General features: G+C 50.3%; 2 protein-coding genes across 4 annotated transcripts in view; one reads left to right on the top strand and one right to left on the bottom strand.

Annotated features, from left to right (window-relative positions):
* The first annotated feature begins 5,326 nt into the window (after positions 1-5,326).
* Positions 5,327-40,595, top strand: ZBED4 (zinc finger BED-type containing 4). The gene is made up of 2 exons (XM_054469863.2): positions 5,327-5,476; positions 35,482-40,595. The coding sequence occupies exon 2, from the start codon at positions 35,814-35,816 to the stop codon at positions 39,327-39,329; it is 3,516 nt and encodes a 1,171-aa protein (XP_054325838.2). The 5' UTR covers positions 5,327-5,476; positions 35,482-35,813; the 3' UTR covers positions 39,330-40,595.
* Positions 40,596-55,026: 14,431 nt separating this feature from the next.
* The window catches only part of ALG12 (ALG12 alpha-1,6-mannosyltransferase), a 16,477-nt gene continuing 1,859 nt past the window's right edge, over positions 55,027-69,644 (bottom strand). Inside the window, exons 2-10 of one of the 3 annotated variants that reach the window (XM_054469710.2) lie at positions 65,915-66,154; positions 65,696-65,828; positions 62,775-62,948; positions 62,237-62,431; positions 61,591-61,694; positions 60,098-60,321; positions 56,153-56,322; positions 55,995-56,070; positions 55,027-55,880 (exon numbers count right to left, since the gene is read on the bottom strand). In XM_054469710.2, the coding sequence (XP_054325685.1) occupies positions 55,652-55,880; positions 55,995-56,070; positions 56,153-56,322; positions 60,098-60,321; positions 61,591-61,694; positions 62,237-62,431; positions 62,775-62,948; positions 65,696-65,828; positions 65,915-66,076 (1,467 nt within the window). In that variant the 5' untranslated portion in view covers positions 66,077-66,154 and the 3' untranslated portion in view covers positions 55,027-55,651. The remainder of the gene's footprint in view (positions 55,881-55,994; positions 56,071-56,152; positions 56,323-60,097; positions 60,322-61,590; positions 61,695-62,236; positions 62,432-62,774; positions 62,949-65,695; positions 65,829-65,914; positions 66,155-69,644) is intronic. The other 2 variants (XM_063662993.1, XM_063662994.1) reach the window with 2 other exon arrangements.

Consider the following 69,644-nt stretch of genomic DNA (forward strand, 5'->3'; position numbering starts at 1 on the left):
GCTCCCACCCCCGGCCGCCGCCTGGACAGAGGCGCGCAATCCGGAGGGCGCAGGCTCCGGCCCGGAGAAGGGGGTGCCGCCGGCGTTCCGATTTCTCAGGAATGGGAAAACAGAGGCACCGTGGATCCGGCGGCGGGGCTGGGCCTGGGGCTGGGCGTTGACCTAGGACCCCGCCCCTGTCCGCCCTGAGCCGCGCCCCTCCCGGGCCGGCCTTGATGGAGCAGCTCCACGCGGGCCCGGGGCTCGTCCACCCGACAGGAGCGGGGGGCTGCAGCCCACGAGCCAACGAGCCCGCAGCGACGCACCCGGAGTGTAACCCCGCAGAGTCACGGAGACACTTTCCCGGTGTGGGCGCCTCGCCGCGCTTCCTCCCCGCGGGCTGCGGCCACCGCAGGGCAGGACAGAGCCGAGATGCCCGGGTGGGAGCGATGCCCGCGTGGGGGCGATGCAGCGGGGGACATGCCTGGGGGGAGGGTGGTAAGGTGAAACCTGGTGGAGAACAATGGGGGTGGGTGGGCGATTCCTGGGGGAGTTGCCCGGTGGGGGGTGTTTCTGGTTCGCCCGGGGACAGTGCGCGTCCCCCCGCCCACGGCGCCCGCCCTGCCCGTCCCACCGAGGTCCCCCGGGAGCGTCTGGGCCCACGGCTTCGGGGGGTTTTTCCGAGACCTGGGCGCTGTTCCGGGGGAGCAGGGGCCCGGGCCACCAAGGTTCGTGCGGGCCGTGGGGTGTCCCGCGCCCGGGCTCGGGGATCCCAGAGCCCCGCTTCCCTTAAGGGCGCCGCGCCCCGGACTGCAGGTGGAGACGGGGACTGGCCCCGCGGGGTCGCGGACAGGCGCGGGGCGGGACAGGGTGGGAGGCGGCGGGGCGCAGAGTCCTCGGGTCGCCGGCGCGATCCGGGCACCTTCCTGGAGGCAGCAGGAGCGCGGTCGCGGCGCCTCTGGGGTGGGGTCCAGGTGGGAGGCTCCGGGGCGCACCGCCCTAGCCCCACCCCGGCCGGGTCCCCGCGCTGCCTCTACGGAGAGGGAGGAAGGAAGGGAGGGAGGGAGGGAGGGAGGGAGGGAGGGATGGATGGATGGGACGGCCGGCAGGCGTGGGGTCCGCGGCGTCAGGGCTCCTTCCTCCCGTCCGCTCCATCCTGCAACCCGTAGCCCAGGCGGGGGTCTCGCTGCCCCCTCCCCGAACGCAGCCGCCTTTTCCTCCCTCCCCAACCCCGAGCGCCTCCCCTCCCGAATGCGGGAGTCCATGGTACACGGGAAGCCTCTTCCCCTCCCCACCGAGGCTGCCCAACACCCCTTCCACCCTCCGACCCCCCGCAACCATCCCTCAAATGCCCCGGCGGCCGGCAGGGCTGGGGTGGGCGCAGGAGAGCCAAGGGTCCTGACCGCATGCAGGGGTTTGGGGTCGGTGTGGCCGAATGAACGCGCGGCTTCAGACGAGCCTGTGGTGTCCCCGCTTTCCATCTCCTCCGGACCCGGCCCCAGAGGACTGAGAGGCCGGTGGCCGCGGATCCTGGACGCGCCTCCCTTCTGCCTGTGGTTTCCCTTTATTCCGGCAGCGGCGAGAGTCCACCCTTCACTTACAGGAGCCACATCCAGAACCTTCTCCTGGGGCCACAGCGTGGGCTTCCCAGACCTGTGTGACCCTAGCTCTGCCCCTTTGGGGCTGCGGGTGAAGCCCTCAGGACCCTCTGCGTGGGTTGGTCGGGTGAGGTGGATGAGGGACAACTTGGTGAGGTCCCTGTCATGGTGAAGAGTGACCAGTAGGTGCCCAGGGCCCAACCTTCCTCTGCACCCCAGAGAAACCATCTCCTCTGCAGCAGCCCCCACCTGGACGCTCTGGGGTCCTCCCTACCTCCCTCCGCAGTGGGGCACACAGCATTCTTGCTGCCCTGAAAGGCAGACGGGAGGCACAGGATGGCAGAGAGGGGCCAGGTCTGAGATTCCAGATGGAAGGGACCATGGGGCTCCACCCCACCACCACTGTAGGCAGGGGACTGGTAGGTGTACACCCTCACTCCTGTGGGGCCCAGGGACACAGCCACCCTCCTTTGAGGCCCTGGCCCTCAGGACCCTGCCACAGCGAGGTCTGTGCCTCCCCAGTGACCAGTGGTCACCGGGCTCGGGGTCACCCAGCTGCTTCCACATGTGACACCATCACCTCCATGCCCTACCCCCAAGCTGGGCTCATAATCTTAATTCACAGCTAAGAAACTCAACCAAAGTCACATCACATGAGGGTGAACCCTCCAGGGCCACAGTGCTCCAAGCACGGAGGGCTCCCTGCCTTCAGAAGATGCTGTGGGTCCACCTGCAGCCTCAGTGGACAGAGGACCAGGGCACCAGCTGCTCTTCTGCCTCAGTGCTGAGCATCCCTGACTCGCACTGCCCTGTACAGGAGGGGCTCAGAGTCTGTGCATGGAACTCAGATAAAACACCTGGCCCTGGGATGTCACACTTTGGTTCAGATGAATGAAAAAATAAGATACTGACACTCTGGATGACTAAGAATCGACTTATGTCTTTTCCGTGATGGGAAACTGTCCCATGAAAAGCCACTTATGTTTGGATAGTCCTGTAGAAAATATTTTTTCTTCTCCTTATCTCACTCTCTATGATGCATAAGAACGCAATTTAAGACAAACAGCAAATAAATACCATCTGTGCATGTATCAAGCACTTACAGACTAAAAAAAAAAAAAAAGAAAAAGAAAAAATAAGATTAAGATACTGTATCTTGGGCACACAGAAAGTGTCCATCAAAGATTAAATGAATGGACTGCAGCTGGTGGAGGCACAGGGTACTGGCTTGCCCGAACAGTCCCAGTTGATGCTGGGTCCTGGCCCCATGATGTCTAGCGTGCCCTTCCGTGCTCCAGGGTGTCCCATTTGGGCACTTAGTCCAAGGGCCACCCGACATACAAAACAGTATCTTCCTGTGAGGGGCCAGAGAATAGGCAGCACCTGGCTGCCCTGCACAATTTGGAAGGCACTAGGAGGGACCTGTCAACCTGCACTCACTCACTCACCGGCGGGCCCCTTTGGGAAGAGCTGTTGCTCTTTGGCCCCAGGAATCTTCTATTTCTGCACCTGAGTGCCAGGCAATTGTGGGGCCCCATTAACCTACTCCACAAAGCGTAGGGGGCCTTGCTCTCGGCACTGGGCATGCTCCCTCAGCACATACAACAAAGAAGTCCCCCTCCCACTGATTCTAGCAGGAGGCTGTTGGGGGGCAGTCATGACACAGGCATATACAGTGTGTCAGATGTGTCAGAGCCCGGAGAGGGGATGAGGAGAGCGCAGTGTTACTTCCTAGAGCATGGCCCTGGAGAGCCTCCCACTAGGCTGACATATGGGCAGCCGTCTGGGAGCTTGACACTGGCAGAGGGGAAGAGCATTCCAGGCAGACAAGAGTCAGTGCAAAGACCCCAAAGCAAGCATCAAGGAGGCTGGGGGCTGCTGCAGATCTGATGAGGGGATGGCAGGGGCAGAGCAGGCCTGAGAACACTGGCCTCCACTCTGAATGAAACAGGGATCCCCAGGCTGGGCACAGTGGCTCACGCCTGTAATCTCGGCACTTTGGGAGGCCGAGGCGGGCGGATCACGAGATCAGGAGATCGAGACCATCCTGGTCAACATGGTGAAACCCCATCTCTACTAAAAATACATAAATTAGTTGGGTGTGGTGGCGAGCGCCTGTAGTCCCGCTACTCGGGAGGCTGACGCAGAAGAATCGCTTGAACCCGGGAGGCGGAGGTTGCAGTGAGCCGAGATCGCGCTACCGCACTCCAGCCTGGGGACAGAGCAAGACTCTTTCTCAGAAAAAAAAGAAAAAGAAAAAAGAAAAAGAAAGAAACAGGGAGCCCTTTTTGGGTGTCAGTGCCTGGTCTCAACTCCATAGCTATGGTGGAAGGTAAAGCAGTTTACCTTTTAACTACATGAACAAGCATGGCGGTGTTCCAGTTGAACTCCTTAGGAAACCGACATTTTAATTTTATTTATTTTTTTGAGACGGAGTCTTGCTCTGTCACCCAGACTGGAGTGCAGTGGCGCGATCTCAGCTCACTGCAACCTCCGCCTCCCGGGTTCAAGCGATTCTTCTGCCTCAGTCTCCCGAGTATCTGGGATTACAGGAGCCCACCACCACGTCTGGCTAATTTTTTATTTTTTTTCAGTAGAGACGGGGTTTCTCCACGTTGGCCAGGCTGGTCTCGAACTCCTGATCTCAGGTGATCCACCCGCCTCGGCCTCCCAAAGTGCTGGGATTACAGGCGTGAGCCACCGTGCCCGGCCGATATTTGAAAGTCATATACTTTTCATATATCCTAAAATACTGTTTTAATTCTCCCCCAACCTCTTAAAAACGAGAAAAGCATTCTTAGCTCAGGCACCATAGAAAACCCGGCTGCAGGCTGGACGTGGACTTTGGAACAGTCGTGCCGGTGAATGGGCACAGCCGCGGGGCAGGGGCGGGCTCCGGGCAAAGGCGGCCGGGATAACTCCACGCTCCCGCTCCAGCCGGTGACCGCGACGCGGGCTCCTCTCACTCTCACACTCAGGCGGAGAAAATGCCGAAAGCCGTGTCACCAACGGGGAACCTCAGGGCCACATTCAGCATGCAGAGTTTATTTGGTCTGCTCAGACATTTGTGTTAGGAAATAACACATTAAAAGTGCACATTTCCTTCAGACCCTGAGAAGCGAGCGAGTCCCGTGCGCTCCGCACCGCCAGCCCCGGCCCCACGCCCGCCCAGAGGGCCGCCCTCCTACCGCCGACCCGGCTCGGGGCTTAGGCGTTAATCCAGACCCCCGGGGGGGCCGCGCGGGGAGCCCAGATCGCCTTAGGGTCAAGGGCTTAGGTCCCAGCCCACCGGGCCTGACCGCACCGCACTGAGCGGCCTCTGCGCCAGGTAAGGGGGGGTCGGGGCGGGACCAGGACCCGCGCTGCTAGCCGTCCCGGAAACCCGCGGTGGGCCGTTGGGTGCGCGCCGAGCCGCTGCCAACTGCCAAGCCACGGGACGAAACCACGGCGCCCTCGCCCCGCCCAGCCAGAGCGCCTAGTCCCTTCCCGTAGCCCGCCCGCGCCTGAGCTCCCAATGCGCCTGCGTAGTTTGCCCTCCCGGATCCGGGGGCGGAGCCGAAGCGCGCACTGCGCCTGCGTCTTCCGCCCGGCCCCGCCCCAGCGGCCGTGCCTCCGGCGCTCCGTCCTCCCGCCCGGCCAGGGACGAGGCGGGGCGGGTACGCGGACACTGCGCCTGCCCGCGTAGGCCCCGCCCCCGATCGGCCCCGCCCCCGGCCGGCCCCGCCCCGCGCCGCGCGAGGCCCTGGGAGGGGCGCAGCGTCCGGCGGCGTCGCTGGCGGCGGGCGGCGGGGCCGCGGGAGGGGCGCGGGGGCAGACAAAGCCGCGGTAATGAATGGAGCGTCCGCCCGCGCCGCCGTCGTCCGCAGCCGGCCGGGAGCCGCCCCAGAGGCCGGGCCGAGGTGAGTGCGCGGGCGCCGCTGCCCCGCCGCCCGCCGCGAGCCCCGTCCCCCGCGGACCGCGCCGGGGCCGGGCCGGGCCGCGCCATTGTCTGCGCCGCGCCGGGGCCGGGGCCAGGGCCGGGGCCAGGCGGGCGGGGGCGCGGCTCTGTGGCCTCGGGGTCCCCGCCCGGCGCCGCCCCGGACCCGCCCCCGCGCGGACCCCGGCCCTGACAGCTGGCGCGGGGGCGGCGCCGACTGAGCGGCCGAGTGCCCGGGGTCGGCGCCCGGCCTGGCCCACGTGCCCGCGCCGTTGCTTCCGGGCGGACGAGACGGGGCTCGGGCTCGGGGCGCCGCCCGGGTCCGCCGGGAGCGAGCTGTCCCGGCCACGTCGAGTTACCCCGCTAGCCCCGTCCCTGGGACTTCTCTGGATGTGTCATTCCCGTCCCACCTCCAGGAAGGGCCACCTGGGCCCTGCTTCGTCTCTCAGCCCAGACGGGTCCTTGCGACGCGCCCCGAGGCAGGTTATTGTACGTGGTTCTGGGGATGACCGTTCACATTTAATGAATAAAAATATAACTTGCCTTGCGAACCATAATTTCAAAAGGTTTTCGACTGCAGTGGTTTTCCTACACCCAAATGAGCTCGCAGTCAGTTTTGTTTCTTCTTTTGTCCCGTTGTGTGACCCACACCGTCTTCGTTGCTAAGAGAATCGCAGCCCCTCGGGCTCCCTTCTGCGCCTTCCTATTCCGGGTGGCCCTGGTAGACCCGGGCACCTCTATGGAAACACGTCCCGGCCAAGCTGAGCCGTCAGAAGCTTCTGTTGGTGTTCTCGTGTTGGTCAAAAGGGAAGTTATTTATTTTGAAGTTAACTCTGATCAGCTTACGTTTTTAGAAATCCATTCAGATCTCGTAATGAGGCCAGTTTGGTAAAGCAAGGGCATCCTGCGACTTTTTACACAGAAATATTTTTTATTTTTTCTGTGTATGTCATTCATGGTGACAAAATTGAGACTAGGAAGGATTTGGTTGGGATTTTTTTTTAAAGTGCTATGAATAAGCCACATTTTGATTATGAATTAATTTCAATTACTAAACGAAGTTATCTTGCAAGAGGAAAGTTTACAGGAGTTTGATTCCATAATCCGAGGGTTTCCAATGGAACGTCCGTACACGGATGCACACTTCCCGTAGTCCTTAAACGGATTATATCTGCTTGTCATGACTGGCTTTTTTTCAAGAAAAGATCTAGCACAAGTTAAGAGAGATTCTGTGAATCTTGAAAAAGCTTCAGAGGCCCGGTCTTTGAAGTGAGGACACAGTTAATCTATATGGAAAGAAACCTAAGACTTTTAGTCCACTTGACAGGTGGTTACAGGGTCTCCCCCAACACACACCCTTGTCCAGGTAATTCCTGAATAAGGAATTATTGGTTCCTTATTATGGTTGATGTTTTTGGATGTAAAACCTCTGCTCTTTAAGGTCACCTCCTCCCCCCGCCTCCAAACACACACAGTGAGTAACTCAGCTGTGCAAAGTATGCCCATAACACCTTGCAGAAAGACTAAAAAAATTACTAGGGGAGCGGACTGACTTCTGTGTGTGTGCAGAGGAGCTGAGAAGCAGCTTCTTTAGTGAAAGGTGTGTGTGTGTGTGTGTCTCAGATCCTTGGTGAGGAGCCCTGGGGAGTGGACTCCTGGGGGCATGAGGAGCAGGAAGTGACCGTGGTCAGTGCCGTCCTTCACTTTGTTTTGCGTTTTTTTCTTTGCCTGGCTTTAGCGTCTGGTCTGATTCTCTTTGGTGTGGTGGTTGTCTTTTGAGAGGAGGGAGCAGGTGAAACAGCTGGGCGTGGCTCTGCCCAGCCCTGGGGTAGAGGCCAAGCTGGCCCTTCCTTACCAACGTTGTTTCCTTCACTGTTTAAATCTCGGGACCTGAGAATGTACCTATAGGAATTGCTCTTATTTACATTTGGCTGTGTAAGAAAGTCACTGTGCCTTTAGCACGTGACACCCCTTAGCGTTTTGGTTTTGGCTTTCTGTTTTAGTGTCTGTGGATTCCAGCAGCTCTCTCTGGCTTCAGCCCTTTCAGGGGTTCGGCCCTCTCTGCATCCCAGCCTTCCAGGCCCTTCTCCTGCTCCCCACTTTTTAGCACCTAGGTTTTTCTACGTTCTGCAGTACCTCAGATCCCTTCCTTGGTAATCACTGGATATGTGCTTTTGGTAGTTCAAATTCTGGGAGGCATTGTTAGGAATAAAATAAGCTCTTTGCCGGTGCTTGCCTTCTGGGGCCATGGTGGTTTTCAAAGAAGGCCCTGGCCTTAGGGAACATGGTGGTGGTGAGGAGCAGCGTAAACCAGAGAAAAAGGCTCAGTAAGTGCTTCAAGGAGAAACACCGGCAGGTGAGAGCAGGGGTAATCCCGGTTTCTCAGGAAAGTGTGCTCCGGAGACCTCATGGGGAAAGGAGGTTATAGTCCAGCCCTGAAGGGTCTGGGGGCGATGGCAGAAGCCCCAGGAGAGCATTGTCCATGAGGTGCAGAGGCAGCCTCACAGCATCCCAGTGCGCACCTCCTGCCCGGCCCAAGTGCCTGCTGCTGAAGCCGCCTCCCAGCTCCCCCAGGTTGTTTGGGGATTCAGGGGACATGCAGCCTAAATGACCCGCACTGGAATCCCGGCCAGCTTCCCACCCCTCATTCTAGGTGAAGGCCGAGCCAGAATCCCGGCCAGCTTCCCACCCCTCATTCTAGGTGAAGGCCGAGCCGGAATCCCGGCCAGCTTCCCACCCCTCATTCTAGGTGAAGGCCGAGCCGGAATCCCGGCCAGCTTCCCACCCCTCATTCTAGGTGAATGCCGAGCCGGAATCCCGGCCAGCTTCCCATTCCTCGTTCTAGGTGAAGGCTGCACTGGCATCCCGGCCAGCTTCCCACCTTATTCTAGGTGAAGGCTTTTCAGCAGCTGTGGCCCAGGTCTTTCCCAGCAAAGTCTGTGTGCAACAGAAACAGCTGATGCTGGCCTGGCCCTGGGGGTGGGGATTGTGACTGCTGCAGCCCTCTACCTGATTAGTATCAGGAGGACCTGGCCCCCCACCCTTCCTGCCTTGCCACCTCCACAGACAAACCCTGAGGGGCTGACTTCCTCCAAAGCTGCTCCTCATCGAGGCCCACCTGGTGGTCTCTGCTCCACCTGTTTGCTGCAGGGAGCAGGGTCGGGAGCATGTGCATTTGGGAGAGCTCTGGTTACTCCGTTATAGAAGCCATGCTCCACATCCTGTAAGTGAGAGACTCCCCAGCAGCGTTCAGCCACAGCTGCCATATCAGGCCTGTCACTAGTGGGACTGCCCGGATCCCCAAGGTATGGGTACACGGTGAGGATGCTGGTGTTAAATACAGGGGACCCACAAAACCACCTAGCAGAACAATCCACATGACCTTGTCGTGTGACCCAGAACATTTCAGGGACGAAACACAGACCAGTTGACCTTAGCGTGGTCGCTGGCTTGCTTTGGAAGGTGCCCTGTTTCCAAGATGGCCTTACCTGGGTTCCTGAGCACGTCTGACGGAGCAGCTCTGACTCCGGGTTTCTGGAGTCAGACCCCTTGCCACTGTCTTTGACCTTTAGCTTTGGGTTCCCCTTCTCAGTTTGTTTGTTTGTTTATTTATTCTCACTCTGTTGCCCAGGCTGGAGTGCAGTGGTACAATCTCAGCTCACTGCAACCTCTGCCTCCTGGGTTCAAGTGATTCTCCTGCCTCAGCCGCCTGAGTAGCTGGAATTACAGGCACCCGCCACCGCACTCAGCTAATTTTTGTTTGTTTTTTGAGACGGAATCTTGCTCTGTCACCCAGGCTGGAGTGCAATGGCGCAATCTCAGCTCCCTGCAACCTCCACCTCCCAGGTTAAAGCGATTCTCCTTCCTCAGTCTCCTGAGTAGCTGGGATTACAATAGGCGTGTGCCACCATGCCCGGTTGATTTTTTTTTATATTTTTAGTAGAGACGGGGTTTCACCATGTTGGCCAGGCTGGTCTCGAACTCCTGATCTCGTGATCCGCCCACCTCCGCCTCCCGAAGTGCCAGGACTACAGGCGTGAGCCACTGCACCCAGCCAGTTTTTGTATTTTTAGTAAAGATGGGGTGTCACCATGTTGGCCAGGCTGGTCTCAAACTCCTGACCTTAGGTGATCCACCCACCTTGGCATCCCAAAGGGCTGGGATTACAGGCGTGAGCCACCGCGCCCGGCCCCTTTCTCAGTTTAGCCCAGACCTGGATGTTGGCTTCTGTGTGGGTAGCTGTTGTGAGCCCGTGGCTCCTGCTGGAATTTGTGGCAGTTGATGCTGCTGTGCACCTCCAGAATAGGTGAAGGCTACTCAGGTGTAGCCCGGATGGTAGTTTATGTCCTCAGGAGGAGAAACTGCCATGTCCCCGTCTGAACCAGGCCTGGAGTCTTAATGCGTAGCTCTTTGCCTCCCTGAGTATACTCGACAGCTTGTTGAGAGCACTTGTGCTCTGAGTTGAAAACGAATATACTTCTGTTGTTTGAAGGTTATTATAAAGTTTCTAACTTACAGAGTTGGCACTCCTGTGTCCCTTGCCCCCAGCTGGATCTGCCGTGACTGCCACCTGCTGCCATCTGGCACTTGCTGAACTGTCTTGAAGGAAACTGCAGATATCTGGACACTTCTCTAAGTGTTCTTTCTCCTAAGAAAGGGAAATGGACATTCTACTGTCTAATGACAGTCGCGTCATCGATGGCGTCTACAAAACGTGACTGTGTCCCGTGGCGTCATCCAGTAGCCAGTCCACGGTCCGAAGTTGTCCCCCAACGTCTTTACTAGCTGTTTTTCCCAACCAGAATCGAGTCCAGGGCCACGTGTCACAGTGGCTGTGATGTCTCTCTTTGTTCCAGTGCCCCCGGAGCACCCCCTGTGATCTGGCAGTGGGAGGCCTGATTTGATACAGGGGAACGTTTGGGGCACAGGTGATGCTGTGTGCTGCACCGTGGGTGGAGGCTGTCCCATGAGGACGGATGTGACTTTGCTCACTGGCCCTGTAAATTGTGTCCCTGCCTCCCACAGTTGGTGAGTTAGATGAGGGGGTGTCTCGGGGCGTGTGGACGCTCTGCTCCCATCAGACTTCCACATGCTGTTTGCTGGTCTCCCCAGAACCCGTGGGCAGCAGCACCTTGGCTTTCGTATGCTGTTGTTCTTTTTTTCTTTATTTTTATCTGTGTTTCCCTTTTTTGTTACCTCTTAGAAAATGCTGAGTTTTCTCTTTATTACCAATTCTTAGCGGAAGATGGTCTAGTAGACACCTCCGTGGGGGCAAATGTTTTTACTTTTCCTTTGTCTCCTTGAGTATCAAGGTGGACTAGTGGACTTTTATTTATTCCATGTCATAATCTAGTAAAGCCTTTTGTTTTGTGATGCTCAAATAGCTATAAATGTGACCAGTTGGGAGCCCCTTCCAAGCTGGCCCCTGTGTCCTTTTCACTCAGCACATGGTCCTGGGAATGCATCCTTTCTGGCCCAGCGTCCCAGGCTCACGATGACGTCTTTCCCAGGCCTCCGTCAGCTGCTTCTCCAGAGCGCCTGGGTTCCTTTTAGTGCAGAAAGGCATCTGGACACCGAGGTCCAGGCCGTAGACGTAGTCACTGTGCTTGTCTGTTATTGCTTAATGCCCTCTTCGTGGACACAGCTAGAAAATATGTATTTAAAACATTGTGAGTTCAGTCAATATGAATTATAGTTAAAATTAATTTTAATTTTTGTTAAAATTATGTAGTTTTGCAGGGTGTGGTGGCTCACACCTGTAATCCCAGCATTTTGGGAGGCTGAGGTGGGGAGACCACTTGAGCTCAGGAGTTCCAGACCAGTCTAGGCAACATGGCAAAACCCCATCTTTACAAAAACATACAAAAATCAGCCGGGCATGATGGTATGGGCCTGTAGTTCCAGCTACTCAGGAGGCTGAGGTGGGAGGATCACTTGAGCCTGGGAGGTTGAGGCTGTGGTAAGCTGCAATCACGTCACTGCACTGCTGCCTGAGTGACAGAATGAGACCCTGTATCAAAAACAAAACAAAACAAAACTATATATATATATATATATATATATATATATATATAGTTTTACTTAGTTTCTTTGATTCTTAAATTATATGTTATTCTGAAAAATCTTAATAATATCATTGGCATAATTACTTGTTTTATGCTAAAATGCACATACAATAGGTTGTAGAATTACAATATTACTCCTCTAAGAAAACTGCTTAGTTAACTTTGCAGGTTTTTGTTGAGTTCTTTTTGTCCTTAGTTACCTTCCACTTTGGATAAATAAAATGCTGTGTTTTAAAGTTCCTTGACAAATACTCTTGTTTTATTTTTTATTTTATTTATTTTTCCCAAGAAAGAAATAAGACAAATATTCTTTTCTCTGGTTATATTGCCCATTTGTTTCAGATCATTTTCAGATTTAGGATTTTTAAAAAATTTTATGCACAAAATAATTACCTGTTATAAAGGTCGGAACTATATAAAAGCTACCGTTCCTATCCCCACCACTCTTTTAAGCAACCTTTTTTTTTTTGAGACAGGGTCTTGCTCTGTTGCTCAGGCTGGAGTGCAGTGGCTCAATCTTGGCTCACTGCATCCTCGGCCTTCTGGGTTCAAGCAATTCTCCTGCCTCAGCCTCCTGAGTAGCTGGGACTACAGGCGCCCACCACCACGCCCGGCTAATTTTTTGTACTTTAGTAGAGATGGGGTTTCACCATGTTGCCCAGGCTGGTCTCGAACTCCTGAGCTCAGGCATTCCGCCCGCCTCGGCCTCCCAAAGTGCTGAGATAATGGGCATGAGCCACCGTGCCCGGCCTAGGCAACCCTTTTTACTTCTGCTACGTCCTGTAAAAATAAGCAAAACACACCCACAACTCATTTCCCCTCCTGTCTTTCACAAAAGTTACCATGGGCTGTTGACACTGTGTGTGTCTGGTTTTTCTTGTTTGTTTGTTAGGAGATGGAGTCTCGCTCTGGATTCAAGTGATTTTTGTGCCTCAGCCTCCTGAGTAGCTGGGACTACAGGCACCCGCCACCACGCCCAGCTAATTTTTATATTTTTAGTAGAGATGGGGTTTCACCATGTTGGCCAGGCTGGCCTCAAACTCTTGGCTGCAAATGATCTGCCTGCCTCAGTCTCTCAAAGTGCTTGGATTACAGGTGTGAGCCACCACACCTGACCTGTTTGTTTTGAGACAGCGTCTGGCTCTGTTGCCCAGGCTGGAGTGCAGTGGCCTGATCTTGGCTTACCGCAGTCTCAACCTCATGGGCTCAAGTGATTTTCCTACCGCACCCTTCTGAGTAGCTGGGACTACAGGCACGTGCCACCATGCCAGCTGATTTTTTCAAATTTTTGTAGAGTTGGGCGTCTCACTATGTTACCCAGGCTGGTCTTGAACTCTTGGGCTCGAACGATTTGCCTGCCTTGGCCTCCCAAAGTGCTGGGATTACAGGCGTGAGCCGCGGTGGCTGGCCCTTGCGTGTCTGGTTTTTCTGCTCAGCGCATGTATGAATGTATCAATGTCCTATTGACGGGCTCTGATCCTTTGCCGTGAGATGCCGCTGTGACTGATGTTGCTGTGTGTTGCATTTTTTGTGTTGTCTGGTGAGGACTGTCTTCAGGTCTGTTCCTAGCATGTGGTTGTTGGGTGGGAGGATACGTGTAATTTTGGTGAGTGCTTCTAAGTTCCCCCGCACAGGCCTGCACCCTGTCAGCACTGCAGGAGAGGGCCTGACCAACAGAGGGCATTACTAAGCATGTGGATTTCTGCCAGGATGATAGGGTGAGAAGGGGTATCTTGAACTGGTTTTCATTTAATTTGCTTCAATCTGAATGTGAAAAATGAAAAAAATGTGCTTTACTAAATTGGATGTAGCACGGAGCACTTGAGTCACTGAATGCAAGTGGCTCACTTTGTTAGTGAGTCCCCGAGGGCGGTTGGCCCTGTGCGTGGAACCTGTATGCAGCGGCCCCAACGCTTCTGCTGCAGTTGCTTGGAAGGTGGTTTCTCTGTCTTTCTTATTTTTTGTACAGTGGAGGCCTTGTTTTTTGCTGGGACTGGACTTGAGCTCCTGTGCTCAAGTGATTCTCTCACCTTGGCCTCCGAGTAGCTGGAACTACGGGCGTAAGCCACTGCGCCCAGCCTAGTGTAGCTTTATAAGTGTGCTTTTAAACCTTTTTTATTTTAAAGTGTGGCACCGATACAGAAACTGAATAAAATCAGCGTCTAGCGTAATGAGTCGTATGATAAGATGAACACAGTTGTAACTGGTGCTTGGGTCAAGAGGTGCTTGCCAGCTTCCAGAGGCCCTGTGCGTGCCATCCCAGCCCCTCCCAGCAGAGGCTGCCTCAATCTTACTGTTACAGCAGCTACTTCCTTATTCTTTGTTGTTTTGACTGAACTGAGTACCTCTAAATATTAGTTAAGTTTTTCCTTTGTTTTTTTTTTTTTTTTTTTAGACTTAGTCTCTCTTTGTCGCCCAGGCTGGAGTGCAGTGTCGTGATCTCGGCTCACTGCAACCTCTGCCTCTTGGGTTCAAGCAATTCTCCTGCCTCAGTTTCCTGAGTAGCTGGGATTACAGGTGCCCACCACCACACCTGGCTAATTTTTGTAGTTTTAGTAGAGACAGGGTTTCACCCTGTTAGCCAGGCTGGTCTTGAACTCCTGACCTTAGGTGATCCACCAGCCTCAGCCTCCCAAAATGCTGGGATGACAGGTGTGAGCCACCGCGCCCGGCTGACCTTTCAGTCTGAATCTACAGGTTACATTATCCACCCCACCTCCCGTGGAAGTATTTTCTGAGATAACTTGGTGGTTGCACTCGTGCGTCTCACACTCTAGATTTTGCTGGCTGCATTCTTCTGGAGAGGCCCAGTGTGTTCCTCTATCCTTTGGTTTCCTATAGATTGTGTTTGGTTGGTTTTGAGACAGGGTCTTGCTTTGTGGCCCAGGATGGAGTGCAGTGGTGCTCCCGGGCTCAAGTGATTTTCCCACCTCAGCCTCCCTAATAACTGGGACCACAGGCACGCATCACCACACCCAGCTAAGTTTTAAAACATTTTTTGTAGGCTGGGTGTGGTGGCTTACACCTGTAATCCCAGCATTTTGGGAGGCCGAGGTGGGGATCACGAGGTCAAGAGATTGAGACCATCCTGGCCAACATGGTGAAACCATGTCTCTACTAAAAATACAAAAATTAGCTGGGCGTGGTGGCAGGTGCCTGTAATCCCAGCTGTTCAGGAGGCTGAGGCAGGAGAGTCGCTTGAACCGGGGAGGCGGAGGTTGCAGTGAGCTGAAATTGCGCCACTGCACTCCAGCCTGGGGACAGAGCGAGACTCCGTCTCAAAAAAAAAAAAAAGTATGATGTTCTGGCTGAGTTATTGCTTCTTTATGTAGTAGATGAACTATTAAAGATAAACCTCTTCTTATCCACTCTCTGGTGTTATAGTTCATGGAGAAAACTGAAGATAAATGCCTGATTTTTTTTTTAAATTCATCAGTTTTCACAATGATGAATCATTTTCCTATCAGCCTCCAGAGGCGACCAGTTAGGGATTTGATGTTGGTATTGATGAACTAATGAATTTAAACATATTCGGGGTGTTAAATTCTGTCCTCTTTGGACAGTGAGAGACTTTACAAGCTGGCTCCTGTATCCTTTTGCCATCATTCCTGAACTCTCAGAGGTTTCTGGCTGTCTGATATGTTCTACGCTCATCTTGTATTTTTCCTGCTCCAGACCTGAAATAAGCCGTTTCTTCAGCTCTGGTTTCTTTTAATGGCTTGGAAGTTTCAAAACCACAGTCTGCATGTGACAGGTGCTCACTGCTGTTGGGCTGGCCGCTGGTTCTAGGCCTCTGCTGGAGTGTGTGATCTGCTTTCTGACGGCAGGGCGTTCGCATGGGCGTGCTTTAATCTTACATCTCCGTCCTCTTTTTCCACTGAGAGTGCTGGTCTCCAGGACAGTGGAGATGAGAGAATTGGAATATCGCATAATGTCTCATCTGTTTTATCTCTTGCTACAAACATCACAATCTCAAAATAACAATGGCAGTACAACTGCCACCTATATCATTACTGAAAACAGTGAAGATATTTTTTGCCTAAGTCTTCCCATTCTGTGTAGTTATGCAGGGTCTCAACTACAGAGCACATAGCCATTACATACTACAGATGCTCCGCAACTCAGGACACGGCCACGTCCGATAAACCCATCAAAGTCGAAAATGCACTTAATACCTGATTGGAGTCTGGGCATGGTGGCTCACGCCTATAATCCCAGCACTTTGGGAGGTTGAAGTGGGAGGATCACTTGAGCCTGGGAGTTTGAGACCAGCCTCAGCAATATAGTGAGACCCCCCTCTCTACAAAAAATGTTTTAAAATATTAGCCAGGCGCAGTGACACTCAGGTGTAGTTCCGGCTACTCAGGAGGCTGAGGCGGGAGGATTGCTTGGGCCCAGGAGTTTGAGGCTACAGTGAGCTGAGATTGCGTAGTGCACTCCAGCCTGAGCGTCAGAGTGAGACCCTGTCTCCAAAAAAAAAAAAAAAAAAAAGCCCTGATTAAACCATCGTAGAGCTGAAAGATTGTGAGTCAAACCATCGATTAAGTTCAGATGCTCCTTGACTGACCATGGGGTTCTATCCCAGCAACTGCCGCCCCGTGAAGTCAGAAACCACGGAGTCCAGCTATTGTGCTGTGTTTCTCCCCGCCAAACCCTTGTTCAGTCCTAGCTCTGCAAGTGACGGCAGCCCCGGGTCTCACTAAGGGCAGGGGTGTGTTCTGAGAAATGCGTTACTCAGCGATGTTGTTGGGTGAACCTCATAGAGTGCACCTACACAAACCCAGATGGTAGAGCCTGTCACTCCGAGACTGCAGCTCTGCACAGCAGTTGCTGCACTGAAGCCTGTGGGCATTTGTAACACCGTGGTAAGTATTTATGTGTCCAAACAGAAAAGGCACAGTAAAGAGACGGTGTTCTTATCTTACGTAGCCACTGTGGGGTGCGCTGCTCTTTGCTGAGTGAGGTGTTGCTGTGCAGCACGTGACTGTGTGTGTTAAATGCTCACACGGGGGCTGGGCACGGTGGCTCACTCTAATCCCAGCACTTCAGGGGGCCAAGGCGGGCAGATCACCTGAGTTCAGGAGTTCGAGACCAGCCTGGCCAACATGGTGAAACCCCGTCTCTATTAAAATACAAAAAAAAAAAAAACCCGTCTCTATTAAAATACAGGCGTGGTGGCAGGCACCTGTAATCCCAGCTACTCAGGAGGCTGAGGCAGGAGAATCGCTTAAACCTGGGAGGCAGAGGGTGCAGTGAGCAGAGATCACACCACTGCACTCCACCCTGGGCGACAGAGCAAGACTCTGTCTCCAAAAGTAAAAAGAAATGCTCACATTGGGTCCTCATGTTTCTGTTGTGTTTTGGTTGAGGTTTGCTCTCCAGTAGATCTCTCAGGAAGGACTCATGGAACAAGATTTCTTGACTTCCTGCATCTTGATAGTAGTTTTTCTGCATTCATTGTGCTCGAAGGTCAGTTTGGCTTAGTATAAAATCCTTGGTTCCCATTTTCTTTTTTTTTTCCCTTTCTTTTTTTTTTTTCCTTAAATTTTTTGTAGAGCTGGGGGTCTCACTATATTGCCCAGGCTGGTCTCAAACTCCCAGCTTCAAGCAGCCCTCCCACCTCCACCTCCCAATGCTGAGATGATACGTGTGGGCCACTGTGCCTGGCTAGTTCACTTTTTTCCTTGAATATCTTAAATATGTTATTCTATGGTCTTCTAGAATAAAGCATTGCTGTCAAAATCATGACAGTTGTTTCTTTCCAAGTGACTTTGTACTTTGCCTGAGAGCCCAAAGGATTTCTTGTAAGTCTAGTAATTTTGTTAGAAAATAAATTAGTGTTATTAGTTGAGGATGGATTTTCTCAGTCCCTTTCACTATGTGGCTTGACAATTTCTAATTCAGGAAAGGTTTTTAAGTGTTTAGTATTCTGTTCTCTTGCCCTGTCCCCTCCTGTTTCTGGGGTGACTGTTCTGATTGTACATATGTTGGATCTTCTTTACCTGTCTTTTAAATTGGTCCGTTTCTCTTGAGTCTTTTTTAATCCCCTCATGTCTTTTTCATTAAAAAAATTGTGTTTCCCCTTCATTTATCTTAAGCTGTCATCTGTGGAGTTTGTTCTCATGTTTCTTCTTTTTTAGGTCTTCATTCTTGAAGTCATATTTTACTTTTATTTGTAGTGTTTTTGTGGGACCTATAATCTCACATCAGAATTTTTCTATCCTGATTTATGTTGTTTCTTTATATCATTTTCTTAATTTTGTTAGTTTCTTTGCAATAGGAAGTTACCGTTTTCATATAATTTGAGGTCACATTTTTCTGTGAGCGTATTTCATTACCTGCAGTGATGTTTTTCTGCTCTTTATTTTTTCTCATACCCTTCTGTGAGATTTGACAGAATTCTTTTCTGTTGCCTATTATATTAGTTTTCTAGTGCTGCTTTAACAAATTACCACAAACCGAGTGGCTTCACACAAACGGAAATTAGGAGTCTGAAATCTGAGATGGGTCTCACTGGGCTAGATCAAGATGCTGGCCGCCGTTGAACGGTGGCTGTCAGGGCAAATGCACGTTCTTACCTCTTGCGCCTTCAGGAGGCCACCTGCGTTCCTTGGCTTGCATTGGTTTGGTTTGCTGCTTCTTCTAGTGTTTTCTTTTAGGTGAGTGCTTTAAGGGAGGCTAGACTAAGCTATGATTTCGGCAGATTGGTGTATTAAATGCATTTTCCACTCCTCAGTGGAATTTTTAATTGATGATGGGTATATCAGGACAGAAGCCCCCTCGCAGTCAATATTACAAGGCCTGGAGGTCATCTTTTTATTGACTGGAGGTCATCTCTTGTAACACAAGTATGTAGAGCTTTCAGTTTCTTGCTAACCACCACTTTAGCTGCATCTCATACATTTGGTGGCTTGTATTTTTATTGTCATTCAGTTGAAAATGCTTTCCAGTTTCCCTCACAGTTTCTTTTTCACCCATGAGTTATTTAGAATTGTATTTTGTTTTCAAATAATTGCTTATTTCCCAGATTTCTTTCTTTTGCTTTATAATTTAACTCCATTGTGTTTAGAGGACTTGTATAGTTTCAGTCCTTTTGAAATGCCCAACGCATATGTTATGGGCCGGCATGTGGTCTGTACTATGGGAGGTTCTCTGGGCCCCTGAAGAAGCCAGTGTGCCAGGTGGCGGTGGGGGCGGCGGTGGGGAAGGCACCCCGGTGCGTCCACTGGGTCAGTTGGCTGACGGTGTTGCTCAAGTCTTCTCTGTTCTCGCTGACTTTCTGTCTAGTTCTGGGTGGCCTGGTAGGCCCAGCAGCTTCTCTTCATGTGAGTTTTTGCCCCAGAAAGAAGCGTCAGCTGTTTTGTTTTGCCCCAGATCGGACCTTGGACCCTGACCCTCCTCTGCTTTGCAGATGTGCAGAAAGTCACCCACCTCAGCAGCTTGGTTTTGTGGGCCGTCCAGTGATACCTGTTGGCTACTTGGGGATTATCGGTGTATCACACGCTTGGCGACGTCTTTCTTTTCCAGCTGTACAGATCGAATACCATCTAGGCCTTGTAATACTGACTGCGAGGGGGCTTCCGTCCTGATATACCCATCATCAATTAAAAATTCCACTGAGGAGTGGAAAATGCATTTAATACACCTAATCTGCCGAACATCATAGCTTAGTCTAGCCTCCCTTAAATGTGCTCAGACACTTACATTAGCCCACAGTTGGGCAGAAGCACCTGACACAAAGCCTGTTTTGTAATAAAGTGTTGAATATCTCATGTAAGAGTGTCACACCGTATGTTGTTAGCCTAGGAAAAGATCAACATTCAGAATTCAAAGTACAGTTTGTGCTGAATGCCAGTAGCTTTCACACCATCATAAAGTTGCAGATTCGTAGGTTGAACCATCATTAAGTCAGGGACCCACTTACCCATATTCATGGTTTGTCCCTTCCACTTATATTTGGTGGTTAACGGAAATACCTTGTCAGTCTTCTTTTTGTTGTTGTTGATAACATCAGAGGATTGTGGTTTTACTGTTCTAGTTTTCCTTTTATTGAGAAATTTGGGGAAACTAAAAAAATATAGGCAGTGTTACAAGCAAACAAATGAGCTTACTATATTTCAAATGAATAAAATAACTACACTTAAGGAAGGAAGCTGGCTGAGGCTGGTGGATCACTCAGGATCAGGAGTTCGAGACCAGCCTGGGCAACTTGGTGAAACCCCATCTCCACAAAAAATGCGAAAAATTAACTGGGTGGTGGCACACACCTGTCGTCCCAGCTACTGAGGAGGTTGAGGTGGGAGGATTACTTGAGCTCTTGAGGCGGAGGTTGCAGTGAGCCAAGATTGTGCCACTGCACTCCAGCCCGGGCAACAGAGCGAGACTGTCTCCTCCAACAAAAAAGAAAAATGAAAACTGACCCAAGAAACTCTTGGACACGATGTGATTATAAACCTTCAAGTGTAAAGATAAAAATTATAAATGAATTGTGATCTCCAGCTAGAAGGCTTGTTTTCTTGGTGGCCTGGGTTAGTAATCCTGCAGCTGCTTTGTGCATGTGTTGTAGGGTTGAGCAAATGAGAAAACCTGCCGGGAGAGTGGGAGCCCAGCCTTCCAGAGGTGGATTGAAACATCACAGATGCAGGTCAGGCACGATGGCTCACACCTGTAATCCCAGCAGTTTGGGAGGCCAAGGCAGGTGGATCACCTGAGGTTGGGAGTTCAAGACCAGCCTGACCAACATGGAGAAACCCTCTCTACTAAAAATACAAAAAAAAACAAAAATTAGGGTGCGATGGCGTACGCCTGTAATCCCAGCTACTTGTGAGGCTGAGGCAGGAGAATCACTTGAACCCAGGAGGCAGAGGTTGAGTGAGCTGAGATCGTGCCATTGCACTTCAGCCTGGGCAACAAGAGCAAAACTGTCTCAAAAAAAAAAAAGAGGAAAAAGAAAAATCATGGTTGTGGAAAGGGGGATGCTCAGTTTTGTGATCTCAGGGTCAGGGCAGAGTTGGCGGTGTCAGTGTGAACTTGTGGCTTTGATTCATGTACACACATGCATGTTGCTGTGTGTGTTTATCGGTTCTAGTGCTTCCGCTGGAAGGGCCTAAAGGCAGAGATACCCGTAACAGTGAGTGCACGGCTGTCTACCTCGTACCTGCATGGTGGTTATCCCCCTCGGGCCTTTTTGGCAGCGCTCTTCCTCCAGACCAGATTATTTCATCTCTGCCTGGAGAACGCTCTTGTGTGGGCTTTAATGTGAGTCACTTAGAGACACATTCTGTGTTTGGTTTGTCTGATGGTGTTTTTAGTTCCTGTTTATTCGTCAGGGAATATTTGTGCTGCTTACTGAATTCTGGTTTGGCTCTCAGTTTTCACAGCTTTGAAGATGTCATTCCTCTGTCCCCCGGTTTACGTCGTTTCTCTTGAAAAGTCAGCAGTGTATCTCATTGGTTTTTTTCTTAAAATGGCTTTCATGGAAATAATCTGATATACGTAAAAGTGGAAAGGGTAGCATAATAAACCCTGTGCACGCATCCCCAGCTTCAGAATTACCGGTTCACAGCCATTCCCATTTCATCTGTGTCCTCCACTCACTTTTTAAAAAAACTTTATTTTTAAAAATAATTTCAGCTTTGATTTTGGATTCATCAGGCGCATGTGCAGGTTCACGACGTGGTATATTGTGTGATGCTGAGTTTGGGATAAGAATGATCCTGTCGCCCAGATCGTGAGCATGGTACTCAATAGGTTGTTTTTCAGTCTTGTCCCCTCCTCCCTTCCTCCCTCCCTCACTCCTCACTCTTGCAGTCCCAGTGCCTGTGATTCTCATCTTTATGTCCCTGTGTACCACATGCTTAGCTCCCACTGATAGGTGAGAACATGTGGTATCCAGTTTTCTGTTCCTGTGTTTGTTCACTTAGGATGATGGTCTCCAGCTGCATGCATGTTGCTGCAAGGGACATGATTTTGTTCATTTTTATGGCTGTATTCCATGGTGTGGATATACCACATTTTCCTTATCCAGTCCACCATTGCTAGGCACGTAGGTTGACTCCATGTCTTTGCTATTGTAAGTAGTGCTGTGATGAACATACATGTGTACATGGGGTTTTTTTGTAGAGTGATTTATTTCTTTGGGTACATACCTGGTAGTGGCATGACTGGGTCTGATGGTAGCTCTGTTTTTAGTTCTTTGAGAAAACTCCACACTGCTCTCCTCAGTGGCTGAACTCATTGACGTCCCTGCCAGCAGTGCTTGAGTTTCTCTTTTCTCTGTAGCCTCTCCAGCATCTGTTATTTTTCTTTTTTTAATAAAAGCCATTGTGATGCGTGTGAGATGGTTATCTCGTTGTAGTTTTGATTTGCACTTCTCTGATGACTGTTGATGTCGAGCATTTTTTCACGTCTGTTGGCCACTTTTATGTCTCCTTTCCAGAAGTATCTGTTCATGTCCTTTGCTCGCTTTTTAATGGGGTTATTTTATTTCTTGTTAAGCTTCTTATAGATTCTGGATTTCAGACCTTTGTCAGATGCATAGTTTGCAGATATTTTCTCTTATTCAGTGGGTTTTCTGTTTATTCTGTCAATGGTCTTCTTTTCTGTGATAGTTTCAGCTATGCAGAGGCTCTTTAGTTAGGTCCCAGTTGTCAATTTTTGTTTCTGTTACAATCCACTCAATTATTTTGAAGCAAATACCCGAAATCATAATTCACATAGCTACATTTCAGTAAGTATTTTTAAAAGATAGATTTTTTTTTTTTTTTTGAGATGGAGTCTCACTCTGTCACCCAGGCTGGAGTGCAGTGGTGCGATCTTGGCTAACTGCAACCTCCACCTCCAGGGTTCAAGCAATTCTCATGCCTCAGCCTCTCAAGCAGCTGGGATTACAGGTGTGCGCCACAAGGCCTGGCTAATATATATTTTTTTAGTAGATATGGGGTTTCACCATGTTGGCCAGGCTGGTCTCAAGCTCCTGGGCTCAAACAATCCATCTGCCTCAGCCTCCCAAAGTGCTAGGACTACAGGCGTGAGTCACCGTGCCTGGCTTAGAATTCTCTTTTAAAAGTTAATTTATCAGCACTTTGGGAGGCCAAGGCAGGTGGATCACAAGATCGGGAGTTCGAGACCAGCCTGGCCAATATGGTGAAACCCTGTCACTACTAAAAATACAAAATTAGCTGGGCGTGGTGGCACGCACCTGTAATCTCAGCTACTCAGGAGGCTCAGGCAGGAGAAAGCTTGAACCTGGGAGGCAGAGCTTACAGTGAGCCGATATTGCCACTGCACTCCAGCCTGGGCGACAGAGCAAGACTCTGTCTCAAAAAAAGAAAAAAAGTTACATTTTCAGTATAATATAGTCTGGTAAGCGTGCAGCAGCATGACGTCTAAAACAATGTACCTACCCTGATTTTTTAAAAAGCTTGTTGCTAAAAATGCCAACAGTCATCTGAGCCTTCAGCAACTCATAATCTCAGCTGGGAGGAGATGTTGCCTTGGTGTCCAGGGCTGCTGACCAATCAGAGTGCAGATTGCTGAAGGGTGGGGTGGCTGTGACAATTTCTTTTTCTTTTTTTTTTTTTTTTTTGAGACGGAGTCTTACTCTGTCACCCAGGGTGGAGTGCAGTGGTGTAATCTCAGCTCACTACAACCTCTGCCTCCTGGGTTGAAGCGATTCTCCTGCCTCAGTAGCTGGGATTACAGGTGCACGCCAACATGCCCAGCTGATTTTTGTATTTTTAGTAGAGACGAGGTTTCATCATGTTGGCCAGGCTGGTCTCGAACTCTTGACCTCGTGATCCACCTGCCTTGGCCTCCCAAAGTGCTGGGATTACAGGCATGAGCCACCGTGCCCGGCTGACAATTTCTTAAAATAAGACAATGAAGTTTGCCACATCGATTAACTCTTCTATGAAAGAGTTCTCCATAGTATGCATTTTACCCACAGTAGAACTTCTTTCAAAATTGTAGTCAAACCTCTCAAATCCTGCCATTGCTTTATCAATTGTGTTTATAGAATATTCCAGAATCTTTGTTGTCATTTTAACAGTGTTCATAGCATCTTCACCAGGAGTAGATTCCATCTCAACAAACTAGTTTCTTTGCTCATCCCTAAGCAGCAGCTCCTCATTCACTCAAGTTTTATCCTGAGAGTACAGCAATTCCGCCATATCTTTGGGTTCTGTGTATAATTCTAGTTTTTGCCATTTCCACCAAATCTGCAGTTACTTCCTCCATTGAAGTCTGAGCCCCTCAGAGTCATCCATGAGGGTTAGAATTAACTTCCTCCAACCCATTCTCCTGGTAATGTTGGTATTTTCCCCTCCCAGGAATCACACATGGTTTTGTTTTTGTTGTTTTTAGAGACGTGGTCTTGCTCTGTCACCGAGGCTAAAGTCACGATCACAGGTCACTGCAGTCTCAACCTCTTGGTCTCAAGCGAACCTCCCGTCTCAGCCTCCCAGGTAGCTGGGACTCCAGGTGTGTGCCACCAGGCCTGGCTAATTTTTTAATTTTTTTTTTTTTTCCCCGAGACGGAGACTCACTCTGTCGCCCAGGCTGGAGTGCAGTGGCGCGATCTCGGCTCACTGCAACCTCTGCCTCCCAGGTTCAAGCGAATTCTCCTGCCTCAGCCTCCCGAGTAGCTGGGACCGCAGGCACCTGCTGGCTAATTTTTTTCTATTTTTAGTAGAGACAGGGTTTCACCATGTTAGCTAGGATGGTCTTGATCTCCTGACCTTGTGATCCACCCGCCTCGGCCTCCCAAAGTGCTAGGATTACAGGCGTGAGCCACCACGCCCAGCCAATTTTTTAATTTTTTGTAGAGCTGGGGTTTTGCCATGTTGCCCAGGCTGGTCACAAACTCCTGAGCTCATGCAGTCCACCTGCCTTGGCCTCCCAAGGTGCTGGGATTACAGACATGAGCCACTACAGCCAGGGATTTCCTTCAAGAACTTTCCTTTGCATTCACGTCTTGGCTGTTGGTACAAGAGTCCTCGCGTTGGCCTCTCTCAGCTTTAGACCTGCCTTCATCACTAAGCTTAATCATTTCTATCTTTTGAAAATGAGAGACGTGATACTTCCTTTCACTTGAACACATAGAGGATTAATTGGCCTAATTCTAATTTCTTGTGTGTCTCAGGGAAGAGGGAGGCTGGAGGAGAGGGAGAGAGACGGGGAACCGCTGGTTGATGGAGCAGTCAGGACACATGTTTATCAATTAAGTTCACTGTCTTATATGGGTGTGGTTTGTGGTGCCTCACATTAATTACAATGGTAGCATTAGAGATTACTGATCACAGATCACCATAACAGATATCATGATAATGGAAAAGTGTGAAATAGTGCCAGAATTACCAAAATGCGACAGAGAGATGGAGAGCCCGTGCTGTTAGAAAATGGCACCGATGGACGTGCTTGATGCAGGATTGCCACAAACCTCCAATTTGGGGGAAAAAAAAAGTATCTGCAAAGAGCAGTAAAGCCAGGCGCGGTGATACGAGGTGATATGAGGTATTGGGTCTTCCCACCTCCTCACCCCCACCCTGCAGCTCCAGGAAGGGCTGAGAGAGAGTCAAGACCAACCTAGAATGAGATGTCTGTTTTGAAGAGAGAACAGCTGGGTTCTTCTCGACCCACAGAGATGCACGGCCCACCTTGTAGGTTGGAGCGAGGAGCGTGGAGGGCAAGATCATCCTGGAATGGGAACATAAGGGCTGGGGAATGGGGCGGCGCTGCCACCAGGGAGGAGAGATGCCTGAAATTAGAAAGGACATTCCTGGGGAGCTGGCCTGTGCCGAGAACAAGAATGAGCTTGAGTCCTGTGACCTCTCTAAACTCTCTTACTCTTCAGCTCTAGTACTGTTTTGTAGAGGCCTTACAACCTTTATGACATCGATAGCCCTGTCTTCTGCCCATCAAGGCAGTTCTGATTTTCTCTGACAGCCGCCTCCTGCCTGGGCAGACTCCCATCCAGTGCTGGGTAGAATATGCTGAGGGGAAGCACCCACTCTTTCACTGATGAGGATGATGGGAGCTGCACTGTTTTCCGGATGCCTCTCATAAGGCTGAAGATGTTTCCTTCTGTTCCTGGTTTGTGCAGAGTTTTTGCTGTGAATAGAGGTGAAAGTGTTGGCAAATGTTTTTCTACATCGAATGACGTGCCCATATGGTTTTCCTCCTTTTGCTAATGTATTGTTTTAATTTTTTTTTTTTTTTTTGAGATGGAGTCTTGCTCTATCTCCCAGGCCGGAGTGCAGTGGTGCAATCTCGGCTCACTACAACTTCTGCCTCCCGGGTTCAAGCGATTCTCCTGCCTCAGCCTCCCAAGTAGCTGGGATTACAGGGGCCCACCACCATTTTTGTATTTTTAGTAGACATGGGATTTCACCAGTTTGGCCAGGATGGTCTTGATCTCTTGACCTCATGATCCAGCTGCCTCGGCCTCCCGAAGTGCTGGGATTACAGGTGTGAACCACCACGCCCAGACTTTTTTTTTTTTTTTTGAGACGGAGTCTCACTCTGTCACCAGGCTGGAGGGCAATGGCTCGATCTCAGCTCACTGCACCTCCACCTCCCGGGTTCAAGCGATTCTCCTGCCTCAGCCTCCTGAGTAGCTGGGAAAACAGGTGCGTGCCACCATGTGTAGCTCATTTTTGTATTTTTAATAGAGATGGGGTTTCACCATGTTGGCCAGGCTGGTCTTGAATGCCTGACCTCAGGTGATCTGCCCACCTTGGCCTCCCAAAGTGCTGGGATTACAGGTGTGAGCCACCCCACCCGGCCTGTTTTAATTTTTTGACTATTAAACCAACCTTTTATTCCTGTGATAAATCATGACGTATTATCTTTGATACATAGTGCTTAATTTAATTTGTTACAGTTTTGTTAAGGATTTTTTTTGTATGTTCATAGGGATATCAAGTTGTTTCTTTTATTGTAATGTCTTTGCTGGTTTTGGTATCAGGGTAATGCTGCTGATAGAAAGAATTGGGAGGTGTTTCTTCCTTCATTTTCTGGAAGAATTTGTATTTTTTCTTTCTTTAATGTTTGGTAGAATTCACCACTGAAGTCATCTGGGCCTGGGAGTTTCTCTGTGGGAAGGTTTTTCAACTATAAGTTCAATTTGTAAATAAAAGGCTAATCAGCTTATTCTTGAGTTTTTGTAGTTTTTGTCTTTCAAGTAATTTGTCCATTTCATCTGAGTTGCAGAATTTATTTATTTTTTTTCTTTTTTTTTGAGACAGAGTCTTGCTCTGTCACCCAGGCTGGAGTGCAGTGGTGCCATCTTGGCTCACTGCAGCCTCCGCCTCCCGGGTTCCAGGGGTTCTCCTGCCTCAGCCTCTCAGGTAGCTGGGATTACAGGTGTGCGCCACTACGCCCGGCTAATTTTTGTATTTTTAGTAGAGACAGGGTTTCACCATGTTGGCCAGGCTGGTCTCGATCTACTGACCTCAGGTGACACCTGTCTCGGCCTCCCAAAGAGCTGGGATTACAGGCATGAGTCACCACGCCCAGCTTGTCCATTTCATCTGAGTTGCAGAATTTATTTTTATAAAATTTTGTATATGTTTCCTTATTATCCTTTTATGTCTGTAGGATCTGTAATGATACCCCCTCTCTCATTCCTGGTCACTACCAGGAGTTCTGTCTTCATTTTTTTCTCTAATCAATATTTGTAGAAGCTTATCAATTTTATTGCTCTTTCCCAAGAACCAGAGTTTGGTTTCATTGATTTTTTTCTTTTTTTTTATTTCATTGATTTCACATCTTTATTGTTTTTTTCTTGCTGCTTACTGTGGGATTAAATTTGCTTTACTTTTGTGATTTTTTTTTTCTTTGATACTGCGTGTAATATAAAAGTGTCGTTTATTTGAAAATAGTTTGGATTTTTTCAGATATTATTGTATTGCTGAGGTTTTATTCAGTTCCTTTGTCACAAACCGTTCTTTGATTTTGGTTCTTTTAAATGTGTTGAGGCTTGCTTTATTGTCCAGAGAAGAGTCTGTCTTGGTGAAGGTTTTGTGTACACTTGTAAATAATGTGTATTCTGTTGTTGTTGGACTGCTCAATAAATGTCCATTAGGTCAACTTGGATAATAGTGTTGTTTTGAATCTTCCGTATCTTTACTGATTTTTATGTACTTGTTCGTTACTTATTGAATAGTTCTATGGAAATCTCCATCTGTGATGGTGACTTATCTTGTCTCCCTTTAGTTCTGTCAGCTTTGCTTCGTGGTTTTGAAGGTCTCTTTGCAGGTATATGCACCTTTGGGAGAATGCGCTCTGGATGAATTGACCCCCTTGTAATTTTGTGATGTTGTTTGTTATATTTAGTACGTTATTCTTAAATCTTTACCCGGTATTAACGTCGCCACTCCAGCTTTCTCTCGGTTTGTATTAACATGGTATACCTTTTTCCATCCATTTGTTTTTAACCCTTTTCCTGTTTGCCCTGAGAACACTCACCAGCAGTGCTTGCAGCTGCAGCGTTTACCCCGAGATAAGTTTGCCACGAAATCTCTCGTTTTCATGATGACTTCTGCATTGCTCGAGTATATCGACTTTGGAAACAAAGACCTCATTCTATTTATGGCATTCTGTTTTTAGTAGTGGTATTTCCATTTACAAAATATAGGAATTCTCAGTTGCTGAAAACGTCAAATCCCAGAAGACACAGCGTTCCCACATGTGGTGTTAACATCGTTCTCAGTTGCTGGCCAAAGATTCCTTTGATGAATCCAATTTTTGCAAAATAGATGATTCTGATGATTCAGATGACTCTGATGTTAGTTCTGTTTAGAAATAATTCCAAGAACAGTTTTTATGTTTTATTTTCACATTGAAAATCAGTCAGATTTACCTCAGCCTCAAAGAGTGTGTTTATGTAAAAGTAAATGAGCGCTGGCAGTGAGCTGCAATTTTTTTTCCTAAATGAGAAAAAGATTAAGCTATTTGTGTCTTTATGTTTAAAGCGTGTTTCTTGTAGGCAGCATATAGGAAGTCTTGCTTTTTTATTCATTCTGACAATCCCTGTCTCTCTCAAAAAAACAGCTTTATTATTTATTTATTTATTTTGAGATGGAGTTTTGCTCTGTCGCCCAGGCTGGAGTGCAGTGGCATGATCTCAGCTCACTGCAACCTCCATCTCCCAGGCTCAAATGATTCTCCTACCTCAGCCTCCCAAGTAGCTGTTATTACAGATGTGTACCACCACACCTGGCTAATTTTTGTATTTTTAGTAGAGACGGGGTTTCACCATGTTGGCCAGGCTGGTCTTGAACTCCTGACCTCGTATGATCCCCCCCCAACCTTGGCCTCCCAAAGTGCTAGGATTACAGGCGTGAGCCACCACGCCTGGCCTAAAAAACAGCTTTATTTGGGTATAATTGATATACAATAAACTATACATATTTACAGTGCATAATCTGATAAATATATATCCATATCCATATAGTATGCATAAACAGCTGCTATGAACATTTGCATATGAATCTTCATATGGACATGCTTGTGTATCCATAAACTCATCCTGCAGGCGGCATGGACACACGCATCCCTCCTGACTGTGTCTTCTGCCCCTCGTGGCCCCTCCTCCCGCGATCACAGATCTGCCCTTTCGCCTTCCACACTCTGCACGATTGTTTCGAGATTCATCCGTGTTGCGTGTATCCATTCATTCTTTTGTTATTGCTGCGTAATGATCCATTGTAGGGCTGTATCACAATTTGTCTTCTAGTTTTTAGATATTACATATAAAGCTGCTGTGAATTTTATATGTAAGTCTTCATACAGAGGCCAGGCGTGGTGGCTCATGCCTGTAATCCCAGCACTTTGGGAGGCCGAGATGGGCGGATCACCTGAGGTCAGGAATTCAAGACCATCCTGGCCAACATGGTGAAACACCGTCTCTACTAAAAATACAAAAATTAGCCAGGCGTGGTGGCAGGCACTGTAATTCCAGCTACTCAGGAGGCTGAGGCAGGATAATCGTTTGAACCCGGGAGGCGGAGGTTGCAGTGAGCCAACGCACCACTGCACTCCAACCTGGGTGACAGAGTGAGACACTGTCTCAAAAAAAAAAGTCTTCATACAGAGATAGGCTTTCATTTCTCAAGAGTAATAGTAACTAGGAGTGGAACAGCTGGGTTATGTGGTCAGTATAAACACCGAAGAAGAGATTGGTGGAACGAATAGAGAATCCAGAAATAGATCCACACATATGCGAGCAACCAATTCTCAACAAAGTTACATGGACACTTAATGCAGAAAGGATTGTCCTTTCAACAGATTGTGTTGGAACAGTTAGACGTCCATGTGCAAAAAAATGAACTTCAATCCTTCAAAGATCTAAATATAAAACTATAAAACTTCTAAAAGACAACACAGAAGAAAGTCTTTGAATTAGGCAAAGATTTCTTTGGTACAAGCCCAAAAGCACAATCCATAAAGAACAAATGAGTGAAGTGGACTTCATCAAAAGTAAAAACTTGTGCTCTTCAAAATACACTAGTAAAAGAATTAGAAGACGAGGTGGGTGGATCACCTGAGGTCAGGAGTTTGAGACCAGCCTGGCAAACATGCTGAAACCTTGTATCTACTAAAAATAAAAAAATGAGCTGGGAGTGGGCCGGGCATGGTGGCTCATGCCTGTAATCCCAGCACTTTGGGAGGCCGAGGCGGGCAGATCACGAGGTCAAGAGATAGAGACCATCGTGGCCAACGTGGTGAAACCCCGTCTCTACTAAAAATACAAAAAAATTAGCCGGGCATGGTGGCGCGTGCCTGTAGTCCCAGCTACTCGGGAGGCTGAGGCAGGAGAATCACTTGAACTCGGGAGGTGGAGGTTGCAGTGAGCCGAGATCGCGCCACTGCACTCCAGCCTGGCCACAGAGCCGGGACTCCATCTCAAAAAAAAAAAAAAAAAAAAGCAGGAGTGCAGGGGCGTGATCTTGGCTCACTGCAACTTCCGCCTCCCGGGTTCAAGCGATTCTCCTGCCTCAGCCTCCCAAGTAGCTGGGACTACAGGCACGTGCCACCACGCCCGGCTAATTTTTGTATTTTTAGTAGAGACCAGGTTTCGCCATATTGGCCAGGCTGGTCTCAAAACTCCTGAGCTCAGTTGATCCGTCTGCCTCGGCCTCCCGAAGTGCTGGGATTACAGGCGTGAGCCACCAAACCCAGCTTAATTTTTGTATTTTTTTGCAGAGACAATGTTTTGCCATGTTGCCCAGGCACACACCACCATATCCGCTCTTACAATAGCTGTTTTAATGTCCTTGTCCACTAATTTTATTATTTGTCTTATGTCCAGGTGTGTTTCTATTGGTTAGTTTTTCTCCTGGTCAGTGTCTGGGCCTGTTTCCATTGGTTGTTTTTTTTTTCCTCCTAGTCAGTGTCTGGGCGTGTTTCTATTGGTTGGTTTTTCTCCTGGTCAGTGTCTGGGCGTGTTTCTATTGGTTGGTTTTTCTCCCAGTTAATGTCTGGGCGTTTCTATTGGTTGATTTTTCTCTTGGTCAGTGTTTGGGCCTGTTTCTATTGGTTGGTTTTTCTCCTGGGCAGTGTCTGGGCGTGTTTCTATTGGTTGGTTTTTCTCCTGGTCAGTGTCTGGGCGTGTTTCTATTGGTTGGTTTTTCTCCTGGTTAATGTCTGGGCGTGTTTCTATTGGTTGATTTTTCTCCTGGTCAGTGTTTGGGCCTGTTTCTATTGGTTGGTTTTTCTCCTGGGCAGTGTCTGGGCGTGTTTCTATTGGTTGGTTTTTCTCCTGGGCAGTGTCTGGGCGTGTTTCTATTGGTTGGTTTTTCTCCTGGTCAGTGTCTGGGCGTGTTTCTATTGGTTGGTTTTTCTCCTGGTTAATGTCTGGGCGTGTTTCTATTGGTTGGTTTTTCTCCTGGTCAGTGTTTGGGCCTGTTTCTATTGGTTGGTTTTTCTCCTGGGCAGTGTCTGGGCGTGTTTCTATTGGTTGGTTTTTCTCCTGGGCAGTGTCTGGGCGTGTTTCTATTGGTTGGTTTTTCTCCTGGGCAGTGTCTGGGCGTGTTTCTATTGGTTGGTTTTTCTCCTGGTCAGTGTCTGGGCGTGTTTCTATTGGTTGGTTTTTCTCCTGGTCAGTGTTTGGGCCTGTTTCTGTTGGTTGGTTTTTCTCCTGGTCAGTGTCTGGGCCTGTTTCTATTGGTTGGTTTTTCTCCCGGTCAGTGTCTGGGCCTGTTTCTATTGGTTGGTTTTTCTCCTTGTCAGAGGTTGTGTTTTCCCGCTTCATTGCAGGTCTAGTTTTTGTTTGTCAGCCATTTCGGATTTTACTTTATTGGGTGCAGGATTTTGTTATATTCCTTTAAATGCTGTTGAGAGTTGTTTTAGGTTGTAGTGAAGTTAGTCATAGACCGTTTCCGCCTCTTGAGGCTGGCGTTTAAGCCGTGTTCGGGTGGCTCCTAACATGGCTTAAAAGAGCGGCCGTTGTTGTGAAGCCCCCTGTTCAGTCCGGATCCTTCTGACCCTGCTTGCTGTTCACTCTTGTTGGTGGAAGCTGTTCCCAGCCTCCAGGAAGCCCTGGCAGTTCTTTTTCCCGTTGGTTCTCTCAGGGTGGTTTCCTCAAGTGCAGATGCAGATCAGTATTCAGCCAAAGACACGAGGAGCCTCCGCAGGTCTGCGTAGCTCCCTCCTCCCCCGCGCTCGGGACGCGCTCGAGACCACCCGGCTCTGCCGAGCTCCGACTCCCCGCCCCGCAGCCTGGAAGCCTGGAAGCCCCGCCGTGAGCGAGGGCAGGTGGGGCTCCCTCTTTAGCTTTCGCGCTTCTGTGATCTCTGTCCTGTGCTTTCTCTTCTCCAGTGTCTGAAAACGTCGTTTCGTGCACGGCGTCTGGCTTATGAGTTGTCCGAGGTAAACCTGGTTTCCTTTGTTTTGTTCATCATGGCTAGAAGTGGAAGTGACTGTGAGTCCAGCTTTGTTCTTTCTTTCCAAAATAATTTTATTTATTCCTGATTCTTTGTATTCCCATATCAGTTTTAGACTTCTGTTTATCAGCTACTGCAAAAAGCGTTTTGGAATTTTGACTGGGATCATATTGAATTTATAGGTCAATTTGGGAAAATACTGATATCAACATTGAGTTTTCTTTTTTTTTTTTTAATTTACTTTTTTTTTTCCTTTCTTTTTTTGAGACAGAATCTCGCTCTTTTGCCCAGGCCGGAGTGCAGTGGTGCTATCTCAGCTCACTGCAAGCTCCGCCTCCCGGGTTCATGCCATTTTCCTGCCTCAGCCTCCCGAGTAGCTAGGACTACAGGCACCCGCCACCGCGCCTGGCTAATTGTTTGTGTTTTTTTAGTAGAGACGGGGTTTCACCATGTTAGCCAGGATGGTCTCGATCTCCTGACCTCGTGATCCACCCGCCTCAGCCTCCCAAAGTACTGGGATTACAGGCGTGAGCCACCGCGCCCGGCCCAACATTGAGTTTTCTAATCTATGAACTTGGTATATTTTTCCATCTATTTAAAAGCTTTTAATTTCAGCAGTGTTTTGCAGCTTTCAGTGTACAGGTCTTGTTTTTAAGACTTGTATACTTGTATACCTGTATACTAAAACAAGCATATTTTTAAAAATTTATCTCATTTCATGCTTTCATGCTTTTGGACATTGTATGTGGAATTTAAAAATGTTTCATTTTCTGGCCAGGCGCAGTGGCTCACGCCTGTAAACCCAGCACTTTGGGAGGCTGAGGCAGGTGGATCACTTGAGGTCAGGAGTTCAAGACCAGCCTGGCCAACATGGCGAAACCCCGTCTCTACTAAAAATACAAAAGGCATTAGCCAGGTGTCATGGCACACGCCTGTAATCCCAGCTACTTGGGAGGCTAAGGCAGGAGAATCACTTGAACCCAGGAGGCAGAGGTTGCGGTGAACTGAGATTGTGCCGCTGCACACTGCAGCCTGGGCGACAGAGTGATCCGTCTCAAAAAATTTTTTTTTCATTTTCTAATTCATCTATAGAAATAGAGTTGCTGTTTTTTTGAGACAGGATCTCACTGTTGGCCAGGCTGGAGTGCAGTGGCACAATCATAGCTCACCACAGCCTCAAACTTTTGGGTTCAAATCATCATGCCTCCTCAGCCTTAGCAGCTGAGATACAGGCATACACCACCGCACCTGGCTAATTTTGTTTGGTTTGTAAAGACAGAGTTTCACTGTTACTCAGGCTAGTCTTCAAACTCCTGCCCTCAAGTGATCCTCCCATCTCAGCCTCCTGAGTTCCTGAGTAGCTTGGGACTACAGGCTCACCATACTTGGCATTTTTGTTTGTTTTGTTTTTTGTTTTGTAGAGAACAGGGTCTTGTTTTTTTGCCCAGGCTGATCTCAAATTTGTGGTTTCAAGCGATCCTCCCACCTCGGCCTCCCAAGTACTAGGGTTACAGGCATGAGCCACTGCGCCTGGCCTGTGTTAATTTTTTATTTTTCTTTTTTATCTGGCTGTACTTTGTAGAACTTAATGGGAATGCTTTTCAGAAAGAACCTGCATTTATTTCTGGTGGGAGCTAGCAGTTTTTATTAACCTTGGAACACTTTTTAGGGCGACCGTACATCTTGCTTTGCCACAGATAGGTTTGGCTTAAGCCTGTTTCCCCAGCAGTATTATTAATAGCTCCCTTTCACTCTCAGAAATGCCCTGGTTTAGAAAATACATGATGTGGTGACTTCAGTTCTTGATTCCTGCATGGTGGAGGAATGTCAGGTTCAGCTCCTCCCTGTGGGGGTGACCCATGTTGACCAGGCTAGGGATGGCGTACCTCTCCTGCCCATTTGCCACTCCCTGTGTCCCTTGAAGAGTTCTCCTACTTTCTGGCATGCCCAGTAATACCTTAAAAAGTAAGTCTGTGGCGGGCGCATTGGCTCGCGCATGTAACTCCAGCACTTTGGGAGGCTGAGTTGGGAGGAGGGCTCACGCCCGGGAAGTCGAGGCTGCACTGAGCTGTGGTCGCGCCACTGCACTCCAGCCTAAGTGACAGTAAAACTCCGTCTCTTCAAAAAAAGTTTGTTAGAGGTTTTCTAGAGTCTCGTTTTATTATAGAATATTTATGCTGCAGTATTACTGAAAACATGTTTTTGTTGCTACTTGGTTTTAGTTCCTTATTAAACTGCTCCGTCTCCTACCCCACATGACTCCATTGTCCTCTGAGCTTCGGCTCAGTTACACCCTTACAGCTCCTGCCCCTGTTGTCTATCTTGCCCTGCTCTCTCCTGTCTTTGTAACACCATGTTCCTTCACTTCCAGCATTTACCATAGCTGGAATCTCATGGTTCTTGGCTGTCAGGTCCCGTGACTGTCTCCTCTTGGCTGCATTCCAGCACGGCGCAGCGTCACTTGGGGACGGGGCATTGAATGGGTGACAGAAGGACGGGCTGGAAGCGGTTTACACCCACGGGATGCCTTTCCATTCTTAGATGCAGGAGCCACCATGGTCCGTTTTATATTCAGCTTTTCGTCTGGGTTGATGATTTCATACGTTAGCTAGAGTTTTTCAAATTCGTATTTCATGTATCAGGTCTTCTAGCAAGGTAGGATGAATAGATTTCAAGGAATTCAGCTTTACTGATTGTAGCAGCTATGAGTACCTCTCATGAACTGTTTGAAGGATGAGGGCATAAATTCTAGATGAAGCAGCCTCTTTATACCATTCTAAGTTTTAATTCATGTTCCCCAATCCTTTATTAATAGGCCACTTGCATTTTTTTTCATGTCTCTCTTTTTTGCTTCTTTTGCAGTTTGGGGGTATTGTCATTGTGTAAATGGATTGCAGGAAGTCAGAGAACAAGTTTTTCTATTCCAGTTTTCCATCATACAGTTTTTTTCTGTACATATTTAGGCTGAGGGAGCCATGGCGGTAGAGGTTAAAATGTGTGATTTAGTTCCGTGCTTAATTTGATTTCATCTCTTATAGGTAATGCACAAGGGTCACACGTATGCTCTCAAGATGATCAGGCAGGTCCTGTCCTCAGGACCAGAAGCACAGAGTCTCTGCTGCACACATCGTTGTCTACACCCTGAGTATTTAGTAGCAGGACTCCTGGAAAGCAGTGATCTATGCTTTAAGACCATGAGTCGCAGATTCTTTTTTTCAGTGCTATTTATGATTAGCCATATTTCTAGAAACATCCTGAAAGATGGAATTATGATGAAAAAGTGAAGATAATCTACATTCGGGGGCACAAATTAGCATTTGGATCAGTTTTTTATGAACCTAAGATACAGCCGGAGTAGTTATGGTCAGTCATGGAGAATAACTTGAAAACTTGTCCCAAAGAGGACGGTGATTTCGTTTCTGATAAAATAAAGTTTAAAATAGAAGAGGAAGACGATGATGGAATTCCTCCTGATAGTTTGGAAAGAATGGACTTTAAAAGCGAGCAGGAGGACATGAAGCAGACAGACAGCGGTGGGGAGCGAGCGGGCCTCGGCGGGACGGGCTGCAGCTGCAAGCCCCCAGGGAAGTACCTGTCTGCGGAGAGTGGGGATGACTATGGCACGCTGTTCTCCCAGTACAGCAGCACCCTCTACGACGTGGCCATGGAGGCCGTGACCCAGAGCCTCCTTTCCAGCCGGAACATGAGCTCCAGGAAGAAGTCTCCAGCCTGGAAGCATTTTTTTATCTCTCCCCGAGACAGCACTAAAGCAATATGCATGTACTGTGTGAAGGAGTTCAGCAGAGGCAAAAACGAGAAAGACTTGAGTACCAGTTGTCTCATGAGGCACGTGAGGCGCGCACACCCGACCGTGCTCATTCAGGAAAATGGCAGCGTGTCTGCCGTGTCCTCGTTCCCCTCTCCCTCACTCCTGCTTCCACCACAGCCTGCGGACGCGGGTGACCTCAGCACCATCCTCTCACCCATCAAACTTGTCCAGAAAGTGGCGTCTAAGATCCCGTCCCCTGATCGAATAACAGAGGAGTCTGTGTCTGTAGTTTCTTCTGAAGAAATCTCCTCTGACATGTCCATTTCGGAGAAGTGCGGCAGAGAAGAAGCCCTGGTGGGGTCGTCTCCCCACCTCCCTGCTCTCCATTACGATGAACCTGCAGAGAACTTAGCGGAGAAGAGCCTTCCACTTCCGAAGAGCACCTCCGGGTCCAGGAGAAGGTCCGCTGTCTGGAAGCACTTCTATCTGTCGCCACTGGACAACTCCAAAGCTGTCTGCATTCACTGCATGAACGAGTTCAGCCGGGGGAAGAATGGGAAGGACCTGGGCACGAGCTGCCTCATCAGGCACATGTGGAGGGCGCACCGCGCCATCGTGTTGCAGGAGAACGGGGGCACAGGCATCCCGCCGCTGTACTCCACCCCTCCCACTCTGCTGCCTTCCTTGCTGCCGCCGGAGGGGGAGCTCAGCTCTGTGTCCTCGTCTCCGGTAAAGCCGGTCAGAGAGTCCCCTTCGGCCTCCTCCTCCCCTGACAGGCTGACTGAGGACCTGCAGTCTCACTTGAACCCTGGAGATGGGCTGATGGAAGACGCGGCGGCCTTCTCATCTTCCGACGACGTAGGGGAGGCCTCGGCATCCTCTCCCGAGAAGCAGCAGGCTGACGGGCTGAGTCCTAGATTGTTTGAATCTGGTGCCGTCTTCCAGCAGAATAAAAAGGTCATGAAGAGACTGAAGTCGGAGGTCTGGCATCACTTCTCCCTGGCCCCCATGGACAGCCTCAAGGCCGAGTGTCGGTACTGCGGCTGCGCCATCAGCCGGGGGAAGAAGGGTGATGTGGGCACCAGCTGCCTGATGAGACATCTCTACCGGCGCCATCCAGAAGTTGTCGGGAGCCAGAAGGGCTTTCTGGGTGCGAGTCTGGCAAACTCTCCGTATGCCACTTTGGCCTCTGCAGAAAGTTCCTCTTCCAAATTGACTGACTTGCCAACAGTGGTCACAAAAAACAATCAAGTTATGTTTCCTGTTAATAGCAAAAAGACCTCAAAGCTGTGGAATCATTTTTCTATTTGCTCCGCAGACTCCACGAAAGTCGTGTGCTTGCACTGTGGCCGGACCATCAGCCGGGGGAAGAAGCCGACTAACTTGGGTACCAGCTGTCTTCTGAGACATTTACAGCGGTTCCATAGCAACGTGCTGAAAACCGAGGTCTCCGAGACGGCTCGGCCCTCCTCTCCGGACATCCGGGTGCCGCGGGGCACAGAATTATCAGGCGCTTCCTCCTTTGATGACACCAATGAGAAGTTTTACGATTCTCACCCAGTTGCCAAAAAAATCACAAGTCTCATAGCTGAAATGATTGCACTTGACCTCCAGCCATATTCTTTTGTAGACAGTGTTGGCTTTAACAGGCTGCTTGAATACTTGAAACCTCAGTACTCCCTCCCCGCCCCTTCCTACTTCTCCAGGACAGCTATCCCAGGTATGTATGATAATGTGAAGCAGATAATTATGTCCCACCTTAAGGAAGCTGAGAGTGGTGTGATCCACTTCACGTCTGGAATATGGATGAGTAACCAGACCCGTGAGTACCTGACCCTCACGGCCCACTGGGTTTCCTTCGAGTCGTCAGCCCGGCCGCGCTGTGACGACCACCACTGCTCGGCGCTGTTGGACGTGTCGCAGGTGGACTGTGACTACAGCGGCAACAGCATTCAGAAGCAGCTGGAGTGCTGGTGGGAAGCGTGGGTGACCTCCACCGGCCTTCAGGTGGGCATCACCGTCACCGACAACCCCAGCATTGGGAAGACGCTGAGCGAGGGGGAGCACTCGAGCGTACAGTGCTTCAGCCATACGGTGAACCTGATTGTCAGCGAGGCCATTAAGAGCCAGCGGATGGTGCAGAACCTGCTGAGCCTCGCCCGGAAGATCTGCGAGCGGGTGCACCGGTCGCCCAAGGCGAAGGAGAAACTGGCCGAGCTGCAGAGGGAGTACGCACTGCCTCAGCACCACCTCATCCAGGACGTCCCGTCCAAGTGGAGCACGTCCTTCCACATGCTTGAGCGGCTCATTGAGCAGAAAAGGGCCATTAACGAGATGTCTGTCGAGTGTAACTTCCGAGAGCTGATCAGCTGCGACCAGTGGGAGGTCATGCAGTCCGTGTGCCGTGCACTAAAGCCCTTCGAGGCTGCGAGCCGGGAGATGAGCACGCAGATGTCCACCCTCAGCCAGGTCATCCCCATGGTGCACATCCTCAACAGGAAGGTGGAGATGCTCTTTGAGGAGACGATGGGCATTGACACCATGCTACGCTGTCTGAAGGAGGCCATGGTGAGCCGCCTGTCTGCCACCCTCCATGACCCGCGGTACGTCTTCGCCACGCTGCTGGATCCTCGCTACAAGGCCTCCCTGTTTACGGAGGAGGAGGCGGAGCAGTACAAACAGGATTTAATCAGGGAACTCGAACTCATGAATTCTACCTCAGAGGACGTGGCTGCCTCCCACAGGTGTGATGCCGGCTCCCCGTCGAAAGACTCTGCCGCAGAGGAGAACCTGTGGTCACTTGTGGCCAAGGTGAAGAAGAAAGACCCAAGAGAAAAGCTGCCTGAAGACATGGTGCTCGCGTATCTGGAGGAGGAAGTGCTTGAACACAGCTGTGACCCGCTCACCTACTGGAACCTGAAGAAGCCGTCCTGGCCGGGGCTGTCCGCGCTGGCCGTCAGATTTTTGGGCTGCCCCCCGAGCATCGTCCCTTCAGAAAAGCTGTTCAACACGCCCACTGAGAACGGTAGCCTTGGCCAATCCAGGCTCATGATGGAACATTTTGAAAAACTTATCTTTTTGAAAGTGAATCTTCCCTTAATATACTTTCAGTATTGAAACTCACGACGGCGCCACTAGGCCAGAGGCGTGGCTGCCCCAGCATTAGCAGCCTGTACCAGGTCTGTGACCCGCTCCGCCCAGGGCCGTGCACGACATCAGACCAGGCACTCTCAGGGCCGCTCTCCAGCTCACCACAGTGTCTCCACGTGCCTTACCCCTTCTCCTTCAGGCCAAGTTTCACGGGGTGTTTTATTAAGATGTCCACTAGAAATAGCTTGTCCTGTCAACTATGAAATATGGTGACTAGATTTTAATTCATAACTGTAAAGTTTTTTAAAGTTTTGGGTTAGTAATTTGTTTTACTAGAATGACAAAGAAGATGTAAACAATTTTATTCTGTAGGCTTTTTACTCAATTATGTACAAACCACGAATCAGGTACTGTATTTTAGTTAAGCATTGCTTTAATTGCAACAGAATAGCTTTTGTGGCTATCAAATGAAATCTGTAAATAGGAGGTGGAGGGCAAGCCATCTTGACTGAGCAGTTTTTAACCGCAGGTTCTAACGTGTCCCGCGGAGTACAGATAATATTCTGGAAGGTAACTGTTAACTACGACAGAGACGTGGCATTTGGAAACGAAACTTAGATGTTTCATGGAGCTTATTTTGAGAACTTTCCCATTTCAGGTTTCTGCATTCAGGCTTTACATGGTCAGTTAACTCAGAGATACCCCAACTGTTTATCATCAGCTCCTCTGAAATGTGATCCCTTTGTAACTGTGCTCATCACTTCGCCAGTGCGTTCGATGACACGCTGATGGCAGGTGGTCCCTGCTGAAACCCCCACGCCTCTGCTTCAGCATCTCCACACTCTGAAGCTGTCTTTCAAAATGTGTGCACTGACCCCCTTGTTTGATTAAATTTGTGTAAAAATTTTTTAGAAGAGATGGCTTATTAACAGGGAAGAAGCTTGTTATATTACAGTTGTAAGAATAGCCTTAGGTCTTTAGATTTTTTTATGATAGGGAAGATGCAGCCATCACTGGGATATTTTAGAATCCCAAGGACATCAGAATGAAGTATCAGTTGTCAGATTATTTTAACAATTATGTCTTCAGAGAAAAAAAGATTCATTTTCTCATTTTAAACCAATTAAATATTCTGGGTGAGACAAATCACTCATTTGCCTACGACCTTTTAGAAAAGTTGTTTTGTTGAAATACTGTACCTACGCTTAATCTAAATTTGCATTGACTATGTTTTAGTGTATTTATAAATGGTGAACTCAGTTTCTGAAATTAAACTTTTTATTTGCAATTTTCTAGTGCTGGCAGACACTGGCTTTTTATTTTTAGGATAAGAAAACAGGCATATTCTTTGTGGTCCATTATCTAGAGCCCATACTCGGGCAGCATTTGAAATTTCACCTTAACCCCAGACAGGGCTCTGGGGAAGTGGAGATGTAATTCTTACAACAACAGTTCTGATCATGGTCATGGTGATGACTTTCCAGGTCTCGTGTGCAAGTGGTGCCAGAATGCAGGAGCCAGTGGGCAGCCCTGAGGGGTTGCCTTGGCCGTAGCCTCTGTGCACGCTCTTCCTGGTGCCCTCTTACCCGGTAGCTGTGCGCTCGTTCCCATGAGAACAGCCTGCTTCCAGAGTGTCCAGGAGTGCTGGTCAGGGACAGTGCCCGTGAGGCTGCAGAGGAGGTGGGGTCCATGGCCCACCCATCTCTCCCTCACCAGCAGCTCTGGCCAGTGTCATACTGGGGTAGAAAGGGTTGCGCACAGGATAGGAGGGAGCCACAGTTCTTGCTCAGCTGTGCTCACGACCAGCTTGCAGTCCTGTGTTTCTTAAGATTGTATTTGGAATGGTAGTATCCTTAGAATTTTGGGATATTGAGCTTCATGGATTTTCTCTCCAAAACAAGCCAGCACAACTAACTATAGCAGAATCGTATCCACTCATTCATTCAACTGAGACGAAGTGCCCTCCCTTCTCCAGGGCCTGGGCTAGTTCCTGGAATGCAACAGAGATTTCTGTGGACACAGTCTCTGGTCTCACAGAGCATATAGTCTAGTCCACGATTGGCAAGCTGCAGCCACAGACCCAGTCCGGCACTCTGCCCGTTTTTCTAAGTGAAATTTTCTTGGAATACAGTCACAGCTGTTTTTTAACATGTTGTCTTGGCTACTTTCAGGCTGCGACGGGAGAATTGAGTAGTTGTGACAGAGACCACAGGCCCACTGAAAGGGCCAAACAGGGCTGAAAATACTCACTGTTTGCTCCTTTCCAGAATAGCAAGTTTGCTGGCCCTTGAGCTAGCCTGCCTTTATGTTTTTGTTTGTTTGTTTGTTTTTTTAAGCTTTCAGCTTCATGCTGCTGTATTTTTAGTTGAAGTGTTCTGAGTAACAGTCAGTGTATAAAAGGGGATTGCAGAAAAAAATGAGGGCTTGCTTTACTCAACAGAAAATATGGCCCTTCTTGAATGACACTAGGAGAGTCGTTTTATCTCGTACATTCCCTTCATTTGGTTGGTGGACGTTTGTTGAAACCAGGCACTCAATGGTCAAACCGTCTGTGCCCTCCAGTTGCTGACAGTCCTGCAGGAAGATGGACAAGAGGCCCAGTGCTGACAGTCACACGACTCTCACTGTACTTGAATGAGGGGACTCTGGGTGCAACTAGAAAATATGTTGATTCTTAGCCATTCCCACCTTGCCTCTCCATTCAAAACCCCAGCTGCGAGCTGTTTGTTTCCCTGCCTGGAAATGATGTTTTAGGCAGGTTCCTTAATTTCTCAGGTCTGTCTCAGATAATAAAAAGCTCTTTGTATGAGCCTCAGAACTGTCTCTTCAGTGAATGAAATTACCAGTCATTATACGAAGGGACTTTAAAAAATTTGTGGAAATATTGAAGTAAAAGATAAAAAAATAAAAACTTTATTTCTTGGCTGGGCATAGTGGCTTATGTTTGTAATCCCAGTACTTTGGGAGGCTGAAGTGGGAGGACTGGTTGAGGCCAGGAGTTCAAGAAATTAGCCAGGGTGTAGTAGTGCATGCCTGTAGTCCCAGCTACTTGGGAGGCAGAGGGAGGAGGATCACTTGAGCCCAGGAGTTTGAGGTTGCAGTGAGCTGTGATCACACCACTGCACTCCAGCCTGGACAACAGAGCAAGATCCTCTCTCTTAAAACCACCACCAATGACAACAACAACAAAACAACATTTTTATTTCTCAACGTAAACTCCATCAAGATCAAGATACTTTTGTAAGCTGTGACACCAGCCATTTAGTCCACCCCTAAAGAACTGCGGGCGCTGGGAATTTAACCATGTCAGTGCAGCCTTTTTTAACATCATTAACGGAAGAAAAAATGAGTGCTTTTAAAGATTTTTTAAAATGAGGAAACAAAGTCAGAAGGAGCAAAATCGGGACTGTAAGGTGGATGCCTAATGATTTCCCAACAAAACTCTTGAAGAATTGCCCTTATTTGATGAGAAGAATGAGCCAGGAGCATTGTCATCGTGGAGAAAGACACTGGTGAGGCTTTCCTGGGTGTTTTTTTGCTAAAGCTTCAGCTAACTTTCTCAAAACACTCTCATAATAAGATGTTATTGTGGCTAGACACAGTGGCTCACACCTGTAATCCCAGCACTTTGGGAGGCCGAGGTGGGCGGATCACAAGATCAGGAGATCGAGACCATCCTGGCTAACATGGTGAAACCCCGTCCCGTCTCCACTAAAAATACAAAAAATTAGCCAGGCGTGGTGGCGGGTGCCTGTAGTCCTAGCTACTCCAGCTACTCGGAAGGCTAAGGCAGGAGAATGGCGTGAACCTGGGAGGCAGAGCTGGCAGCGAGCTGAGATTGTGCCACTGCACTCCAGCCTGGGCGACGGAGCGAGACTCCATCTCAAAAAAAAAAAAAAAAAAAAAAAAAAGATGTTATTGTTCTTTGGCCCTCCAGAAAGTCAACAAGCAAAATGCATTGAGCATCCCAAGAAACTGTTGCCATGACCTTACTTTGACTTGTCTACATTTGCCTTGACTAGGCCACTTCTACCTCTTGGTAGCCATTGCTTTGATTGTGGTTTGTCTTCAGGATGGTACTGGTAAAGCCCTGTTCCATCTCCTGTTATAATTCAAGGAAATGCTTCAGGGTCTTGATGCCACTTGTTTAAAATTACCATTGAAAGGTCTACTCTTGTCTGCAGCTGATCTGGGCACAACGGTTTTGGCACCCACCGAGTGGAAAGCTTGCTCAACTTCAATTTTGAACCAGTTGAGATGTCTATGGTCTTGGCTATTGTTTGTTCTGTTAATCGTCAGTCCTCTTTAATCAGAGCATGAACAAGATCAATTTTTTCCTTGCAAATTTATGTGGATGGTCTGCCACTGTGGTCTTCATCTCCAACGTTGTCTTGATCCTTCTTAAAATGAGGTATCTGTGTATACTGCTGATTTCTTTAGGGCACTGTCCTCATACACTTTTTGTAAAGCATCAGTGATTTTCACCATTCTTCCACCCAAGGTTCACTATAGATTTGATGCTTGTTTTTGCTTCAGTTTTTGCAGAATTCATGTTCTGCTAGGAGCCCTTTTCAAACTGATTCTTAACTGCCTCAAACTAGATCTATTCAGGCATGTTATAACAAGTTAGTATGAGTTTATTTTGGAGCAAAAGAATTTTGAAATGCATGCATAGTTTTGTCATAATATGCATTTTCCATGAACTTTTTGAAGACCACTCCTGCAATAATAAAACATTGAACTTCATTTAAAGCTAAAATTCCCTTCCCTTCCACTTCTATGAGGCAGCAACTGGTATCAGACCAAACCTTTCCCAAGAACTATCAAGGCCATATAAAATATTTTTTTAAAAAGAGCTTTTTGCATCCTGGCTAAAATGGTGAAACCCCGTCTCTACTAAAAATACAAAAAATTAGCCGTGTGTGGTGGCAGGCGTCTGTAGTCCCAGCTACCCTGGAGGCTGAGGCAGGAGAATGGCGTGAACCCGGGAGGCAGAGGTTGCAGTGAGCCGAGATCGTGCCACTGCACTCCAGCCTGGGCGACAGAGCGAGACTGTCTCAAAAAAAAAAAAAAAAAAAAAAACTGCTTTTTGAAGACATCAGAGAGTAATTAAGACAGCCAGGATTTGAGGAAACAAAATCCTAGTAAGATGAGACTTGCATAAAGGTGAGTCCTGTATTCACAACATTTTTTCCTGTTGGGCCATTTGCTAGTGTCCTGCCCTTGGGCCTGACAGAAGGTGGCAACCAGAGCTGGCGCGGTGTCACTGGGCTGGGAGACCGGCAGGAAGACACAAGCTGTCATGTTGGCCAGGATGCCAGGAGCCTCAGAGAAGTGGCCCAATTCCCGGTATCCAGCTTCCCCTGCAGCAGGTGCCTATTCCTGCTTGCTGCTTGTGCTCAAGGCAAGAGACTTGGAAACCCAAATATAGCAGCAAAAGGCTGGAAAGCTGAGACATCTCTGGGCAAGGGAGACAAAACTTGGGACTTCAGTGCCTGCCATTGAGAAAACTCTGAGGTTTCCAGGTGAGACCCCTGAAGGGCAAACTGGAGAGGGACCAGCCCTCACCAAGTCTGGACATGGCTTGAGCCATCTCAGCCTTGATTGCATCAGGGCGATCTGCCTCACCTTTCTGCCAGAGGAAAACTAAATTTTCTTTCAATGAAAACATCAGAGCTCCTATAACTTTATAGATAAACAGTTTGACTCTCATAAAAAATTATGAGATACACTGAAAAAAAGGACTAAGTGACTGAAAAGTAAGAGAATCATAAGACAATAGAAATAGTCTCACACGTGATCCAAATACTGGAGTTTTCAGACACAGACTTTATGATTTATACATTCAATAATATGGATGAGAAGGTGGAGAATGCCATCAGAGAGAATCTGTAAACATGCTAATGCTGAAAAACACAATGATGAATGAAGAATTTCCTAGATGTAGTTAATAACAAATTAGGCTTATAGATGAAAGGATTACTGAATTGGAAGACAAGCCAGTAGAAAACATTCATATTGAAGTACAGAGAGATGAAAAGTGCCTGAGAGACACAGTGCAAGGGAAAAGACTAGCACACAGCTGATGGGAGTCCCAGAAGAGGAGAGAGACGGGGTGGAGCGCCATTTGGATGAGATCACAGCTGAGGACTTTCCAGAACTGTTGGGACATCAGCCATAGGTGTCAATATCTTTGAACCCCAATGAGGATAAATTGAAAATAACAACCTGCACCTAGGCACATCACAGCAAAGTGCTGAAACCCAAAGAGAAAGAGACAATCTTAAGCAGAGGGTGGGAGGAGAGACACTTTTACCTTCAGAGGAGCAATAAAGCTGGCAGCTGACTCTCTAAAACAAATAGTTGGAACGGTGGAGTGGCTTTTTTTAAATGCTGAAAGGAAATAATTACCAATCTAGATTTATATACCCAGTGAGAAGATTCCTCAAAAGTGAGGATGAACTTAAGTTTTTGGACAAAACAAAAAATTGCAGAAATTTGTCACCAGCCAACCAGCCCTAAAATATATTCTGGAGGGAATTGTCCAGGTGGACACTTGATGTGGGAAGGAACAAGGAATACTCCTGAAAGGAGCAGAAACGGGAAAGCTAAATAAATAATAGACTGCCTAAAACTATCTCTTAGCATTCAAAATACAGGTAGACTTAAGATACATGGACAGTAAGGACAAAAGCTGGGAGGGAAATAAAGGACTGCACCATCCTGCAAGGGGTGAAAGTACGGATTTAAAGTAGATTCTGGGCCAGGTGCAGTGGCTCACACCTGTAATCCCAGCACTTTGGGAGGCCAAGGCAGGCGGATCACCTGAGGTCAGGAATTTGAGACCAGCCTGGCCAATATGATGAAACCCCGTCTTTACTAAAAAACAAAAAATTAACTGGGCCTGGTGACGCATGCCTGTAATCCCAGCTACTTGGGAGGTTGAGGCATGAAAATTGCTTGAACCCAGGAGGCGGAGGTTGCAGTGAGCCGAGATGGCACCACTGCATTCCAGCCTGGGCAACAGAGCGAGACTTCATCTCAAAAAAAATAATAAAGTAGATTCTGACATCAGACATGTGATCTCTAGGGTAACCACTAAAAGCAATAAACATGTTGATGAAATTGGACTAATAACTACTTTCACTAATCCCAAAGAAGATAAAGGAAAAATAACCAGATGGGACACATAGGAAACAGGCAAATGGTAGCTTTAAACCAAATGTGTCAGCAAGCATATTAAATGTAAGTGGAATGCGAACTCCGATTAAGTGTATTAGATTGGATACAGTGACAAAACCCAGCTGTGTTCGTTCACAGGATTCACATATCAAGTCCAAGGATGCAGAGTGAATGCGAGAGGCCAGAAGCCAGGGCACCACCCACACATCTGCTACAGCTGTTGACATCTGACAGCACGGCCTGAGGCACGAGGACTCATTAGAGATGGAGGGACAGCTCAGTGACCAAGTGGTGAGGTTAACGGGATGATGCAACAATGCTAAACATAAATGCACCAAAGAACACAACTCCAAAATGTGACTGGAATAGAAAGAACTAAGAGGAGAAATAGACAATCACAGTGAGAGATCTGAACACTTGCCTCAGCAGCAAATAAAGTGAGTGTTGTTCCAGAATGTGTCCTGACTGACCACTCCCTCTGGCCCCAGTGGCCATCCTGCCGGATGGCCGTCTCCTCCCTGGTTGAGCAGCCTTGAGCAAGGGTAGCAGTGGGCAGAGTGTGGAGGCCAGAGGCCTCTCACGTCCACCCACCCCAAAGGCACTGCCCTGGGGGACAGCTGAGTGAGGAGAGAGGGAGACCCTTGAGGCAGGGAGGGGAGAGTTGGAGGGAGTCACGTGTGGGAGTGATGCCCAGGAGGAGGAGGAGCAGGAGCATTGTCGCTGGGGGCAGACACAGACAAGACAGGCTGATGGAGGGAGAGGGGAGGCTCTGAGCCCCAGGTGACACCGTGCTGTACACATTGCTTTACAGCCTATCTTTCTATGTTAGTAAACCCACTTCATCATTTTATAGGGCTCTGTGGCTGTATTCAGTATTTTATCACCATAAAAATTCTCATTGGAGCTTCTGAGTTGAGAGGCAGAGGCGTTTGCAGGGGTGAGTCTTCCCATCCTCCTGCTCTGACATCCACTCGCTTCATTCTAGTCCTTGTTTCTCGTTAGGGTCCTTTGTAGGGATTTTGTAATTTTGGTTGGATTTGTGACAGGGAATTTTATTCTGCTTCATTTTAAAAGTGGGCCAGGTGTGGTGGCTCACACCTCTGATCCCAGCATTTTGGGAGGCCGAGGTGGGTGGATCACCTGAGGTCAGGAGTTCGAGACCCCAGCTCTACTAAAAATACAAAAATTAGCCAGGTGTGGTGGTGCATGCCTGTGGTCCCAGCTACTCAGGAGGCTGAAGCAGGAGAATCACTTGAACCTAGGAGGCAGAGGTTGTAGTGAGCTGAGGTCGCACCACTGCACTCCAGCCTGGACGACAGAGCGAGACTCCATCTCAAAAATAAAAAAAATAAAAGTGGTGCTGTGAGGAGAGTTTGTATCCTTGAGGGAAGACCATTTATGTTTACTTATGGCTTTACAATTAACATTTAGTTTATTGAGGTTACTAATTAAAATACTAGGTTTTCTTTAAACATTTAAAGAAATGCCTTCTACTTACAAATGTAGTGGATTTTAATTGAGTAGGACCAATCACTCTAAAGGAGTCTTGATTAATATTTGATCAGCTGCAGTTAAATGAGATTAGATTCACGTGGCCATCAGTCCACTTGGCAGTCTTGGTTGAGTTCTGGGAAGGGCAAACCCTGGGTCTCCTGTGAGCCTCCCCTCTGCTCAGCACTGTGCCCCAGGGAAGGGCCCGTGTCCCTGCTGGGTCTCCGCCCACCGTCTCTTCCCATTGAGCTGGTCCTGATGTCCATGTCAGCCTTTCAGTGACTGTTGCTGCACCTTCCTGCACAGTGTGTTAACAGACCAGAGGAAACCCACTGGTGTGGCTCAATAATTCTAAATATGCACGTGTCTCTTGCATGAGAGTTCTGGGGCACTGATGACAGGGCCCTGGGCCTCAGTTTTCACCCAGGCGTCATCCTCATGCTCAGGAACGTCTGTGGCTAATGCTTTCCCTGTGAGAGGCTCTTTTTCTTCAGGAAATAAAGGTTTTTCCAGAAGCATCCCAGCAGACGTTGTTTGGCTGGAGTGGGTCCTGGGGGACCTCTCCAGTATCCTCCTATGGAGGTGGGTGAGGGAGGAGAGGCCACATGGCCACCTGCCCCTAGCCTCTGCCAGGTCCATGGTCCCAAGGCCACGTGAACCCTCATGCAGGCCCAGGTCCTAGTCCCCTGCTCCTCTCTGGCGTGGTCCAGCCCATTGTCTCTCCGCCACAGCGCCCTCAGTCTCACAGCATCAGTGAAGTCTTAATATCTTTTCTCTTTTCCTGTCAACATTTACCTTAGTACTTTGTCTTCTTAATTTTTTTTATTATTTATTTATTTATTTTGAGATGAAGTCTTGGTTTGTTGCCCAGGCTGGAGTACAATGGCGTGATCTCAGCTCACTGCAACCTCCGCCTCCCGGGCTCAAGCAATTCTTCTGCTTCAGCCTCCCCAGTAGCTGGGATCACAGGTGCCTGCCACCACGCCTGGCTAATTTTTGTATATTTTTTTTTTAGTAGAGATGGTGTTTTACCATGTTTGCCAGGCTGGTCTTGAACTCCTGACCTCAGCTGATCCGCCCACCTCGGCCTCCCAAAGTGCTGGGATCAGAGGTGTGAGCCACCACACCTGGCCCACTTTTAAAATGAAGCAGAATAAAATTCCCAGTCAAAAAAAAAAAAATTCCTCAATGCTCCACCTACTCATCCTATCCTCCCTGCCAACCTGTCTTTTTTGTCTCCATAATTTTTCCTTTTCCAGAATATCAAATAGTTGGAGTCATACAGTATGTAGCCTTTTCAGACTGCTTCATTCACTTAGTAATATGCATTTAAGATTTCCTCATGTCTTTCCATGGGCTAGTCATTCACTTCTTTTTAGCACTGAATAACAGACGTGCCACAGTTTATACATTCACCTACTGAAGGGCATCTTGGTTGCTTTCAAGGTTTGGCGATTATGAATACAGCTGCTATAAATATCCTTGTACAAGCTTTTGTGTGGACATAAGTTTTCAACTCCCTTGAGTAGATACTGAGGAGCTTGATTGCTGGATCACAGGGTAAGAGTATGCTTAGTTCTGTATGAAGCTGCCAAACTGTCTTCCAAAGCAGCTACACTGGTTTGCATTCACACCAACAATGAATGAATTCCTGTTGTTCCACATCCTCACCAGCACTTGGCATTATCCATTTTGGATTTTGGCCATCCTAACAAGCGCGTAGTGGTGTCTCATTTTTGTTTTAATTTGCAATTCCCTAATGACCATATAATGAGGAGCATTTTTGTATATGCTCAATTGCCATCTGCGTATCTTCTTTGGTGAGGGGTCTATTCAGATCTTTTGCCCATGTTTTCTTTTTTTTTTTTTTTTTTTTTTTTGAGATGGAGTCTTGCTCTGTCGCTGAGGCTGCAGTGCTGTGGGGCAATCTCGGCTCACTGCACAGGTTCACACCATTCTCTTGCCTCAGCCTCCCAAGTAGCTGGGACGACAGGTGCCAGCCACCACGCCCGGATAATTTTTTGTATTTTTTTTAGTACAGACGTGGTTTCACCATGTTAGCCAGGATGGTCTCGACCTCCTGACCTCGTGATCTGCCCGTCTTGGCCTCCCAAAGTGCTGGGATTACAGGCATGAGCCACCACGTCCAGCCTCAATCACATTGTTTTCTTATTTTTGAGTTTTAAGAGTTTTTTGTATATATTGGATACCAGTTCTTTCTTTCTTTTGTGAGACAGGGTCTCACTCTGTTGCCCAGCCTTGACCTCCTGGGATCAAGCGATCCCTCCTGCCTCAGCCTCCCAAGTAGCTGGGACTACAGGCATACACCATCACACCTGAATAAATTTGTTGTTGTTGTTTTTTGTAGAGACGGAGTATCACTATATCACCCAGGCTGATTTTAGAACTCATAGACTCAAGCGATCCTCCTTCCTCAGCCTCCCAAAGTACTGGGATTGCAGGCGTGAGCCACTGCACCTGACCCAGTTCTTTATCAGATATGTCTTTCACAAATATCAAATATTTTTTCCCAGTTTGTGGTTTGTCTTCTTATTCTCGAGTGATTTTTTTTTTTTTTTTTTTTTTTTTGAGATGGAGTTTTGCTCGTCGCCCAGGCTGGAGTGCAGTGACACGATCTCGGCTCACTGCAACCTCTGCCTCCCAGGTTCAAGTGACTCTCCTGCCTCAGACTCCCAAGTAACCTGGGATTACAGGTGCCCGCCACCATGCCCGGCTAATTTTTGTATTTTTAGTAGAGACGGGGTTTCACCATGTTGGCCAGGCTGATCTCGAACTCCTGAACTCAGGTGATCCACTGCCTTGGCCTCCCCAAAGTGCTGGGATTACAGGTGTAAGCCACCACACCCGGCCGAGTGAATTGATTTTTGAGAAAAGTGCAAAGGCAATTCAGTGGTGAAAAGACAGTATTTTCTTTCTCTTTCTTTTCTTAAGAGATAGGGGTCTGTCTCCATCACCCAGGCTGGAGCACAGTGGTGCAATCACAGCTCACTGCAGCCTCAACCTCCTGGGCTCAAGGGATCCTCCTGCCTCAGCCTCTCTAGTAGCTGGAACTACAGGTGTGCACCACTGAGGATAATGTTTTCAACAAATGGGACTAGAATAACTGGATATTCATAGACCAAAAAAAAAAACTGATCCATACCTCACACCATATTAAAAAATTAACCCCAGCCAGGCACAGTGGCTCACACCTGTAATTCCAGCACTTTGGAAGGCTAAGGCAAGCGGATTACTTGAGCCCAGGAGTTTGAGACTAGCCTGGGCAACATAGTGAGACCCCATCTCTACAAAAAATACCAAAAAATTAGCATATGAAAAGACATTCAACTTCACTCATAAGAAAAATGATCCAGGCCGGGCACGGTGGTTCACACTTGTAGTCCCAGCACTTTGGGAGGCCGAGGCGGGTGGATCACTCGGTCAGGAGTTTGAGACCAGCCTGGCCAATATGGTGAAACCCTGTCTCTACTAAAAATACAAAAAAATTAACCGGGCATGGTGGTGTGCACCTGTAGTCCCAGCTACTTGGGAGACTGAGACAGGAGAATTACTTGAGCCTGGGAGGCAGAGGTTGCAGTGAGCTGAGATCACGCCACTGCACTCCAGCCTGGGTGACAAAGCCAGACTCCGTCTCAAAAAAAAAAAAAAAAGATTGAAACGACACTGAACCACCACTCACCCCTCAGACTGGCCAATTAAAAAGGCTTGGCTCTGTGGGGTTGCAAAATGGGACCACCCTGTGGAGGGAACGTGGCAATACCCAATGCAACCAATGTGCAGTCACCCCACGGCCCAGCACTACCACACCTAGGAATTCACCCTGAAGGCACACCTCAAACAATATGAAAGTACAAAGGCACTCAGTTATTCATGGCAGGGTTATCTGAATTTACAAAATATTGGAAATAACCTAACTGACCACAGAGAGGACAGCAGCTGAGGAAACTGCAGTTCATCACGTGGTAGAGCGCCAGCCGTGTGGTTCTAAAAGACAGTGAGAAATCCTTGCATCGACACCATGGTTTCCAGGAGAGAGTGTTATGTGAAAAAAACGGTGGCTGGAAGCTCACGCCTGTCATCCCAGCACTTTAGGAGGCCAAGACAGGAGGACTGCTTGAAGCCTGGAGTTCAAGACCATCCTGGGCAACAGCGAGACCCCATCTCTACAAGAAAAACTTCTAAAAAATTAGCTGGGCTTGGCACACACCTGTAGTCCCAGCTACTTGGGAGGCTGAGGTGGGAGGAAGGCTTAAGCCCAGGAGATGGAGGCTACAGTGAGCTATGTTTGCAACACTGTACTCCAGCCTGGGTGACAGAGCAAGACCCTGTCTCTAAAACAAAACAAGCCAAAGTGCGAAAGAGCCTATAAAGAATGCTCCGTCTAAGAAAGAGGGGAATATATGTGTATACGTTTATCTTTACAAAATTAAATACACGGGAGATAAACCAGGAGACAATTATGCTCATTACCAAAAAGCGAGGAGGAGGTACAGGAGGGAGTGGCTCCCTGCATCTGTCTTTAGGGGCAGTTTTGACATCTAGAAGGATGGTCACACTCTACAAACCTAACAGGATGGGGGTGTGGGGTATGGTGGGAGGCACAAGACTGAAAGCAAACGGGAAGGATGAACCCAGCTTTATTTCCAATGAAGGCACCGCTACGCTGACGGTGGAGAAGCCGATCCAAGGAACTCACGAGCACAGCACTTGACGGCACCCGCAGTTGTGGGTAGGGAGTGAACTCCACACAATCCCGACCTCTTCATGGTGGGTTTGTTTTTGCAATCCTGTGGCAAAGCTGCGCTGGAGCTCTCGAGCAGGTGTGCACTGGACTCCCCAGCAGATGCATAAGGATGCTGCTGTTGCTGGGGGCCAGGGTCCTCAGGGTGGAGATGGGGGGTGGGTGAGAACCGTGCAAGGTGGGACAGAATCCGGGCACGGTTCTGTGCTGTTTCAGATCTGTACACGCATATTACATATGTATGTGTGTGTCTGCATGCAGCTTGCCTGTCCTCCCTAGCCTGTCCACAGAAACGGCCTAAAGCTCAGGCACCCTGTGGCATCGAGCACACCTCGTGTCTAGATCCTGGTCTCTAATGCTGTTCCCCACCAAAGGGAGCCAAGACCCACAGAGCAATGGCCGAGGCCAGAGGCCCAAGAGGACGGCCTGCCATGCCTGGTCATGAGAAGGTGCTCGAAGGAGAGGCACGGCGCACAGGCAGAGTGTGGCGGGGTTCCCACCAGCATATCTCGTACACTTTGAACACCAGGATAATTAAAGACAGGCGCGACTCACAGACCACTGAAGTCAGGAGGCAATCCACATGTGGCTAGTGATAAAAGAGAACAAACGAGTGTGGATAACCAGTGAATACCTGAGACACACAGGTGGATGGATGGATGGGGGAGGGAGGGATGGATGGGGGAGGGAGCCCATGTCTGTGGGATGCTGGGGCCAGGAAGCCTGCTCTCCAGCCCTCACCATCTGGCCTCTGTGGGAGTCAGGAAGTGTCTGCACAGATGTTCACCAGATGCAGTGGGAAAACCAGGAGGCATCAGGTGGAGAGGCAGCCCCAGGGCACCTGGGCCAACAGCCACGAGCTCTCAAAGAGCACAGGAAGAAATCATGTCTTTATGCACATGTGTGTACATGCGTGGTATTTATGGTGTGTGCATGTGTGCAGTGTGTGCATGATTGCATTGTGTATGTTGTGTATGCATGGTGTGTGCACGTGTGCATTGTGTGTGGATGCATGTGTGGTGTGCATGCATGGTGTGTGCACCTGTGCAGTGTGTGCATGCATAGTGGGTATGTATGGTGTGTGCACGTGATTGTGTGCATGCATGTATGGTGTGCACATGTGCATGGTGTGTGGATGCATGTGTGGTGTGTATGCATGGTGTGCACGTGCATTGTGCATGTGTGGTGTATGCATGGTGTGTGCACGTGTGCATTGTGTATGCATGGTGTGTGCATGTGTGCATTGTGTGGATGCATGTGTGGTGTGTATGCATGGTGTGGGCACGTGTGCATTGTGTGTGCATGCGTGGTGGGTATGCATGGTGTGTGCACATGTGCACTGTGTGCATGTGTGGTATGTATGGTGTGTGCACTGTTTGTGCATGCATGTGTGGTGTATGCATGGTGTGCACGTGTGCATTGTATGTGTGCATGTATATGGTGTGCATGTGTGCATTGTGTGTGCATGTGTGTGGTATGGTGTGTCCACATGTGCATTGTGTGCATGTGTGTGGTGTGTATGCATGGTGTGTGCACGTGTGCATTGTATGTATGCCTATGTGTAGTGTGTATGCATGGTGTGCAGTGTGCATACGTGTGGTGTGTATGCATGCTGTGTGCACGTGTGCATTGTATGTGTGCATGTGTGTAGTGTGTATGCATGGTGTACACATGTGCATTGTATGTGTGCATGTGTAGTGTGCACGTGTGCATTGTGTGCATGGTGTGTATGCATGGTGTGTGCACATGTGCACTGTATGTGTGCATGTGTGTGCTGTGTATGCATGGTGTGTGCACATGTGCACTGTGTGCATGTGTGTGGTGTGTATGCATGGTGTGTGCACGTGTGCACTGTATGTGTGCATGTGTGTGGTGTGTGCACTGTGCGTGTGTGGTGTGTATGCCTGCTGTGTGCATGTGTGCATGTGTGTGTGGTATGCATGGTGTGTGCACGTGTGCACTGCGTGTGGTGTGTATGCATGGTGTGTGCACGTGTGCATTGTGTGCGTGTGTAGTGTGTATGCATGGTGTGTGCACTTCTGCACTGTGTGCATGCGTGTGTGGTGTGTGTGCGTGTGTACATGGTGTGTGCATACGTGTGCAGCAGCATCTAGTCCCGTCTCCAGTGCCCAGCAGCATCACACACACTTTGGTGCTTTATAAATGCATGGTCAGTGAAGCTGACAGCACCAAGCTGTCCCTTTACCTTAACACCTGGAATAGTCACCTGTGACAAGTTATCACATAGGAAACATTTTTAAAATTTCATTCTCATTATTTTCTGTAATCTTGAGAGGTTCCAATCAACATTTATTGCCTTATTCTTTTTATCTCATTCCTTTTTGAATGTGTTTATCTCCTGAAATTTTATCTGTGATGGAGATGGGATGCCTGTGAATTACAAAAGTTGCAGTGGTGGCAGCAGGTGGGGGGGTGGGGCGGCCAGGGCCACCATGGTCTCCCCTGAGAGGGGGTGCTGTCTTAGGTGCCCCAAGAGGCCCTTGGGCAGCAGGCATGGGGTGCTGCCAAAATACAGCTCCCCCCGGGTGGGCAGGACACGCGTGGCCTCCTGGCAGACAGGTGCCTGGGTGAGCCCGCTGCTCCTGATTAGTCATGAATGGCACCTGGTCTGGGCGACAGTCACCCACAGGAAGCCCTGAGCTGGCCACCATCACCCTAGGCAGTGGCTCCCAGGGTGCCAACAAGACCTGGGCCCCTCGTTCTTTGGTGCTGCAAGCCCCAGGTGAGGCTGTGGAGGAGGCCTTGGCCCTGGTCTGGTGTCTGTCAGAGGCAGGTGCCCAGTCCTTTGACTTGCTTCTCTGAATTGTCATAATTGTGCTGGAATTGTGTCAGAAACTGCTAGCGATAACAGCTCCCAGAAGGCCTGTGGCTGCTGAGGGCTGCCTGGTCCCCCTCAGGACAGCCGGGGGAGCCTCTCCAGAAGCACCAGCTTTGTCTGCAGGTGGACGTTGAAGGGGGGCAGTTGGGTCAGGTTCAGACTCACACCTGTGGTCCCCACGACGCTGGCCAGGACCTGGTGTGTGTCCCTGTAGAGGGCCAGGAGTCCAGGGGCCGCCTCCATGAGGATGTGTGTGTACGCCAGCATGCCTGTCCCTGGCTGCACATCCTCCCTCTTGTCGTACCTGTGGGACGAAAGCCGGTGGTCCTGCCCAGGGCCCCCACCCCCCGCCCTGTCCCCCGCCCCCAAGGGGCCCTCACATGGCCTCTGGGAGGGTCGTGCTGTCTGTGGATCCTACCTCCAGGCACTGTTGACTTGGAGAAACCGAGACACACCTGTCTGGGCGGCTGCCACGTCAATGTGCAGAAAGACATCTAGGAAAACCAGGCCTGCCGTCAGAGCCCAGCCCTGCAGCTGGAGCCACAGCAGTCCCCAGGCAGTGCCCCCAGCACCCACCTGTCTGGGGGGGCACCAGCTGGTGCAGCCTCTGCATCGCGACGCCACCTGGGTAGTTGAAATGGGACACATACAGGGCCGTGGCCGAGTAGGCGGCATTCACCACGAGGTGTCCGATTACAAGTAGAGACCCCGCTTTGTACAGCCAAGACTTTTTATAGTTATTCAGCCTGAAAAAAGAATGGTTGCACATCATAGGCAGAACGTGGTGACAATAAAATTAATCTACCTACAAAACATACTAGGAGCATAACTTGCTGTTCAACTTCACCAAGTCATAACAAAGAGTTCACCACCAAATAAACAGAGTAAGTAACCCGTAAAAGTGGTTAAGATACTGTCTCAAGAATTGTCTGTGAAATTCTACCCAAGATGCCAATTTAAAATTTAGATGAGATTTTAAAATATATATATATTTTTGAGACAGAGTCTCGCTGTGTCACCCAGGCTGGAGTGCAGTGGCACGATCTCGGCTCACTGCAACCTCCGCCTCCTGGGTTCAAGTGATTCTCCTACCTCAGCTGCCCACCACCACGCCCATCTAATTTTTGTATTTTTAGTAGAGACAGGCTTTCACTATGTTGGCCAGGCTAGTCTTGAACTCCTGACCTCGTGATCTGCCCGCCTCAGCCTCCCAAAGTGCTGAGATTACAGGCATGAGCCACTGCGCCCAGCCTAAAAAAATATTTTCAAACAATCCCAAGTGACTGTGTAGGTCAGAGTGCCACCCACGCGGCCAAGCCCACTCCCAGCAGGTCTGTGAGTGAACTCTCTGGGACAGGGCGCCGCCGGTTCTCTCACGATCGACTATGCCGATCTCAGGATCCTAGGGCAGAGTTAGCAGCTGCCAGAGACCATGTGGCCCACGAAGATGAGGCTCTTTATTAGCTGGTCCTTAACGGAAAAGCTTGCCAACCCTGGTCTAAACGCCCTGAACCCCTGATCAACACTCACTCTCTTCCAAACCCACCAGGCTCCTCGGAGCCCTCTTCTCCACAAGCCCTGCCCTTTGCTGTGGTTTGGATCTGCGTCCCCACCAAATCTCATGTCCAATTGTGATCCCCAATGCTGGAGGTGGGGCCTGGTGGGAGGTAACTGCGTCATGGAGGTGGAGCCCTCAGGAATGGATTAGCGCCATCCCCTCCATGCTGTTCTCCTGATACTGAGTTCTCGAGAGGTCTGCTTGTTTGAAAATGGCTGACGCCTCCTCCGTGCCTCTTCGTCCTGCTCTGGCCACATAAAACGTGCCTGCTTCCCTTTCGCCTTCCGCCATAATGGAAAGTTTCCCCAGGCCAACCCGGAAGCTGAGCAGACACCAGTACCACGCCTCCTGTACAGCCTGCGGAACCGCGAGCCAATCATGTACAGCCTGCGGAACCGCGAGCCAATCCTGTACAGCCTGCGGAACCGCGAGCCAATCCTGTACAGCCTGCGGAACCGCGAGCCAATCCTGTACAGCCTGCGGAACCGCGAGCCAATCCTGTACAGCCTGCGGAACCGCGAGCCAATCCTGTACAGCCTGCGGAACCGTGAGCCAATCCTGTACAGCCTGCGGAACCGCGAGCCAATGAAGCCTCCTCTTTATAAATCATCCAGTCTCAGGTGTTTCTTTACATCAGTGCGAGAGCAGACTACTGCACCCTTGAACAATCTCTGGTGCGGTTTCTGAGCTCGAGGCCCCACCTAGGATGACCGCAGCCTCCTAAGTGCCTGCCCCAAAGACCTCAGCACTGCCAGGGCGTTCACCCTTCGTTCCCGCCCAAACCTGGAGTGGGCAGTCACTGCGGAGAGCTCGCAATCAGAAACCTTCCACCCCCAGGACTGTCTCAAGGCCCTGGGCCCTGACGCCGGGGGAGACGGCCTGCTCTTGCTCCCGGGGGGGGCGGGCTGAGGACCTGACTTCGGAGGGGGCCTTGCTCTACCCTGTACCCCCTCATTGGGACGCCCCAAGTTTGTCCTCCTCCGGATAAGGCCGACTGGCACAGCGGGGGCCCTTGCATGCAGGAGCCTCTCACGTCCAGCACACCAGGCCTCAAAGACACTCCTGCCTTTGGTTTCAGCAGAGCTGGGTCCAGTTCACACTGGTTCTTCTTCCTGCTGGAAAAGCCTGTCACCGAATGCAATCCATCCGCGCTGCCCTCCCCGTCTTTCCTATCCTCTTTTCCATGACTCGGGCTGGGGTCTGCTCCTCCTCCAGCCCTGAGCCGACCCCTGAGACGAGAGGGAGCCAAAGGCACAGAAAAGCAGAGGCAGAGCTCCCAGGAGCCCCCACTGAGGCGCGGCTACAGCAGCTGGAGGAGCCCCCAACCCAGGCACGGCCATGGCAGCTGTAGGAGGCCCCACCGAGGAACAGTCATGGCAGCCGGAGGAGCCCCCCAACCCAGGCACGGCCACGGCAGCCGGAGGAACCCCCAGCGAGGAACAGTCATGGCAGCCAGAGGAGCTCCCAGGCCCGAGGGCAGTGCGGGGCAGTCGGAGCTAGGGGGCACCGTCCCCTCCCCTGTAACAAGTGTCACGGGAAAGCACCTGACCGCTGCCTGAGATCAGGGACCGCATTGTGGGGCTTCCTCTCCAGCCAGAGTGGGCGCCTCTCAACGCCTCAGGCCCCGGCCCTCCCAGCCTGCAGCCCTGCCGCCCCTCAATGCCCAGTGTGGCCTGAGTTGGCCTCCTGTTCCCATCAAGGCAGCAAGCTCTGAACGGGCACAGAGCTGGCCAGCCTCAGCCCTGGGTCCTTCTCCAGCACCCACAGGGCCAGCAGTGATGGACTCTCCTGGGCCGGAGCCCCGGGTCCTTCCCCAGCACCCACAGGGCCAGCAGTGATGGACTCTCCTGGGCCGGAGCCCCGGGTCCTTCCCCAGCACCCACAGGGCCAGCAGTGATGGACTCTCCTGGGCCGGAGCCCCGGGTCCTTCCCCAGCACCCACAGGGCCAGCAGTGATGGACTCTCCTGGGCCGGAGCCCCGGGTCCTTCCCCAGCACCCACAGGGCCAGCAGTGATGGACTCTCCTGGGCCGGAGCCCCGGGTCCTTCCCCAGCACCCACAGGGCCAGCAGTGATGGACTCTCCTGGGCCTGAGCCCTGGGTCCTTCCCCAGCACCCACAGGGCCCAGCAGTGATGGACTCTCCTGGCTCCCTGAGGCTTGTGACACTGAGTGGCAGCCACGCTCAGACCACCCCACCCTCAGCCCAGGCAGTGCCCTCCCCAGGCCCTGCGAGGCCCCCAGCTCCACCTCCATTACCTGCTGCCTGCAGTCCCTCCCCGCAGGACCCTGAGCCTGGGCCACGCTGGGCCCTCTGCACCCAGCCATAGGCACCTCCCTCACCATCCCCCTCTTCCAGCCAGATGACCCGCCTTGACAAACACCCTCAACCCCGAGGCCCTGTCAGGATGGCCATGAACGTCCTTCCTCTACCTGAACTGTAGCCCTCAGAGCCTCCCAGGCCTGGCTGCCCCTGCCCTCTGCCGCTGCTACCTGTGTGAGTATCCCTCTCCCATGACAGAGACTGGGACCACTGGTGTATCACTGTATGTGGACCAGTCACCAAATTAACCCAAGACAGAGATCACCTGAGCAAAGCCCTCTGTCAGCACGTCGCCAGGCCGGTCCCATCCCATGCAGCCCTCAGGGAGGAGAGAGGACTGGGGTCACCCTCTTTTGACATAAGCGCCTAGTTCAACACGCCCTGTGTTTATCTTAAAAAATAGCCCCAGTGGCTCACACCTGTAATCCCAGCACTTTGAGAGGAGGAGGCAGGAGGGTGGCTTAACCCCCTAGGAGTTGAGGGGTGCAGTAAGCCATGATCGCACTGGCGCACTCCAGCCTGAGCGACAGAGCAAGACCCTATTTCAAACATTAAACACACACATACATCCCCCCAACAGTAAATCCGTGAACCTGTTTCCAATGCAACCGTAAAAATGCATGTCACAAAAAGAGCACTCACAGGTAGGAGCAGCCTCTGGCAGCCGTGATGTTGAGCATGGGGAAGGCATAGATGATGAAGCGTAGCTCCTTGTGCGGCAGGAGGGAGTAGAGCACCACGAAGCCCAGCGCCAGCACCGTCAGCGCGTGCGTCCTTCTGTCTACCAAGCCCAGGGGGACGAAGAGCAGGCTGCAGCCCAGGCCGCGGGGCAGGGCTGAGTAGAAGTACCACAGCAGCGGGGAGGTCTGCGGGCTGGGTTAAGGAGGCCACACACCTGTCCACGCATGAGCCCGTGGGCTGGGTGGCAAGGTCAAGGCGGAGAAGATGCCTGAAGACAGTTGTGCTGAGAGATGCAGCCTGGGCCATGGCTCGCGTGCACAGACACCACTCAGGCCTCAGGCCCCCTCCTAAAAGACAGAGCCCAGGCCACAGCTCAGGTGCACACATACCACTTGGGCGTTGGGCCCCCTCCAGGCAGGACCAAGGCAGCAAGGGCCACGGAACGTTCGGTCTCTGTACCCTTTTCTTCACTGTTAAAAACAGATGGTCAGCTGGGTGCGGTGGCTCATGTCTGTAATCCCAGCACTTTGGGAGGCCAAGGTGGGTGGATCACGAGGTGAAGAGATCGAGACCATCCTGGCCAACATGGTGAAACCCTGTCTCTACTACAAATACAAAAATTAGCTAGGCGTGGTGGCATGTGCCTGTTATCCCAGCTACTCAGGAGGCTGAGGCAGGAAAATCACTTGAACCAGGGAGTTGGAGGTTGCAGTGAGCCGAGATCATGCCACTGTACTGCAACCTGGCGACAGAGTGAGACTCTGTCTCAAAAAAAACAAAACAAAACAGACGGTCACAGGTGACACACATGTTGGGGATTCATTATGCTGTTCCATCTATGCGTGTACATTTGACATAATTCCTAAGAAAGCGCTTTTTAAATGCAGATTGTCCAGGCCGGGCGTGGTGGCTCACACCTGTAATCCCAGCACTTTGGGAGGCCAAGGCAGGTGGATCACCTGCATTCAAGAGTTCAAGATCAGCCTGACCAACATGGTAAAACCCCATCTCTATTAAAAATACAAAAATTAGCCAGGCGTGGTGGCGCGCGCCTATAGTCCCAGCTACTCGTGAGGCTGAGGCAGGAGAATTGCTTGAACCAGGGAGGTGGAGGTTGCAGTGAGCCGAGATCACACCACTGTACTCCATCCTGGGTGACAGAACAAGACTCGGTCTCAAAAAAAAAAAAAAAAAAGCAGATTGTCCAAGGAGCAGAGGAGAGGCTGAGGTAATCTGGGGCAGGGCTGTTTCCACAGGACTGAGAGAGGGCAGCCAGGACCTCACCTCCCATGGCCAGCATTTCCCAGGAGTAAGTGGGAAGGAGGGGCTCCATCCTGACCCTGTAGCCACGCTGCACAGAAGGGAGAAGCAGCTGCTTCCACCGCCCAAGGAGGCCCAGGAGGTGTGGCTGGGGGTCCCACCCATCGCCCTCCTGCATGGACACTGAAGGATACCCCCCAGTTGGAGCTTTTGTTCAGGACAGTGTTGTACCAAAGCACCTTTCCTTCCGGCCACGTGAGCTGCCGCCAAAAATAAGAATCCACAGCAACTGTCAATCCTGATAAAATAAAATAGAGTTTCTTAGTCGCAAACACAGCCATCAGTAAACATCCCACCACAATGCAGCCCCCATCACTACAGTAACTACAAGCTGCTTTCATATAAAAGAGGCTAGGCTGGCTGGGAAGATTGCTGGAGCCTAGGAGTTCAAGGTTGCAGTGGGCCATGATCATGCCACTGCACTCCATCCTGGGTGACAGAGCAAGACTATCTCTAAAACAAAAGAAAAAAGACACCAACTGTGTCGGGGACACCACTGCCCAGAACCACTGCCTGGCGCAGGGACAAGCCACCCTCCGCTCTTGTGGCCTCCCCCAGCCCAAGGACAAGGGACAGACCAGTGAACAGGGGCTCCTAAGGCGCAGGGTGAGGCCCCCTGGAGACCCCCGGGCAGGGGGCTTAGGATCGAAATGCTTTAACACTGCTAAAGTTAGGGTCATTTTATTTCATGGGGATGAAAACCTCCCAAATTTCTCTTGACCTTTGTAAAACAAGGCAAAACAAAATCCAGTTAGAAGCATCCCACAGCGACTGACTTACCTAAACAGAGGATCCCTGCTGGGATGGCGTGGCGAAGGGCTCTGACTACAGAAACCTTTCGGTTGCCCAAGGCCAGCAGCAGCAGGAGGCCCAGGAACAGGCACAGCTCTGCCCTGAACACAATGATGGCGAAGGCCGACAGCCAGATGAAGCCGGCCCACTCGTGCCGCAGCCAGGCCGCGAGGGCCAGCAGGACTGCAAGACAGCGCGGGAGGGTGCTCGTCAAGACACAGGGCCCACCCGGCCCAGGAAACACCCAGGGAAGTGAAGGGTGATTCCTTTGCTATTATAAAAGCCACACAAATATCCCAGAAAACAAACCGCTCAAAGCCGCCCCCCGCACCCATGCTGTTGGCCAGGAAGTGTGTCCCAACCCAGCATGGAAAACAAAGAGCCTGGTTTCAGGTCACAGACCATCCTGAGGAACCCAGCGGGGAGTGGCCATTACGGGGGAGGCACTGCCATCAGCTGCACAGCCCGACTCAGGGGAGCCCCTGCCCGGCACCGCGGGTGTGCGGCCCGGCCGGCAGCTACGTACCTACGGGCAGGGCCAGCACGTTGGGCAGTGTCCGCGTGCAGTAGAACATCAGGTGGAACTGCACGGCCGTCACCCAGCAGAACATGGTGGCCACCATGGCCCCAAACTGCCGTCTCACTTCCTTTTGTAACGTCCAAAGTCCAAAAATCACGCCGAGTCCAAGCACTCCTCTAACTAAACAAAGACAGTGACAGCACGTGAGCCTGCAGTGGAGGAGCATCCAGTGGGTCCTCCTATGTGGGTCCTCCTATGTGGATCTTTCTGTGTGGATTCTTCTACACAGATCTTTCTATATGGATTTTTCTGTGCTGCTGCAATGCCAGCTGATGGCTACGTCAGGCAAAGCAGCCTTGAGGGCATTGTCTCCATGTTGAAAACAGACATCTGGCCCCAGGCTCCCTGTGCTCCTGTCGGGAACTGAGGACCCTTGTGGGGGCTGCTCTCTGAAGCATGAGGGAGGACACACAACTTGGGGGTGCCATGAGCTGAGCCCTACACTAAACCAGAGACCCCACCGGGCTGTGGCATCTCCTGGGGCAATGTTTGCAAGGGCCGGGCTCAGACCTTGCTCTAACCAGCAGCCATGAGGAGGTGGGACGTGGCAGGAACACAGGCTCCCAGGCAGGAAGGGGGTCAGGACCCCTCTCCCATTTGACAGCAGGAGCCACCTCTGGGCTGATAGTCTGATGAGGAGGCGGTGAGGGGGCAGGTGTGCCCAGGACAGTACCCAGCCGACCACACATCCTCACCGTGGACCGGCCTGCCAGCCGCTGGCAAGAGAGGCTGAAAACAGGAAGAAAAATGAACTTCTGGGTGGCTCTTGCCACTTTCCGGAAGGCCAGAGGGACTTCGAAGCCCCCATGTGAGAAGCAACTGGGTCCAGGCAGCTGTGGGGGCCAACGGGCAGAGATACCCAGGCACTGCCAAGGGGGCCACAGATGTCTGAGTGTTGGACCTGCTGTTCCCAGAACACCCCGTGTGCATACCAGGCATTTTCTTTTCACTGATTGCTGGATTCAGACTGCAAATGTCTTTTTTTTTTTTTCTTTTTAAGGACAGAGTTTCCCTCTGTTGCTCAGGCTGGAGTGCAGTGGCATAATCTCGGCTCACTGCAACCTCCGCCTCTTGGGTTCAAGCAATTCTCCTACCTCAGCCTCCGGAGTAGCTGGGATTATAGGCGCATGCCAACACGCCCGGCTAATTTTTGTATTTTTAGTAGAGACAAGGTTTCCCATGTTGGCCAAGATGGTCTCAAACTCCTGACCTCATGTGATCCCCCCGCCTCGGCCTCCCAAAGTGCTGGGATTACAGGCGTGAGCCACCACGCCCAGCCTGAATGTCTTAATAGGACATTTTTCACTGATACTCACGAGTGGGTCTGGCTCCAGCTGCTGTATTTTTGGTGCTGGAATTTCCCCTGGGCTTTTAAACAATTCACAGACCCTGGCAAAGCCCCACTTCCCTTTTTCCTATCAGGTCCATCCCCTGCGTCTCTTCTCTTGGTTTTCCATCTTCCCAAATGCCCAACAATCTCAACCCCATGCCCAACAACGGTAGCCTCGGCCCCGGGATCAGCCTCGGCCCCGGGATCAGCCTCAGCCCCGGGATCACCCTCGGCCCCGGGATCAGCCTCGGCCCAGGGATCACCCTTGGCCCCGGGATCAGTCTCGGCCCCGGGATCAGCCTCGGCCCCGGGATGACGTGCTCTTCATCCAGAGAGGAAGGATTTTGGCCTGTGGCAGGGGCTGGGGGGCACTAGCAATTCCAGGTCACCTTAATGGGATCAGGAAGGACACAGGGTGGGCTCCTGTTCACCGGCTGAAGCTGCAGCCCTCCAAGGTTCTGTCCAGCTGGCGTCCGCCCAGCTCTGCCCAACCTCCCAACCTCTCGCTGCCACCCCTGGAATAAGCAGAAGGTTCCAGGGGAATGTGGACTCAGCCCTGGAACTGCCTGTGGACTTCCTTTCCCTGGCTCCTGGCCCCCAACTCCTCCCCATCGGGGGCTCCCTGACACCTCCACAGGACATGCACGGCTTGTCCAGCTGTCCCCGTGCCGTGGTGGGTTTCCGTTCCCAATCTGCCCCTTCAAGAAGCAGAACTGCTCCTTCCCCAGGAACATGCTGCTTATTAAAGCTCTCCACGCAAGCTGGACTGACTTGCTGGAAGCATGTCTGGGTATTAAAAGCAATAAAAGTGTACTGAAATGAAAAAGTGGTGATTGCTGACTTTAAAAACTCAGGTTGTGTGACTGGGCGTGGTGGCTCATGCCTGTAATCCCAGCACTGTGGGAGGCTGAGGTGGGACAATCACTGGAGCCCAGGAGTTCAAAGCTGTAGTGAGCTATGACTGCACCACCGCACTCCAGCCTAGGTGACACAGCAAGGCCGTCTCAAAAAAAAAAAAAAAAAAAAAAAGCAGTTTTCAGAACAATATGTACAAAACGCTCTAATTTTTTTTTTTTTTTTAAAGTCCTCATGTGGGCACAGAGAAAGACCCAGGATTTGCACACAGGCCCTGCAGTGGTGGCCTCTGGGAATGTGAGGTTTCTGTTTGTAACGTTCCCCAAGGCAAATGGTGCTGCTTCTGCAGGAATAAAGGCTGTTGACCCCATGGGGGCTCGCCAGGTGAGGCAGGAGCAGCAGGCTCAGGTGGCGAGAGCTGCCTCACAGGCAGACGGCATTTCTCTTGTACCTGCCGTCACCCCTAATTTCACAGTCAAGAGTGTGGAAGCACAGAGGGGCTGGCTCAGACGTCCCAGGCCTGACCTGAGCGCCTGCTCTGAGCCGCCATGCCACGGTGACTGAGGGCAGGCAAGACTGTAACAGACAGCATTCCTGGGCAGGAGGGACCGCGGCCTCGCTGAGGGCACCCGATGACACCACAGTCCCTCACTCCCTCCTCCTTTGTTGAAGACCCCCTTACCTATTAGCTGAGAGTAAAACTTGGACATTTCTAACAGCGAAAGCACGTAAATGGCGGGGCTGGAGAACACCGCGATCACCACTGGCCCGAGGAATGTCCTGGGGACGACTCCAGGGAACTCGAGATGGTCATACTGCGAGGAGAAGGGCAGGTCAGTGCACCGGGGCCCTGCCAGCTGGTAACATGAGATTTTCCCCAAAGACAGCAGGAGCCCCTTACCTGCTCCAGGTCTTGCCAGTGGTAGAGCAGGTCATGTGTGGCCTGCAGGTTGAAGCTCTCCTCCACTTTGGTGTAGGGACAGGTGACCAGGTGGACAGTGGCTACGGCCACCAGCAGCCCCAGCAGCAGGGGCCGCCTGCCTGATGAACCCTTTCCAGCCATTCCAGGCTTTCAGCTTCACGTACCTTCACAGGCCAACCGTGCGAGACACCAGCCGTTAGCACTGCCACTCCGTGCATGCTGGAAAAGTGGAAACAGATTCCTGAGGTTCGAAAGTCATGCTTGCGCTCACGTTTGGGAGATCCGGGTAAAGGGTTAGCAGGAAATCTCTGAACTATTGTCTTAGTCGCACTACTACAAATCTGAAAACACATCAAGATGGAAAGTTCAGAGAAAAAATCACACTTGAGAAGCTTTCATACTGTAACCAGTGATCTGACACTTCCAGCTCTGTGAATGTTTTTCTGGGGAGAAGGACCTCAGTTACAGAACCCTCAGTCTGACCAGGCCTGGGCCATGAGGGCGATGGAGGGTGGTAAATGGCCCCTGCCCGCCAGTCTAAATCTGGCAGGAGAGTCAGCAAAACCCAGGCTCGGCCCCAAGGGAACTGGCTGAAGAAGACGGAATGGGAGGCTGAGGGCTGCTGGTTAGCTGGGTGGGAAGCACCAAGCTGGAGAGTGGTGGACAGGGGCCCCAGGAGGGCAAGAAGCTGAACATAGTACAGCTGCTGGGACACAGGGCTCGAGTGGCCATCAAAGCCCCCGATCCCAGGAATGGTGGGATGGGGCTGTGGACGCCTGCGCCGAACCCCACCCTGGGGGCTGGGAGAAGCCATGGCCGGCTTTCCCAAAGGTGGCACCACACTGGCCATGAGCCTGCATGTGAGCCTGGGGAGACTGGCAATGGGTCCCCCAAACACTAACAGGACAACCTCAGGGGCCCGTGGCACGGAGCTTCCTGAGAGGCCAGCAACACGTCCAGCTGCTACATGTGAGAGACTGAGAGAGGGGAGGGGACAAATTCTTCATGTTTCTGGCTTCTTTTAAAACAGGTTTGATTTTATTCAATCCAAACCAGAAGGGCCAGAAGCAAAGGGAGAGAGAACCCTAGGGCTTACCATTTATTAAAACTACTTTAAAAAATTTTTTTAAGAGACAGTGTCTTACTCTGTCACCCAAGCTGGAGTGCAGTGGCGTGATCATGGCTCACTGCAGCCTCAAACTCCTGGGATCCTTTTGCCCGAGCCTCCTGAGTAGCCGCAGCTACAGGTGTGGGTCACCACACTCAGCTAAGTTTTTTTATTTTTTATAAAGACAGGGTCTCGCTTTGTAGCCCAGGCTGGTATGGAATTCCTGGCTTCAAGCTATCTTCTTACCTTGGCCTCCCGAAGTATTGGGATTACAGGCGTGGGCCACCATGCCCAGCCAAAACTATCTTTTGATCAAACGGAGAGTTAAGAAGTCTACAAAGATGGCAACCAAAGGAAAATCTGTAGATTAGAAGGAAGAGGAACCCTATTTGATATCGTGGGCAGGGGGTGGAGAGAAAGAAAAAAAACAGCTTTAATAATTTTACGACTAAAATAGTATGCAGTTCTTTCCTTTGCCAAACATAAAAACCTGAGGCCAGGTGCGGTGGCTCATTCCTGCAATCCCAGCTCTTTGGGAGGCTGAGGTGGGTGGATCACGAGGTCAGCAGATCAAGACCATCCTGGCCAACATGGTGAAACCCTGTCTCTACTAAAAACACAAAAATTAGCTGGGCATGGTGGCGCGTGCCTCTAATCCCAGCTGCTTGGGAGGCTGAGGCCACAGTGAGCCGAGATCACACCACTGAGATCCAGTCTGGGCCACAGAGCGTGACTCTGTCTCAGAAATAAATAAATACATAATAAAAAATTTAAAAAAAACTTGGTATCAAACAAAGAGAAAGGTCGAAGGACTAGGTTAGGAATCACTAATTGAGGGAGGGCCCACTCAGCTGTCTCCCACTTGCTAAGACACAAGCTTTTTGACGGTGGGGGGTTTTTGATGCTGGATGATTTTTCCCACCAGTGCAGCCTCAGCACCAAGGACAGAGGCCAGCCGCTGTGGCCTGAAGGCTGCCTCTCTCCCACCTCCCCTGCTGGACTCATCCTGCGGGCAGGGCTTGCTTGGTGGACTCACTGCTGAATCAGCAAAGCCTGCCGCACAGTAGGCACTCAACAAGGCTGCCGAAGAAGAAATCGGTAAAAACTCCTACACGGGGATCTCATCACACCAGCTCACGTACTTATTGAAAACATGTTCCAGCGGCCGGGAGCGGTGGCTCATTCCTGTAATCCCAGCACTTTGGGAGGCTGAGGCGGGTGGATCACGCGGTCAAGAGATTGAGACCAGCTTGGCCAACATGGTAAAACCCCGTCTCTACTAAAAATACAAAAAAATTAGCTGGGCGTGGTGGCGTGTGCCTGTAGTCCCAGCTACTCGGGAGGCTGAGGCAGGAGAATGGCGTGAACCCGGGAGGTGGAGCTTGCAGTGAGCCGAGATTGTGCCACTGCACTCCTGCTTGGGCGACAGAGCAAGACTCCATCTCAAAAATTAATAAATAAATAAAATAAAATAAAAATATGTTCCAACGGCCAGGCGTGGTGGCTCACGCCTGTAATCCCAACACTTTGGGCGGCTGAGGCGGGTGGATCACGAGGTCAAAAGACTGAGACCAGCTTGGCCAACATGGTAAAACCCCATCTCTACTAAAAATACAAAAATTAGCCGGGTGTGGTGGCGAGTGCCTGTAGTCCCAGCTACTTGGGAGGCTGAGGCAGGAGAATCGCTTGAACCTGGGAGGCAGAGGTTGCAGTGAGTGGAAATTGTGCCACTGGACTCCAGCCTGGCGATCAAGTGAGACTCCATCTCAAACAAAAAATATGTTCGTGCTTTGATTTCCAGAGGGGACGACAGAACACTCACACATGACTTCCTGCTCCTCTCACTATCATGAGAGAAAAAAATAAGTTTAAAGAACAGGGGCTGGGCGCGGTGGCTCACGCCTGTAATCCCAGCACTTTGGGAGGCTAAGGTGGGTGGATCACAAGGTCAGGAGTTCAAGACCAGCCTAGCCAGCATGGTGAAACCACATCTCTACTAAAAACACAAAAATTAGCTGGGCATGGTGGTGTGCGCCTGTAATCCCAGCTACTTGGAAGGCTGAGGCAGGAGAATTGCTTGAACTTGGGAGGCAGAGGTTGCAGCAAGCCAAGATCGCACCACTGTACTCCAGCCTGAACAACAGAGCCAGACTCCGTCTCAAAAAAAAAAAAGAAATAGGAAGCAAGCAGGATGTGCTGGCTCATGCCTGTAATTCCAGCTACTCAGGAGTTCAAGACCAACCTGAGCTACAGAGCCAGACCCCATCTCCACAAAAATAATCCCAGCTACTCAGAAAGCTGACATGGGGGGGATTGCTTGAGGCCTGGAGTTCAAGACCAACTTGGGCTACATCACGAGACCCCATTTCTACAAAAATAAAAAAGAAAACGGAATGGAGAGCATCTATGTGCCAAGATGTGGGAGGTGCACACAGCAAGTGCTGCTTGGCAGGAACCCCTGACATAGGCAGTCCCCGCCAACCCCACTCCATACCTCTCCACCCAGGGGATTTCCCCAGCAAGGAAGAGTTCAGCTGTGGGGTGAAAACATTACATGCTGACTCTGACACTCCTGGCAAGCCCCCAGCACCTCCTCGGACC

Source organism: Pongo pygmaeus, chromosome 23 (assembly GCF_028885625.2).
Source record: "Pongo pygmaeus isolate AG05252 chromosome 23, NHGRI_mPonPyg2-v2.0_pri, whole genome shotgun sequence".
NCBI lineage: Eukaryota > Metazoa > Chordata > Mammalia > Primates > Hominidae > Pongo > Pongo pygmaeus.

Bases quoted from the DNA above. Each gene is read 5' to 3' on its own strand.
- ZBED4 (XM_054469863.2), top strand. From the start codon at position 35,814: ATGGAGAATAACTTGAAAACTTGTCCCAAAGAGGACGGTGATTTCGTT.